Raw genomic sequence first — 72,089 nt, 5'->3', positions numbered from 1 at the left:
GCGAACATTCGCCCCTAAAATTATCCTTGAATACTTTGCATGCTAGGTTATGGTGGCCGACATTACAAAAGGATTCTAAGGCATACAGCAAGGTGTGCGATGCTTTCCAAGGACAGGAAAGCCTTTGTGAAGAGATGAATTGCCTTTAAATCCTCAAGTCTCGTTGCAGGTATTTGATAAGTGGGCCATTGACTTCATAGGTCCAATACAACCACCAAGTAAGAAGACGGGTGCGTGGTATATCATTACTGCAATAGAGTATTTAACCAGATGGGAGGAAGCGCAGCCAGTGAAGGATTGTACAGCTGCCATTGCTGCAAATTTTTTTTTTTAATATGTTTTAACATGGTTTGAATGCCCTAAGGTGTTGATGAGTGATAGGGTTACACATTTCTTAAATGAAACGATCAGTGCGATGCTTGAGGAATTCCAGGTGCATCATTAAAAGAGTACACCCTATCACCCACAGGTGAATGGAATGGTGGAAGCATTTAACAAAATCTTGGAGAATGCACTGACGAAGGTCTGCAATGCGCAGAGGAATGAATGGGATATGCATGTATCAGCAGTACTATGGGCATATAAGACGACTTGCCAGAATTTGACAAGCCAAACACCATTTAGGTTGGTCTATGGGATTGAAGCAGTTATGCATATGGAGTATATTGTGTCAAGTTTACGTATTGCAACTTTGACAAAGATGGAGGGTCGTGAGACCTTGGAAGAATGGCTCGTGCAGCTCATGGAGTTAGAAGAAGATTGCTTTCTTGCAGGATTTCACCAGTGAGTGCAAAAGGAACACGAAAAAGCATGGCATGATAGGAATATTAAGTTGCACACTTTTAAGATGGATGATTTAGTGTTCCTATACGACAACAAGTTCACAAAATTTCCAGGGAAATTTCAAATGCACTGGTTAGGGCCATATGTTGTTAAGGAGATCACGGATGGAGGCGCAGTTCAGCTTGCGAAGCTGAGTGGGGAGACATTCCCTAGAAAAGTGAATGCCAGTAGGCTGAAGTTGTATACAAGGGATCCTACTCTTGCACAATGACTACATGGTAGCAGGATAGTCTTATTAATCTAGGCAGTTGTAAGGGATTACGGGAATATAAACTACGCTACCCGAAAAGAAGAAAAGCATAGTAGGAGGTTGTGCGACAGACGAAAGGAGTGTGACAAGTGAAGCTGTGTTGGATGAGCTGTGCCATGGAGGATGGTACCATGCAGATGGGTCCAAAGTAGCCGTTGGAGTTACTGTTCACAATTTGATGGAAAAATGTCCGTTAACAGTAGTGGGTAGGCACCATTTATGGCGAAAATATTTGAATATCTACTGCCAAAGATGCATTTATGATCTGAAATTGGAGGGAATGGTCGGATTTGAATTCAAAACCTTCTATAAATTGGACATGTTGGTCCACTGAAGAACATTTTACATTTTGAGAATCGGCTATGAGCCTTGCTATTTTAAGTTTATGAAGCACAAATACTGGGAAGAACTCTTGTCATGACCCTCATTCGCAAACTTGTCTATAGAAGCTTGTGAACTTTTCTTTGAACGAATGACTACCATAAATCCTACAGAGGCTATTAGTTTTGATGCTATCGTCTCTGATGTGGCGGCCCCTGAAATAACAAGCATGGAAGCTACGCCCATTGTGCCTATGATGATGAGGTCACCTAGGCTGAAGAAATTGACTGCAAAATAGAAGCAGAAGAAACTAGTACCAGTGAGACATTCACCGAGGAAGAACTCGAAGGTTCAGCAGAAGGAGAAGAAGGATAAGCAGACGGAGAAAATTGTGGACCTGGAGGAAGAAGAATTCCATGGAGTGGAGGAATTAGATGCTAAGGAGGGTGAGCCTATCACATGGCTCCTAAAGTATATCCCTCCATGGAAAGGTAAGACAAAAGTAACGAAAGTCCTTGATTCTGAAAAGTTTATGGTTTCAATGCCCCTGTTACCCGAACAGGTTGAATTTGAAGGTACGGTCTTAGCGCGCATTCTGATACTAAAGATTGAGGATTGGGATCTCATGTACCATGAGATATTACCTCATTTGGCTACTCACAAATACATGAAGAAGATCTATTATGAAGAAACTAGGGTTACATGGCTAGAACCCATGAAATGGGTCAAAGGCGTTGAGCAGGCTCAGTTGCTGCATATGCTTTGCATACCACATTTTCACAGGTCAATTATCAACACGATGTGTGTGCGTCAGCTGCTCGCATTGGTGCATGATGGGTTCTTATGGCTCGAAGAACCTATCCCTATCACGAATCTACTTATCCATAGGATTACCAAGCTTCCCTATAAAGGGGTGAACCCTGCTAAGGAGTTTGGAGGGAAAAGTGGAGAAAAGGAGCTAGCAGATAAGATGAAGGTTGAATTTGGTTTAGTCCAGAAGTCACGCAGATATTCTATCCACTCCATTCAGGACTAGGCGGTGCAGTTCACCACCCAAATCCTTGTAGGAAAAATTATGAGGAAATCCCGCACAGACGAAGTTCTGGCACTAGTAGTGTCATTGGCTGCCTAGTGCGCGAAGGGAGTACAATATAATTGGGCACAATATTTATGCTAGGAATTCCTCGCGAACTTTTGTGAAGCACAGGAGGATAGTAAACCCTTCCATTATGTGTGGGTCATGTTGCTCATTGTCTTAGTAGCATGGAGATTTCCGGAGGATAGTCATTTTCCTCCACAGGAAGAAGATTTACCAAAGGTAGCGAAGTTCACTTCGTTGTGGTCAACAAAGGATCTGAAGAGGATCAAAGAATCAAAGATTTTCTGGATATTAACGTAAATGGATCTTCGGACAGTAATCAGTGAGCACTGAAGATTATCCCCAACCTTGTTTGAGCAGTTAAGGGCCTTCACAAAGTTCAAGGCCGATTTCCATAACGTATCAATGAGGGCGCGGAAGAACCCTAAACATATATGGCACAAGCTGCCATACTTAGTCTCAGAAACAGATGTGCAGGAGATTGTGGGTAGTTGGCCACCAGAGTGGTGTGAACCCACGGATGTTGGAGTAGGTATCAGCAAAGGTGGAGAGAGCTCTGTTGCGTAGACGATGGTTACACAAAATAAGAAAGAATAAGCACAGAAAGCAGCGCGAACATCAGCTGAACAGAAAAAGAAAGAAGCTGCTACTAAGGCAACTGTGGAAAAAGAGTGCATTGCGAAAGAGCGTGCTGAGACAGAGTGCACCAGCACAGAGGAAGTCGAAGCATTGACTTCCCAGTATACTAAGGAGCAGGAACTATCGAGACAGGGTGGATATGGAGGAGAGGCATAGAACACTCCCTTCACATTGAGAAAGTGCAGTAAGGAGACAACTTTTGGGCCAAGGAAGAAGAAAAAAATATGATAAACAAGCGCGCATAGACCTGATGATCCTCATAGAAGGGGATCTAGATGAAATCGGAGACAAGGTAAGAGACACCACAACATTGTTGTGCCAACAATTTGAACAACATTACATATAGATGCTAGGAACATAGTTACCAATCAAACAAGAAAGTGAACTGGCACCTGTTTTTTTGAGGTAGCAAAAAATCAACCGATTTTGAAAAGTGGTGATGTGAGAATAAACTTTTTTTTTAGCATATTTTTGGCACTTTAAATTTTCTTATATATCAGTATGAGCATTTTTTTTCGATGTTAGTGATTTTCATGCTGATTTTGAAAAGTGTTGATGCAACATCAACCCCTTTTTTTAGAGGGTTGATTTTTGACACTTTAAATTTTTTTATGTAGCAAGTATGAACACCTTTTTTAAATGTTAGTGATTTTCATCTTGATTTTGGAAAGGGTTGATACAACATCAACCCTTTTTGTTTAGAGGGCTTATTTTTTACACTTTAAATTTTGTAATGTATTAAGTGTGGATTTTTTTTAAATGTTTGCGATTTTCATGTTCGTAAAAAAAAAAAAAAACAAAAAACAAAAAACAAAAAAAAAAAAACCAAAAAACAAAAATCAAAAAACAAAAAACAAAAAAAAACAAAAAGCAAAAAAAACAAACAAACAAACAAAACATGACCAAAAAAACTCAAATAATAAAAAAATATATAGAAAAAAAACTAAAAAAACACCCATAAAAATGTAAAAATAAAACAAAATTCAATTGTAAAAAAATAAAAATAAAAAAAAATAAAGGAAAATATTTCAAAAAAGCATAAAATAAAAAAATAAAAAAAATTGAATATTAATTAAAAAAAATACATCCATAACGATTTATTTAAGTTAAAAAAAAATACAACTGCATAATAATAATTAAAAAAAAATTCTAAACAAAATTATAAAAAAAAAAGTAAATATTTAAAAAAAAAAATTATATTAAAAAAGTTAAATTAAAAAACTAAAAAAAAAAATCATAAAAACTATAAAATTAAAATTAAAAAGCTTAAAACAAAAAAATGAATTTTTTTTGAAAAATACAAAAATACAAAAAATTAAAAATAAAATTAAAAAAATAAAAATTATTTAAATTAGAAAAAAACCAAATCAAAAACAAAAAATAAAAGTTCAGAAAAAAATAAAAAAAATAAAAATAAAAAAACAAAAGTTCAAAAAAAAAAAACAATTAATAAAAAAATAATTTTTTTTAAAATATATAACTAAAAAAATTAAATTGAATTAAAAAAAAAACAATTAAAAAAATCAAAATCAAAATCAAAACAAAAAAATTAAAATTTAAAACAAAACAAAAAAACAATTAAAAGGATTAACAAAAATAAATAAAAATTAATTAAAAAACAATTAAAACTAAATTAAAAATTAAAATTGATTAAAAAAACAATTAAAGAAAACTATTATTAGAAAAATAAAATAAAAATTATGCCACCCGCTAGGCAGAGTTGGCCGGAGGTGGCGCAAATCAAAAAAAAAAAAACCACTAATAATAGTTATTTTTAATTGTTTTTTATTTTACTTTTGTTAATTTAGTTTTAATTATTTTTTAATCAATTTAATTATTAATTTAGTTTAATTGTTTTTAATTAAATTTTAATGTTTGTTTTTTTTGTTTTGTTTTTTTTTTTTTTAATTCAATTTAATTTTTTTGGTTATGTATTTTTTTTAAATGTTTTTTATTTTAAAAACATGTTTTTTATTTTTTATTTTAAAAAAATGTTTTTTATTTAAAAATAATTTTGCCCTTAGTTAATTTATGTTTATTTATGTTTTTTTTTTAACTTATTTTATGATATTTTTAAAATTTTTTCTAATTTTTAATATTTCTAAGTTAATTTTATGTTATTTTTTTAGGTTTTTTTGTCTTTTTTTATAGTTGATTTTTTTGTCATGTTCTAAAAATAAATTATGCTTTATTTCTTGTTATTATTTAAAAACAAAATATGTTTTTTTTCTTGTTTTTTTCTTTCCTGTATTTGAATTTTTGGTGTTTTTTTTACTGTTTTTAATTTTTTATAATATTTAATTTTTATTCTTTTCTTTTGTATTATTTTTTGTGCTTTTTATTTTTTTTTTTCAATATTTTAATTTTTGGTGTTTTTTTTATTGTTTTTCTTTTCAATATTTAAAATTTGCTTTCTTTTTATTATTTTTTTTGTTTTTTTTCATTGTTTTTTCTTTTTATCGACATTAAAAAAAATCTTTTATAGTATTTTTTTGTGTTTTGTGTGTGTGTGTGTGTGTGTTTTTCAATATCTGAATTTTTGTTTTCTTTTGTATTTTCATTTTTATTTCTTTATGCATTTATTTTTTTTATTTTCATTTTTTTTTCTACAGGGTCTGTGTCGATGCTTGTCTAACAACCCGATCCCATTATGGGCAATTTGATAGTTGATTTTAAAATTTTCGTTATAATGAATCAAGTCTGCCCCCACAATGTATCAATTCCATTGTTGGTCTTTAAGTTTTCATTACAACAGGTCGAGTTCACCTACACTGTGTGTCAGTTTGATGGTTGATTTATAAAAAAAAAAAGCAATGTATTGAGTTTTCTTAGGCTAAGATTTTAAAATCGCTATATATTTTGCATTTAAAAGATAAATTACTCTTGAGTGTCATTTTTAATGTTTTTTTCATAAAAAAATTTCATAATGTCATGCTTGAAATATTTTAAAAACTTGACCTTTTTTTGTAGTCATAATCTTTGGTTTTAATTGCATGGTTGAAAAATTGTCAAGATTTTAATGTTTTTCTAAGCCATGATATTTTATCTTTAATCCCATGGCCGAAAACAATTACAATTTCAAGGTTTTTTAGAGTTAAGATATTTTATCTTTAACAACATGGATGGAAATAGTTGGAATTATCAGGTTTCGAGACATGATTTTTTATCTTTAACATCTTGTCTGAGAATTGTTGGAATTTTACAATTTTTCAAAGTCCGAATATTTTCTCTTTAACTCCATTGCTAAAAAATGTCAAATTGTAACCCGATTTTTTTTTGTTATTCCAAAATAACAATTTCTTTTAAGGGTGTTTTTTTTATCCATTTTTCAAAAAAAAAATGGTTTTTACTTCCATTTTAAAAAAATGTTGAAAATTTACCCTAAAAAAAGACATCGTTCTAGAATAAACAAAAAAATTAGAAGGGTGCTTTTTTCATCCATTTTTCAGAAAAAAGAAACATGGTTTTTACTTCCATTAAAAAAAATGTTGAAAATTTACCCTAAAAAGAAAACATCATTCTGGAATAAACATTTTTCATTTTTGGGTTGTTTTTTCATGTTTTTTTGGGATTTTTGGGCTCGAGTACCCATTTTGAGGTAATAGTTCATGTCATCTATAATTATGTTTAGGGAGCGTCCACAAGGATTTGCGCAAGCAGCAAATCCAAACAGGTTGAATTTAAGTGAGCGAGGTGCAAGCGAGCCTGGCACAAGGGAGCAAGAAAGTAGCAGAGATGGAACGGACTTTGGACCTCAGAGTCATACCCTTACCAGAAGGATCAGTTTGCACGGAATCAGAGGAAGACCGCACCATGTTGATCACAGTCAAAGACATTGGGGTGAAAATGGTTGCGCTGTCACTTTAGACTCTCCATGTGATGCATCAGGGGGTGTTGGACGAGCTTAGGAATTAGAGAGTAGTGTGCGGTTGCAGTGATCAGCGAGTTCAAAATAAATAATGAGAAGATGTTCGTAGAAAACGTTGGGGCTCTAAAAGAAAAGGAGGAGTTGCAAGCATGCAGTCAGAGCCTGGAAACAACAATAACGTAGGAGTGCAAGTGATTTTCAGAATTAAACATTCCAGAGGATGCCACATGTACTGCAAAATTAGGAAATTGGTTGTTGTGGTCCGCGCATCCAAGGATGAGATAGGTAAAGTCACGTTTGACTTCCAGATGAATATCTCAGAGCTACAGCTGAAGTTATAGCCAACCACTCCACCAGAGGTCTGGGAGCAACGCAGAGCAGCTATCAAGGAAAGCATGGGCACTTTGGATATAGTAATCATAGACTGCGCTATGATATTTAATCAGGCTATGGAGTTATGGAAAACTCTTCAGGAGGACCTAAACTAGCAGAAGCTTAACACAGATATCTAGGAGACATAGTGCAAGTTTAATGAAGTCAGGGCGACTGCGTGCACCTTGGTGCCAGTCCAACACCTCACGTGATTGCAGGAAGGAAAACAGCTGCAATCCCAAATTGAGTAACTACAGAGGAAAGAGGCCCTTCTCAAAGGTAGAATACAACCATGGACAGAGAAAGCCTATCAGCTTACTCTGTCAGTTCACGAGAAGTTAAAGACACTTCAGCAGACGCAGTGAATGATGTGCCTAGCAATCGAAGGCCTGATGACAGAAAAACTGGTAGAGGAAGTGCAGTAGGCCGTGGTGCAGATTTCTACTGATGTAGCAACATTTCAGGTCGTTTTCAGTGGCCTTCGCAACAAGATCGAGGTGCCAGTCGAGTGACTCGAGGCCGAGTCATCATATTTGTGTTGGGAACCTGTTGGGATAGGGTCCCCAGTTTCAATTTTGGGTTAGTTAACCAATTTTTGAGAAGAATTTTGTAAAGAACATAAAGTCTCCTCGAAATATGGATGCGGAGCACATAGCTCAACAGGAGTCAAAGGGGCTTTAGCCCCTTGTTTGGGTAAGTGATAGGTCAATTTTGAGACTCACCCATAGGTCGTTGGCCATGGTATTGTAAGAAAAAATGCTATATATATTTGAGTCTTAGTGAGTCTAGAGAGACAAAAAAAATAGAATATTATTGTTTTAGGCAAGTGCTAAGGCAAGAAAGCTTTGTTTCCTGTACTTAGGCGAAAGGGGAAGGCTCCTGTCGTTGAGTGTGTGGAGACCTTGGCAAGTCTGCTGCTAAGTGCGCGGGTCCCTGTAGCTAGGTGCGCATGGTGGAAGAGTCTGTAAAGTTGAACATTGAATCTAATAAAACTGATTTTAGGACAAATATCTTGCATTTCTTTATTATGCTTATTTCTGTTCAAGTTATGCATTATGGCTTAACGGTTTATTTTCTATGAAATTAAGTATAATTGTTGTGTGAATCTATTGAATCTTTAATATCTATGCATGAACTGAGTAATAATCTGTTTTCGCAAAGATAAGGGTTAAATCTGTTGTGATTGTTGTTGAATCAGGTAGATCTACACAAAGGCAGATCTAGCGTTCCTATTTAGTGCATGAAAGTGGACAGACTGATTCTTTTAGAGTTGTAAAGTCTGATCGCAGACCTTCGTGAAGGTCTAAGAGTTGTTTTCTTAGAGTTGCAGTAGAGGACCATAGGAATACATTGATCTGTGTAAAGGTAGATCTGAGCTATGAGGGTTTAAGATCACTTATCACACAGCCTCTGGATGCAGAAACCTAGTTCTGGCATCCCCCAATGTTGCTTCGAGTGAGACTGCAGCATGTGCTATGCAGGTTGTTTCCGAAAGGGCCAGCAATTAGGGTTTTGTCGGTTGGTGTGAACAACTCTGAACCTGGGTCAGGCCCCCTTAAGCTAACAAAAAGGAATGATGAAAATCTTGGTAAGTTTGATGCAAGGGTTGATGAAGATATTTTTCTTGGATACTCTCATGAAAACAAGGACTATAGATGTTGCAATAAGAATACAAAGAGGATAGTTGACCACATTGATGTCAAATTAGATGAGCACATTGAATCTGAAGTTTATCGGCCAGTAAATAACAAATCCAATGATATAGTAAATAGTGATGAGAAGGTTGATGAACCACTTTCATATGAAGATAAGGAATAACACCTTAGTCCTCAAGCCAAAGATCCTGCAAGGTATGTGCAAAAACATCATCCAACTAACCAAATTTTTGGTGATTTAAATACAGGTGTAAAACAAGAAGAAAGCTACTAAATACCCCTACTCATGTGTAGATAACATTGCTATTGATTATGGAACCAAAGGATGTTGTGTAGGATAGCTAGGATGATAATTATTTGAAAGCCATGCATGAAGCACTTCATCATATCGAGAAGAATTAGACATGGGAGCTTGTTCCTAGACTAGTAAACAAGAATGTCATTGGCACGAAGTGGGTCTTTAGGAACAAATTGAATGAGCATGGTGAAGTGGTAAGAAACAAGAAAATATTAGTTTGCAAAGGCTATGCACAAATTGAACGTATATACTTTAATGAAACCTTTGCTCCTATTTCGTTATTAGAGTTGATTGGAATGTAAGTTTGGCATTTGCTTGTTTCACGAAATTAAAGATCTATCAGATGGATGTCAAATCATCTTTCTTGAATGGAGAATTATAGGAATAAGTATACATTGAGTATCCAAATGGTTTTCAGCTTTTAGATCACCCTGATTATGTTTTCAAGCTGAAGAAGGCTTTATATGGTCTCAAGCAAGCCCCATGGGCCTGGTATTCCAAGTTGGACAATTATTTGCTCAAGTGTGGTTTCAAAATAGGTGCAACTAATAGCAATACATATGTTAAATCTAACGATGGAAAATTGTTAGTGGTAGTTGTATATGTTCATGTTATTAGTTTTATGACTCACTCATATCATCTAACATTCCAGTTTGCAGCTAATATGAAGGTTGAATTTGAGAATTTTATGCGTAGAAAACTTTCTTATTTCCTTGGTTTGCATATTGCACACTCTACTAAAGGATTTTTTATCTCACAAGGAAAGTATCTCAAGGAAATATTGAAGAAATTTGGCATGGAGGAGTGTTATTTGGTTAGCACACCAATGTTTACAAGTTGCAAGCTCAACAAGACTGATGAACCACCAGAAGTGGTTCACACTTTATACAGATCTATTATTGGTAGCCTCTTATATTTGAAAAACTCAAAACCGAACATCGTGCAGGTAGTTGGTATTGTTTGAATATTTCAAGCAACCCCAAGAAAGAGTATTATACTTGCATCTAAGAGGATTCTCAGATATCTCAAATCCACAATGGACTATGGAATTTAGTAACCAAGAGGTAAATAATTTTCACTAACTATTTTTATTAATGTTGATTGGTAAGGTGATGTAGATGATCGAAAGAGAACTAGTTGTGGTGCTTTCTTTCTTAGTGAAATTTTAGTTTCGTTGTTCAGCAAGAAACAAGCTTAAGTTTATTTCTCTACTGCTGAAGTAGAATACACATCAACAACTTCTTGTTGCACTAAACTCTTATAGATGAAGAAAATTTTAGAGGATGGACAAGTGTTTTATGAATAACCTATTCCTATTCCTATCATTTGTGATAATACAAGTGCCATCAACATTTCCAAGGATCCTACTTTTAACTCAAAGACAAAGCATATTCCAATCAAGCACCATTTCCTAAGAGAGCCAATTTCAAATTAGATTTTCAAGTTGGAGTATGTACCTACAAAAGAGTTGGTAGCAATTATATTCACCAAAACTCTCCCAAGAGATCAGTTTGACTATTTAATGCTGATATTGGGAGTAGTTCCTCCTGAATCTCTCCACTAGATCATCCATAAGAGGACGAAATGGAAACATCAAGCATTTAGCATATCAAGATGAAATTTGTCAGTGTAGTGTCCCACCTTGGCAAGGTTAGTTTTGTGACACTTAGAGAGGGTGATTTTGATGTAATGATATAAGATTATGCATGACAAACTTATGTACATGCTTATATGCTATAGACCTAGTTTGGGTCACCTGGTTGCTATGTGCTTATGATAATATCTATGGTTGTGTGTATAAGAACTGATTTTGGTTAAGAGCATATTATCGATGTTTTCTCTTTTGGTATCCTAGTTTGGACATAGGTGTATGACATGGATGGTGATCCAGGATTGAGACATATAAATCCATGGATGATCATGGTTATGTGGAACATATGGTTAATTATTATTTATGGATGATATCTGATTTGTATGATTATATATGCATTGCAGATATGGTCCAAAACCATCCACCAAGCTCTTCAACAGAGCTTACTATAGAACACCAAGGTCAGCACCAGTAGTGTCAAGTCTGCAATCAGCTGATACAAAAGCTTAGTACTACTACTAAGCCAGAAAGGCCTCACATTCTCATGCTCACTTAGCTACCACGAGAAGAAACAACTAAAACTATCAAAGTTAGCATGAGAGAAGAATCCTACACTCCAGGAAGGAACCTGCCTTATATATCTTTCTGACAATTTGATGATGATGGTAAAAAGAAAATGGAATTCATCCCTTACGCCACAGTACCAGCAACCACTGCATCTGGTACTAACACTGCACAACTTAAATACGCAAATCTCCAGCTTGACCTCGAATCAAAGAACATTGATGATTTGCACAGTGACGTCCTTAAGGTTAAACATGCAGCCTCTAAAGAAAAGGAATTGTGCGAGAATATTTTAGCAAGATTAGAATTGTTAGATCACAAGATAGCTGACATATCAGTCCTTATAGCAGCCAATACAAAGCTATACCAAAGGTTGGCAACTATATCTCAGGTTTTGTCCATAACTACCCCAATCATCAAGAAGTTAGGATCTAACATTTAGACCCCTGACTATTCTATTTTGGACAGACCATCAAAGTCAGATATGTTTACAGATAATCCCAAGAAAAAGCTTAGACACACTTTCAGCTTTAGTCTAGCTAGTCATAAGCTACCTACATGGAATTTTGGGATTCAAATAGCCAAAGAAGAAGAGATAGAGGTAGCTACTTTGGCCACAACATCCTTCTTACAACAGGTGCAAGAAAAAGGTCCAACCCTTTCAAAGGACCAAATAAATCAGTTCCTTTCCTATGTTAAGAAGCAACTAGGTATCCCTTTGCGGATTACGCAAGTTGGAAAAACATCCCATCCTATATCAGTAAAAAAAATTGGAGTTTCAGCTATGAGTGCAGCCATCCAAGCTATGCCGCAAGAACAAATGTTTTTTCCAAATTGCTAGCCTAAGATTGAATTGGAGAATGTAATGGGTCTCCTCAATAGCTGGGCAATGAAAAAATAGATTGATGACCCTACCTGTTCTCTCCGCATCATTGCACAACTCATTATCAATGGATTTGATGGCTTAGCACATACATGGTGGCATTACGCCTCCACAGAAGCCCAAAAAGCCATCCTTGGCCATAACAATCTTGTTGTTTAGTTGCTAGTTTCTCTACGTGCATAGTTTGTCGGCCTTACAATTGATGAAGATCTAGACCATTATAGTGAATTGTTTATGTCTAACCAGTTAGGCAATCTTGGTCTTATGGAAGATTATTTTTGTCAAATGCAGGATTGGCTCATCTGATCCAATTCCTATGCTAATATAGCATACCTCAAGAGGTATATCCAGAGTATGCATGGCGTTCTTCCCACCACCATCAACAAATATTTTGAAGACAAACATCTTTCCCTGTTAGGCATGACCTTAGCAATGGTCCATGGCCACATCAAGAAAGTCATTGAAGAACATTGTTTAGCTAAACATGTTATGACTGACTTCAAGGAGTACAACAAGATCTTTTCAAATAATATTTGCACAACAGTTGGCCAGATTCCCAACTGGGGTAAGGGACCCTTCAATCGTGACCCCAAATGCTCTTGTAAATCCAAAGATCTGCACAAGAAGCATTGGTCCTCAGAGAGTAAGTTTCAGCTAGAAGCTTACAAGAAGCCATATTAGCCTAGAAAGAAGCCTTTCCAGAAAAAACAACCATTCCTTCGATACCGAAAGACTCTGGCTAAATTAGTCCAATGTTTTATTTGCAATAAGGAAGGTCATTAGGCAAATGAATGTCCACAAAAAGCACAGAAGCCAAAGCTAGCAGCTCTATTCACAAATACCTTAGAACCTACTATGTGGGATCTGTTCTACTGTGATTATGACGAAGACCCTACTAGAGAAATTTATTATCCAGAAGATGATTCTGAGGCAGAAGAAGAAGATGGAAACCACATTCTCGGTTTCCATGGCAGTTCTGATGATGAAGATAGTTTGCAGTCCTACCGCTTTTGTATGTTTTCTATGCCTAACAAGTGGCTTGCAGACTTAAGGAAAACTCTCGAGCAAACACCACCATGGCAGATAAATCTATGCATTAACATTCATGATGAGATCAAAAAAATCGATGTGGCCATGACTACTTTAAACCATCCAGAACTTCAGTCATCTAGCCAGGTGACGACCAAACAAAAGGAGAAGGAGATAGCCTATTATTTTCCCTCCTATTGGCATCTGGCTGAGCTATATGCTGATCATCCAGAGTGACAACTTGTCAAGTGTGCCTCTTGCACATCCATGCATATGCAGATCCATGACAAGCAAGAAAAGATCAGATACCTTGCCGTAAAAATACAGGTACTCAAAGCACAATTTCTCCAGCTCAAGAAAGAAGTTTTTGAATCCTATGATGATGATTTTGACCATGTAGCAATTAAGGCTCTAGACCGTCCAGAACAATATTACCCTGTCTCTCCTACACCAAATTATGCCCAACGACCTGATTCACCTGATTTTTCTACACTTTATCTTGGTACATCTCTCTCTCTCGCTAATCAACCTAAATTATATATTCCTCTTACCTTTTGTCCCCCTGATTGTAAACCATATTCCTTAGATTGTTTACTTGATTCAGGCGCTCAGCTTAATTTATCTCACCATCTTTCTATTCTCCCTTTTCTAATGGGAGAAATAAATGGAGGGCGGTGCCAACATTACTGGTTCAATGTTTTCTCTCCCACATCAGGTAATTGATTTCCCTATATCCATCCAAGACCATCCAGTTCAATGTACATTCCTCAAACTTGATGAAATCCCAACCAAAATTATTTTAGGTTTTGAATTATTTACCCGTTGGTCTCCCATTTCTATTGACTACCACCAACTCATATTTTCCCTGACTATTTCTGGTAAATTTGTATAGATTCCTCTCAAAAATTCTTGTACATTCTTCGTCCCTCACAAGCAAAAAATAGAACAACCAAAGCCTGTAGAAGTCCAAAAAAAGAAAGAATCATTTCTTTCGCCACAACTCATCGTCAAGATTATTTGAAAGAAATTTTTGAAAAGATTATCCAACAGTGTACTTCAGATATCCCCAATGCTTTTTAGGCACGAGAAAAGTATGTGATCGATCTACCATATGCAGATGATATACAGATCAAACCACAGAAAGCATCAACTGCTCTAATGAGTCCAACCGAGTTGGATTACTGCCAGAAAGAGATTATAGATCTCTTAGACAAGGGCCTAATCGAACTAGCCAAGAGCCCATGGGCATGCCGAGCATTCTATGTCAACAAGCATTCAGAGATCAAAAGAGGCCAACCTCGCATGGTGATCAAATAAAAGCCCCTAAATGCAGTGCTAAAAAATATGGCATATCCTCTACCAAATAAAGCAATGCTTCTCCAACTAAAAGGATGTAACATCTTCAGCAAGTTCGATCTTAAATCAGATTTCTACCAAATTGGAATAGCTGCTAAAGATCGTTATAAAACGGCCTTTGTTGCCCCACATGGACAATATCAATGGAAGGTAATGCCTTTCGGTTTAAAGAATTCTCCTAGTGAATTTCAAAAAAGAATGGAATATGTTTTCTATGGCATAGATTGGTTAATTATCTACATAGATGATTTACTTGTCTGTTCCAAGAATATCCAAGAACATCATAAACATCTCCAAATATTTTGTGAGCATTGTGTTAAACATGGATTAGCTTTGTCAAAATCCAAGATTGAAATTGGAGTAATAGATGTAAGTTTCTTAGGTTTAATGATTTCTAATTGCAGTATCACACTGCAAGATCATGTTCTTATAAACATGTTATCACCTAGATTTATCTCAGGTTGAAGGGAGGCAACTTCCACGGTAAGCACAAACCAAGCTTAGCCTTGTAGCTAGCCCTGCAAGGCCGGGAGAGGGCTCTCTCCTTTGGAATCTTAGTCTATATGACTGGATCAGGTAAGGATTTTAGGCTATGTATAGTAGCTTGAAAGGTTTTGATTGAATTCGTTGATTTTTTGCTGGATCAGATGGGGCTGGGCAGTTTAGGTCTGGGAAATTAGGTCAAAAATGTAGGGTGTTCTATGGGGCAAGGTAGGCATAGGATTTAGCACTTTAGGCTTAATGGTGTGAGGTGTTAAAGACTAATGAGGAGCTAAGGAGGGCATGTGAAAATCATGGATCCTTCTCAAACAATAGAAAACATGAAATATTGAATGATTTCCCAAGGCAGAGCACTATTACAATGGATTCTACCTATGAAAGTTGATAACATTCAATAAGAAGCAATGAAATGGATGATGACATACATAAAACATGTAAACAAATGATTACAAAAGAAGAAACTGTGCTAAAACTCCATACCACAGGGATCCCATAAAAATAGCTACAAATCTGATTAATCTCCTTGCCAAACTGCTTACAATGATGTACAATCAAGCTCTGAGCATCCAAGTGAGTCCAACCTCTACAAATGACTAAGAAAACACATGATATAGGCATCAAAACAACTCACTCTAGCCTCAGGGGTTGAATCCATGAGAAGAGGAGCTGATCTAACTGATACTAAACAAGGAACAGGAATATAGGCATTATCAACAACTTGCCTCCAAAAGTGAAAAACTGATTCATTTGACTTCAAACTAACTCCTAAAGCAATGAATCTACCCTCTACAACTTTTTAACCATCATATTTACAAGCCATGACATCATTTACAATAGTAAATCATCCACCATGAGAGAGAATCCATGATCATAGTCAAAAACTGGAAAAATAGGCATCCTGAGCAAAATTTGCTCTACGCGCAGTGCCACTGGCTCAACGCGTAGCGCCACTTTCAGGTCCCTTTGGAGACCTTCCTAGCATCCAAATTGAGCCCATGATATCTCATTGGAAAGGTCTTCAAGTATATTTTCTATAACGTCTATAATTTTGGCATTTGAAGCTCATTTGACCCTTCAAAACGTGATTTTCCCAAGGCTGCTTCTATGTGTCCAAAAAATGGCAGAAAGGTCATTTTTAGAGTGTTTTTGGACCTTTTGGTGGACCAGTTCTGCTCCAAAAATTTTGAAACTTGCTAGGGTGCATGTCCTCACTACCCTGAATCCAAAAATTTAAGCCATTCCTCCATTGGATGCCCCTAGGAAAAGCACATCACGGTGGCGCTGCGCTTTTGGGCAGTTTTCCTGTGTATTAAAATTCAAAGTTTGCAAATGAAAAAATTTGCCCAAAACTTTCCCAAAATTTGTATGAAGCACCACCATCATGTGCTTTGATGAGCCAAGGAGGCTTTAGCCAACATCCTAAGCCTACCCCCTCTTTTTTTCCTTCCAAGTCCTACTTTAGCTTAGTTTTCATTCTCTTGATCCTCATGTTACAAATCCTGTTCTGGGTCTTGTAGTGATAGGTCATGTTCCTTGTCATTTGATTGTCTCTGTTGGCCTTATGTAGCAGCTTCTCAAGGTGTATATTGACTCTCTCATGCTAAATCTCCCTATCCTTTTCAATCTCTTGCTTAATAAGAGTCAAAGTGACATGAGCCTCTTTATCACTTTGTCATTTTGCCTTGAGCACTTCCAGCTCCATGAGGACTTGTTTGTCACTCAACTATTTGTTTTCTTGCTCTAAGTATGTGATGACATACTTGGCCCTCTCTAGGTTGTCCATCAAAGCTTGTATTTGAGCTTCCTTTTCCTGTATGATGATGTCCTTTATTGTTTCCCTCTCCTAAGCCTCTAAATCAATGGTCTCAATGTCAGGCTGCTTAGGTTCATCATGTTCTGCCAAGTCAAAGTCCCTTTCCTCCTCATCATCATCTGGCATCTTTTCTTTTCCCTTGTGCAACTGTTGTACCTGTACCTACTGTGTCAATGAAGAAGGCAAAGCCCCTTCCACATCCTATGGAGTTAGCATTTGCCTATGGACTGATGAAGAAGGCAAGGTCCCTTCCACATCCCGTGGAGCAAACACTTGCCTAGCAACTGCAAATAATCTCCTTGTGCCCCTCTGATAGGTCAAGTAAATTGGCACCTCAGCAATTCTTGTCTCCTTGATCTCTTCTCCCATTTCCACTTGACTAGAAGGTCCCCCTGCTTCTTGAGACACTAGTGAAGGAACTTGAGGACCCCTAAATATGTCATGAGCAATAAATGTCTCCCAAGGGATGTTGAGGAGGTTAAGATGATGAAGAACAAGAATTTTGATCAAGGAGTAGTGGTAGAGGCTGCTCATCTACTGAGGTTATGGTTTCTTCTGCACTAGATAAGCCATCTTCTCAATGTTTCTGAACAAAAAGTATGGGAGGTTTAACATCTTCACCCTGGTAAAATGCATGAGGAGCCTGATGTGATAAGTGTACAGCCTGGAGAATCTGCCCTCACAAGTGAAATATTTGATGATGATTCTCATCAAGGGGACATACTTGTTCTCAAGAAATTTGAAAGGAAAGAGCCTCTTCACCTGATTTTTGTACTGAGGTTTAATGTAAGGCTCATAATAATGTTCATCAAGATCCTGGGCCTTATACCACTTCTCACCAACATTAGGAATCCTGGTGGCATCTGAAATGATGGATGGTGAAACTGTGAAAGTTACCCCAGCAAGAGTCACTTTGTTGTTTTGAAGATGAGCTACAAAGAGTCTAGTGAGCTCCAGGTGGTATTGGACTCTCTCCACTTGTTCACAAAACTCATAGCATCCAAGATATCTAAAACATGAAACAACCAACTGAGAAGCCTGCAATTCCCTAAGGTTTGATGGCTCTTCTCTTGTAATCCTGCCTCCCTTATGAGGTTTTTTGTGTTGCCTAGCTCTATCTGTTGAGCTGTCACTAGCTATGTTTTCCTCTTCATATTCATAGTCTTCTTTATCCATGTTTGCAAGGTTTTGTTTGGTGGCACACTCCTAGAAAGGGATAAAGGGAATGAGTGGGAGTCTTCTAGGAGTGAAGGGATATATTAGGGTAGATTATGAGAGTGAGGGAAGGGGGTTTTAGGATGAGGGATATAATGAAGGAATATAGATGAGGGGACAGGTAGTGATGTAAAGAGGGGTTTCTAGCTCTAATGATAGGTGATGGGAAGAAACAAAGGGGTTTAGGGTTTTGTAGAATAAATAGATCAAACTAGGGTTTAATTTTAATCATGAAGAATGGCGCTTATGACTTTCATGTGCAAGTAAAAAATAAAGGTGAGGAGGGTAACTTACTTGGAAAGAGGAAAAGAGCAGACAATTTGATGATTTTTTGAAGTTATGGAGGGTTTGGAGGCTTGTTGCTCAACACGCAGCACCTTTGCCCAGACGCGCAGTGCCTAGCTCTATGTGCATCACATGTGTTAATTTGAACTACACAACTTTTCCAGACGTGCAGCGCCTGGCTCTACACGCAGCGCCTTGTCCCCAACGTGCAGCGCCTGGCTCTACACGTAGCGCCTTGTCCCCAACGTGCAGCGCCAACCTATTCTACTCAGAAGCGCAGTGCCGCTCAGCCAACGCACAGTGCCAATCTTCTTTTGCCCAAACTCACTCAAATTTCACCTTTTCTTCTCACCTTTGGACTCCTTGCTTGCTAAATGAACATAATGATTTTAGAAAATGAAATGTAAGAGTTTAAATAGGAGTCCATTTTGATTTTTCACTTTTGAAAAACCCACTTTCAAATGTTTCTTGTCTTTTTCAAAACTCTGTTTTTTAATGCCTTTTCTCATTGTGTCTTTGTAGGTGGATAAATTCTCAAACTGACTTTATTTTTGTAGTGTTGGTGTATCTTGCAGCAAGGAGAATTCTTCTGATGCAGCTGAGATCCATTATTACATATAGAAACTTAAAATTACATAATAAATACAATAAATTCAAAATACTCTGTTTTCACCTCAAAAACATGTTTTTAAGGTGAAAATTACATTAGGTTCCAAAAATAAAAATTTCAGTCGCTGTGACTTTCAAGCCATCATGCTTGATTTATTGATCATCCTCATACCCTTGCTGACCTTTATTGGCATTTGAAAATCAGTTTCTTGACCTTGGTAATGAAACCCTAGACCTAATAAAACCAGACCCTAGGACCTAATGAAATGGACTGCAGATTGTTCATGAACCATGACTAAAGACAATATGAAGGAGGATCAACAAGTACAGTCTATGAGGGAGGAGCTGAAGAGAAGACAACCATCAGTGGATACATATATCATGACCTAATGGAGTGATGAAAAATTTAAAGTATGGGACTCCTACTATGAAAATGAAAAAGAGCAGATTTTGATCCCAGATGGAAGTGTGAAAAGACTGACACTAACAAAACCTACAGAAATTTCCAGAGAAAATCCTAGACAAGACCTAGCTGCAACGATTCCTAGGCAGTCTGAATTACATCAGACGTTTCTATAAAGGACAAGCCTAAGATCTAGTTGTGCTACAACAAAGACTGAGGAAGTCACCAATCCCATGGAACCAAGCCATGACCCAGGCAATGAAATCCATCAAGGATAAAGTCCAAAACCTTCCTCCTCTCAAGATCCTAACAAATGAAGGATTTTATGTCCTTGAAACAGATGCATCAAATTTTGAATGGGGAGGCGTTCTTCTTGAACGCATAAATGGCACTGAAGAGATTTGCGGCTACACCTCAGGAACCTTTCATGGAGTTGAACTCAATTATCCTTCAATCCATAAAGAAGTACTCACAGTCAAGAAAGTATATCTCATTTTAGGCTTTATTTAAAAGCTATTAAATTCTTAGTCTGAATAGATCTCAAAATCATGTTGAGCATGATAATAGAAAACCATGAACTTGCTGATAATAATGTCCTCATCATATGATGGGAAGTCTGGTTCAATGGTTATGACTTTTGTCTCGAACATAAGGCTGGATACCTCAACTACATGGCAGACCTTCTCACATGTGAAGTAGTGGACCCTCGGCTTAAAGAAGAAGCAGTAGTGGGCTCGTAATAATGTGTCTCATTCGGTCCCCATAAGTTGAAAGACTTTAAGGGATGAGATAATGCAAGTTGTCCACTTGTACCGGAATATTTACTTTTAACTGGCAGTCACTGGTCATGTAATAACCAGATACCGGATATGAATAGTATAAATGAGTGGCTACGTCTCTCATAAAATTTACTCTGACTTCTTGCATGTATCTGACGAGAGCTAAGTTTTCTTCTCTTCTCTTTATTGAGAGATGCTAGCATAACCAATTATCTGATGCCATAATAGGAGGCTTTGTCAGTTCTCTACATGATGGCCCTATCTTTGGTACTGTCTATCCCAAGTATTCTGTGTCATTAGATGACCCTTACATCTATGAACTTCTGCAAGATTATATTCATCCCCAAGGTTTTGACATGAAACACATATCTAAAATAATTTAGCTCAAAACTTTGATTGTTGTTTGATTTGGCAATGATAGTATGCCCCCACTACAGTCCCATATCCATCATACTTCACAACTCATAAGTGAGGTGGAATCTGGTTCTAGTAAATCTACAACTCCTATTACATTTGAATGGACTGGAATCCAATATCCTGAACCTTGGGAAGCTAAATATGCACAATACCACCAATTAGACTTACTTAAAGACAACCATAATATTTCCAAAGCATGCCCAATTCCATTTAATGCTGCAGCGCAATCCTTTTGGTTACCAACCCAAGTTCAAACAACCTTTCGAGAGAAGGTTGCGGAGATGGTCCAAAACCATCCAGCAAACTCTTCAACAGAGCTTACTACAGAACACCAAGGTCAGCACCAGCAGTGTCCAACCTGCAATCAACTGATACAAAATCTTATTACTGCTATTAAGCTAGAAAGCCCTCACATTCTCATGCTCACTCGGCTACCCCGAGAAGAAATAGCTAAAACTATCAAAGTTAGCATGGGAGAAGAATCCTACACTCTAGGAAGGAACTTGTCTTATATATCTTTTTGAAAATTTGATGATGATGGTCAAAAGAAAAGGGAATTCATCCCTTACGCCCCAGTACCAGCAACCACTACGTCTGGTACTAACACTACACAACTTAACTATGCAAATCTCCAGGCCGACCTCGAGTCAAAGAACATTTATGATTTGCACAATGACATCCTTAAGGTTAAACATGAAGTCTTTGAAGAAAAGGAATTGTGCGAGAAGATTTTAACAAGATTAGAATTGCTATATCACAAGATAGTTGACATATTAGTCCTTACAGTAGCCAATACAAAGCTAGAACAAAGGCTAGCAACTATATCTCAGATTTTGTCCATAACTACCCCAATCATCAAGAAGTTAGGATCTAAGGTTCAGACCCCTGACTATTCTATTTTGGACAAACCATCAAAGTCAACTATGTTTTCATATAATCCCAAGAACAAGATTAGACACACTTTCAGATTTAGCATAGCTAGTCATAAGCTACCTACTTGGAATTTTTGGATTCAAATAGCCGAAGAATAAGAGATCAAGGTAGCTACTTTGGTCACAACATCCTTCTTGCAACAGGTGCAAGAAAAAGGTTCTGACACTTTCAAAGGACCAAATAAATTAGTTCCTTGCTTATCTTAATAAAGAACTAGGTATCCCTTTGCAGATTACCCAAGTTGGCGAAACATCCCGTCCTATATTAGTAACAACGACTGGAGTTTCAGCTATGAGTGCGGCCATCCAAGCTATGCCACAAGAACCCATTTTTTTCCAAATTGATAGCCTAAGATCGAATTGGAGAATGCAATGAGTCTCCTCAATAGCTAGGCAACAAAAGAACAGATTGATGGCCCTACCCTTTCTCTCTACAGCATTGCACAACTATTTATCAATGGATTTGGTGGCTTAGCACATACATGGTGGCATTACGCCTCCACAGAAGCCCAAGAAGCCATCCTTGGCCATAACGATCATGTTGTTCAGTTGCTAGTTACTCTACGTGCACAGTTTGTCAGCCTTACAATTGATGAAGATCTAGACCATTACAGTGAATTGTTTATGTCTAACCAGTTAGGCAATCTTGGTCTTATGGAAGATTATTTTTGTCAAATGAAAGATTGTCTCATCTGATCCAATTCCTATGTTAATAAAGCATACCTCAAGAGGTATATCCAAAGTATGCCTAGCATTCTTCCCATATCCATCAACAAATATTTGAAGACAAACATCTTTCCTATCAGGCATGACCTTACCAATGGTCCATGGCCACATCAAGAAAGTCATTGAAGAACACTATTTAGCTAAACATGTTATGACTGACTTCAAGGAGTACAACAAGATATTTTCAAATAAGATTTGCACAACAGTTGGCCAGATGCCCAACTGGGGTAAGGGACCCTTCAATCATGACCCCAAATTCTCTTGTAAATCCAAAGATCCACACAAGAAGCATTGGTCCTTAGAGAGTAAGTTTCAACCAGAAGCTTACAAGAAGCCATATCAACCTGGAAAGAAGCCTTTCCAGAAAAAATGACCATTCCTTCGATACCAAAAGACTCTAGCTAAATCAATCTGATGTTTTATTTGCAATAAGGAAGGTCATTGGGCAAATGAATGTCCACAAAAAGAACGGAAGCCAAAGCTAGTAGCTCTATTCACAAATACCTTAGAACCTACTATGTGGGATCTGTTCTACTGTGATTATGACGAAGACCCTACTGGAGAAATTTATTATCCAGAAGATGATTTCGAGGTAGAAGAAGAAGATGGAAACCACGTTCCCGATTTCCATGGCAATTCTGATGATGAAGATAATTTGCAGTCCTACCGATTTTGTATTTTTTCTATGCCTAACAAGCGGCTTGCAGACTTAAGGCAAAATCTCGAGAAAACACCACCATGGCAGATAAATCTCTGCATGAACATTCATGATGAGATCAAAAAAATCGACGCCGCCATGACTACTTTAAACCATCTAGAACTTCAGTCATCCAGCCAGATGACGACCAAACAAAAGGAGAAGGAGATAGCCTATTATGTTCCCTCCTACTGGCATCTGGCTGAGTTATATGTTGACCATCCAGCCAAGCATCCAGAGCGACAACTTGTCAAGCGTGCCTCCTGCACATCCATGCGTATGCAGATCCATGACAAGCAAGCAAAGATCAGATCCCTTGTTGCAGAAATCTAGGTACTCAAAGCACAATTGCACCAGCTCGAGAAAGAAGTTGTTGAATCCTCTGATGATGATTTCGACCATCTAGCAACTAAGGCTCTAGACAGTCCAGAACAATCTTCCCCTATCTCACCTACACCAGATTATGCCCAATGGCCTGATTCACCTTATTTGTCTGCACTTTATCCTGGTAAGTCTCTCTCTCGCCAGTCAACCTAAATTGTATATTCCTCTTACCTTTTGTCCCCTTGATTGTAAACCATATTCCTTAGATTGTTTACTTGATTTAGGCGCTCAACTTAATTTAGCTCGCCATCTTTCTATTCCCCCTTTCTACTGGGAGAAATCAATGGAGGGCGGTGCCAGCATTACTGGTTCAATGTTTTCTCTCCCACATCAGGTAATTGATTTCCCTGTATCCATCCAAGACCATCCAGTTCAATGTACATTCCTTGAACTTGATGACATCTCAGCCAACATTATTTTAGGTTCTGAATTCTTTACCCATTGGTCTCCCATTTCTATTGACTACCACCAACTCATATTTTCCATGACTATTTCTAGTAAGTCTATACAGATTCCTCTCAAAACTTCTTGTACATTCTCCATCCCTCACAAGCAAAAACTAGAACAACCAAAGCCTGCAGAAGTCCAGAAAAAAGCAAGAATCATTTCTTTCACCACAACTCATCGTCAAGATTATTTGAAAGAAATTTCTGAAAAGATTATCCAACAATGTACTTCAGATATTCCCAATGCTTTTGGGCACGAGAAAAGTATGTGATCAATCTACCATATGTAGATGATATACAGATCAGACCACATAAAGCATCAACTGCTCTAATGAGTCCAACCGAGTTGGATTACTGCTATAAAGAGATTATAGATCTCTTAGACAAGGGCCTAATCGAACCAGCCAAGAGCCCATGGGCGTGCTGAGCATTCTACATCAACAAGCATTCAAAGATCAAAAGAGGCCAACCTCGCATGGTGATCAACTACAAGCCCCTAAATGCAGTGCTAAAAAATATGGCATATCCTCTGCCAAATCAAGCAGCACTTCTCCAAAAACTGAAAGGATGTAACATCTTCAACAAGTTCGATCTTAAATCAGGTTTCTACCAAATTGGAATAGTTACTAAAGATCATTATAAAACGGCCTTTGTTGTCCCACATGGACAGTATCAATGGAAGGTAATGCCTTTCGGTTTAAAGAATTCTCCTAGTGAATTTCAAAAAAGAATGGAAGATGTTTTCTGTGGCATAGATTGGTTAATTATCTACATAGATGATTTACTTATATGTTCCAAGAATATCCAAGAAAATCAGAAACATCTCCAAATATTTTGTGAGCATTGTGTTAAACATGGATTAGCTTTGTTAAAATCCAAGATTGAAATAGGAGTAACAGATGTAAGTTTCTTAGGTTTAAAGATTTCTAATGGAAGTATCACACTGCAAGATCATGTTCTTCTAAACCTACAGAATTTTCAAGAGAAAATCCTAGAAAAGGCCCAACTGCAACGATTCCTAGGTAGTCTGAATTACATCAAATGTTTCTATAGAGGACAAGCCAAAGATCTAGTTGTCCTGCAGCAAAGATTGAAGAAGTCACCAATACCATGGAACCAAGCCATGACCCAAGTGGTGAAATACATCAAGGAGAAAGTCCAGAACCTTCCTTCTCTCAAGCTCCCAGCAGATGAAGCATTCTATGTCCTTGAAACCAATGCATCAAATTTTGCATGAGGAGGTGTTCTTCTTGAATGCATAAATGGCACTGAAGAGATTTTCGGCTACACCTCAGGAACCTTTCATGGAGCTGAACTCAATTATCCTTCAAGCCATAAAGAAGTACTCGCAGTCAAGAAAAGTATATCTCATTTCAGGCTTTATTTAAAACCTATTAAATTCTTGGTCCAAACCGATCTCAAAATCATGCTGGGCATGATAAAAGCAAACCGTGAACTTGCCGATAATAACATCTGCATCATGCGATGGGCAGTCTGGTTAGATGGTTATGACTTTGGTATCAAACATAAGCCTGGATACCTCAACTACGTGGCAAACCTTCTCACACGTGAAGCAGTGGACCCTCAACTTAAAGAAGAAGCAGTAGTGGGCCTATAATAATGTGTCTGATTCGGTCCCCATATGTCGAAAGAATTTAAGGGATGAGATAATGCAAGTTGTCCACTTGTACCCAAATCTTTACTTTTAACCAGCACTCACGAGTCATGTAATAACTGGATACCATATATGAATACTATAAATGAGTGGCTGCATCCCTCATAAAATTTACCCTGAATTCTCGCAAGTATCTGATGAGAGCTAAGATTTCTTCTCTTCTCTTCATCGAGAGATGCTAACATAACTAATTAGCTGATGCCATAATAGGAGGCTATGCCAGTACTCTGTCTGATGGCCCTACCTTTGGTACTATCTATCTGAAGTATTTTGTGTCATTACATGACCCTTACATCTATGACCCTCTGCAAGCTTATATTCATCCCCAAGGTTTTTACATGAAACGCCTATCTAAAATAATTCAACTCAAAACTTTGACTGTTATTCGATTTGGTAATGATAACATGCCCCCACTACAATCCCATATCCATCATATTTCACAACTCATAAGTGAGGTGGAATCTGGTTCCAGTAAATCTACAACTCCTATTACATTTGAATGGACTGGAATCCAATATCTTGAACTTTGGGAAGCTAAATATGAACGGTACCACTAATCAACCTTATTCAAAGGAAACCAGAAGATTTCCAAAGCACTCCAAATTACATTTAATTCTACTACCCAATCCTTCCGGTTACCAACCCAAGTTCAAACAACCTTTCGAGAGAAGGTTGCAGAGATGGTCCAAAACCATCCTACAAGCTCTTCAACAGAGCTTACTACAGAACACCAAGGTCAGCACCAGCAATGTCCAACCTGCAATCAACTGATACAAAATCTTAGTACTGCTACTAAGCTAGAAAGACCTCACATTCTCATGCTCACTCGGCTACCCCGAGAAGAAATAGCTAAAACTATCAAAGTTAGCATGGGAGAAGAATCCTACACTCCAGGAAGGAACCTGCCTTATATATCTTTCTGACAGTTTGATGATGATGGTCAAAAGAAAAGGGAATTCATCCCTTACGCCATAGTACCAGTAGCCACTGTGTCTAGTACTAACACTGCACAACTTAACTATGCAAATCTCCAGCTCGACCTCGAGTCAAAGAACATTGATGATTTGCACAGTGACATCCTTAAGGTTAAACAAGTAGTCTCTAAAGAAAAGGAATTGTGCGAGAAGATTTTAGCAAGATTAGAATTGCTAGATCACAAGATAGCTGACATATCAGTCCTTACAACAACTAATACAAAGCTAGACCAAAGGTTGGCAGCTATATCTCAATTTTTGTCCATAACTACCCCAATCATCAAGAAGTTAGGATCTAAGGTTCAGACCCTTGACTATTCTATTTTGGACAGACCATCAAAGTTGGCTATGTTTACAGATAATCCCAAGAACAAGCTTAGATGCACTTTCAACTTTAGCATAGCTAGTCATAAGCTACCTACTTGGAATTTTGGGATTCAAACAGCTTAAGAAGAAGAGATCAAAGTAGCTACTTCTGTCACAACATCCTTCTTGCAACAGGTTCAAGAAAAAGGTCTGACCCTTTCAAAGGACCAAATAAATTAGTTCCTTGCTTATGTTAAGCAAGAACCAAGTATCCCTTTGCGGATTACCCAAGTTGGCGAAACATCCCATCCTATATCAGTAACAATGACTGGAGTTTCAGCTATGAGTGTGGCCATCCAAGCTATGCCACAAGAACCCATGTTTTTTCCAAATTGCCAGCCTAAGATTGAATTGGAGAATGCAATGAGTCTCCTCAATAGTTGGGCAATGAAAAAACAGATTGATGACCCTACCCTTTCTCTCTGCAGCATTGCACAACTCATTATCAATGGATTTGGTGGCTTAGCACATACATGGTGGCATTACGCCTCCACAGAAGCCCAAGAAGCCATCCTTGGCCATAACGATCCATTGTTTAGTTGCTATTTGCTATATGTGCATAGTTTGTCGACCTTACAATTGATGAAGATCCAGACCATTACAGTGAATTGTTTATGTCTAACCAGTTAGGCAATCTTGGTCTTATGGAAGATTATTTTTTTCAAATGCAGGATTGGCTCATCCGATCCAATTCCTATGCTAATACAACATACCTCAAGAGGTATATCCAGAGTATGCTTGGCATTCTTCCCATCGCCATCAACAAATATTTTGAAGACAAACATCTTTCCCTGTCAGGCATGACCTTAGCAATGTTCCATGGCCACATCAAGAAAGTCATTGACGAACACTGTTTAGCTAAACATGTTATGACTGAATTCAAGGAGTGCAACAAGATATTTTCAAATAATATTTGCACAACAGTTGGCCAAATACCCAACTGGGGTAAAGGACCCTTCAATTGTGACCTTAAATTCTCTTGTAAATCCAAAGATCCGCATAAGAAGCATTGGTCCTCAGAGAGTAAGTTTTAGCTAGAAGCTTATAAGAAGCCATATTAGCCTGGAAAGAAGCCTTTCCAAAAAAAACAACGATTCCTTTGATACTGAAAGACTCCAGCTAAATCAGTCTGATGTTTTTTTTGCAATAAGGAAGGTCATTGGGCAAATGAATGTCCACAAAAAGCACGGAAGCCAAAGCTAGCAACTCTATTCACAGATACCTTAGAACCTACTATGTGGGATCTGTTCTACTTTGATTATGATGAAGACCCTACTGGAGAAATTTATTATCCAAAAGATGATTCTGAGGCAGAAGAAGAAGATGGAAACCACATTCCTAGTTTCCATGGCAGTTTTGATGATGAAGATAGTTTGCAGTCCTATCGCTTTTGTATGGTTTCTATGCCTAACAAGCGGCTTGTAGACTTAAGGTAAAATCTCGTGCAAACACCGCCATGGCAGATAAATCTTTGCATGAACATTCATGATGATATCAAAAAAATTGATGCCGCCATGACTACTTTAAACCATCCAAAACTTCAGTCATCCAGCCAGATGACGACCAAACAAAAGGAGAAGGAGATAGCCTATTCAATCCCCTCCTACTGACATCTGACTGAGTTATATGATGACCATCTAGCCAAGCATCCAGAGAAAAAACTTGTCAAGTGTGCCTCCTACACATCCATGCGTATGCAAATCCATGACAAGCAAGCAAATATCAGATCCCTTGCCGCAAAAATCTAGGTACTCAAAGCACAATTGCACCAGCTCGAGAAAGAAGTTGTTGAATCCTCTGATGATGATTTCGACCATCTAGAAACTAAGGCTCTAGACAGTCTAGAACAATCTTCCCCTATCTCGCCTACACCAGATTATGCCCAACGGCTTGATTCACCTAATTTGTCTGCACTTTATCCTGGTAAGTCTCTCTCTCTCGCCAGTCAACCTAAATTGTATATTCCTCTTACCTTTTGTCCCCCTGATTGTAAACCATATTCCTTAGATTGTTTACTTGATTTAGGCGCTCAGCTTAATTTAGCTCACCATATTTCTATTCCCCCTTTCTACTGGGAGAAATCAATGGAGGGTGGTGCCAACATTACTGGTTCAATGTTTTCTCTCCCACATCAGGTAATTGATTTCCCTATATCCATCCAAGACCATCCAGTTCAATGTACATTCCTCGAACTTGATGACATCTCGGCCAACATTATTTTAGGTTATGAATTCTTTACCCATTAGTCTCCCATTTCTATTGACTACCACCAACTCATATTTGCCATGAATATTTCTAGTAAGTCTGTATAGATTCCTCTCAAAAATTCTTGTACATTCTTCATCCCCCACAAGGAAAAGCTAGAACAGCCAAAGCCTACAGAAGTCCAGAAAAAAGAAAGAATCATTTCTTTCGCCAGAGCTCATTGTCAAGATTATTTGAAAGAAATTTCTGAAAATCTTATCCAGCAGTGTACTTCAGATATCCCCAATTCTTTCTGGGCACGAGAAAATAAAGTGATCGATCTACCATATGCAGATGATATACAGATCATACCACAGAAAGCATCAAATTCTCTACTGAGTCCAACAGAGTTGGATTACTGCCAGAAAGAGATTATAGATCTCTTAGACAGGGGCCTAATCAAACCATCCAAGAGCCCATGGGTGTGCCAAGCATTGTACGTCAACAAGCATTCAGAGATCAAAAGAGGCCAACCTCACATGGTGATCAACTACAACCCCTAAATGCAGTGTTAAAAAATATGGCATATCCTCTGCCAAATCAAGAAATGCTTCTCAAAAAACTGAAAGGATGTAACATCTTCAACAAGTTCGATCTTAAATCAGGTTTCTACCAAATTGGAATCGGTGTTAAAGATCGTTATAAAATGGCCTTTGTTGCCCCACATGGACAATATCAATGGAAGGTAATGCCTTTCGGTTTAAAGAATGCTCCTAGTGAATTTCAAAAAAGAATGGAAGATGTTTTCCATGGAATAGATTGGTTAATTATCTACATAGATGATTTACTGGTCTATTCCAAGAATATCCAAGAACATCAGAAACATCTCCAAATATTTTGTGAGCATTGTGTTAAATATGGATTGACTTTGTCAAAATCCAAGATTGAAATTGGAGTAACAGATGTAAGTTTCTTAGGTATAAATATTTTTAATGGTAGTATCACACTGCAAGATCATGTTCTTTTAAACCTACAAAATTTTCCAGAGAAAATCCTAGACAAGACCTAGCTGCAACGATTCCTAGGCAGTTTGAATTACATCAGATTTTTCTATAAGGGACAAGCCCAAGATCTAGTTATCCTGTAGCAAAGATTGAAGAAGTCACCAATCCCATGGAACCAAGCCATGACCCAGGCGGTGAAATCCATCAAGGAGAATGTCCAGAACCTTCCTCCTCTCAAGCTCCTGGCAGATGAAGGATTTTATGTCCTTGAAACAGATGCATAAAATTTTGCATGGGGAGGCATTCTTCTTGAATGCATAAATGGCACTGAAGAGATTTGTGGCTACACCTCAGGAACCTTTCATGGAGCTGAACTCAATTATCCTTCAAGCCATAAATAAGTACTTGTAGTCAAGAAAAGTATATCTCATTTCAAGCTTTATTTAAAACCTGTTAAATTCTTGGTCTGAACCGATCTCAAAGTCATGTCGAACATGATAAAAGCAAACTGTGAGCTTGCTGATAATAACATCCGCATCATGCGATGGGCAGTATGGTCCATGAACTTGCTGCTAATTACGTCTGCATCATGTGATGGGAAGTTTGGTTAGATGGTTATTACTTTGGTATCGAACATAAGCCTAGATACCTCAGCTGCATGGCAGACCTTCTCACACATGAATTAGTGGACCCTTGGCTTAAAGAAGAAGCAGTGGTGGGTCCGTAATAATGTATCTGATTCGGTCCCCATATGTCGAAAGTCTTTAAGGGATGAGATAATGCAAGTTTTCCACTTGTACTCGAATATTTACTTTTAATCGACACTTGAAGGGTCCCTTACCCCAGTTGGGCATCTGGCCAACTGTTGTGCAAATCTTATTTGAAAAGATCTTGTTGTACTTCTTGAATTTAGTCATAACACATTTAGCTAAACAGTGTTCTTCAATGACTTTCTTGATGTGGCCATGGACCATTGCTAAGGTCATGCCTGAGAGGTAAAGATGTTTGTCTTAATATTGTACTAAGTAGGATATGGCAGGACACCTATTTTTTTGCCAACAAAGATGCTCAAATTATAAATGATTGTGGAAGTCATGATACATGATTTGAATGATTATATGCTTAATCTTGTATTGAGCAAGATGTGGTAGGAGATATTGTTATTTTCAAACAACGATGCTCAAATTATAAATGACTGTGGAAGTCATGATACATGATTTTTATGATTATATATGCTTAATCTTGTATTGAGTAGGATGTGGTAGGGGACATGGTTATTTGCAAACAAGGATGTTCAAATTATAAATGGTTGTTGATGTCATTTCTCAAGAACCAAAATGATTGTGGAAGTTTTTGTAACATGCATTTTTGTTGCTTGTGGTATTCATTTTTCATACAAGAACTTGAAAATATTTCAAAAATGGATAAAAGCAAAAGGAAGGAGTAATAATGGTATATCGGGTATGTTTTATTTGTAAAGGAACAAGTAAAAATAAAAGAATCGGCCCCGATATAGCCAAGGATTAAGCCAATGGTTATATGAATGCATACACACATATATATATATATATATATATATATATATATATATATATATATATATATATATATATATATATATATATATATATATATATATATATATATATATATATATATATATATATCGCAAAGCATATTGTGTATCGGAATCACAAAAGAAACAAGTTATAAAGTGTCAAAGATCTGGACCCGAAATATATATATTATATTTAAAAGCCTGGCGGGTCCGTAAAGCGCTGAATGCATATGTATTGGTTCATTCACCGATTGCCGATTGTGATTCACAATAGCCAGACCTGAAACATATATTCATTGTGTTTATAATTTCGGCGGGTCCGCTGTATCGAAAAGCCCTTCATATACATGTATATGGGTTCCACCGATTGCGATTTGCAATGATGGACCCGAAAAACTATATATTGCGTTTTATAATTCTGGCAGGTCCGCAAGGCGTATGAAAAGGTGGATTTTAAGCTAAAAGGCGGAATTTCGGGTGGATGCAAAGTGGTAAGCGGTTTTTAGTGGAGCTCACCCGATTCCACTTATTGTTCGACACGTAGTAGCCGGGTGGAGAGAGAAAACCGCTCATTTCGGGCGGGTATTCTCTGTGCTTATGTCCCACCTGAAATCTTTGTAGACTGTCAGATCCACTAAGCGCAGATCAATGATGGGGATTTAAATATCACATCGCAAACATTATATCGGTGGAAAAGGCATGTTTTGTGGCATATTTCTATTATAAAAGGTATACAGTAGAAACAACGCAAATATGAAGGATTTATGCATATGAGGCTTAAGGGTGCGTAAAGTTAAGTTTTGTGGTGATATATCATTTGAAAGGGCCGATTGCGATTTGTGGTGGAAGTCAACAAAGCGTTGAACAGGTGGATTTGACAGATTTATAAAGCAAGATTAACTCTTTTTGAGTTCCATATTAAGTAAAGGTTCACGTTAATTTTGCTGTTTAAAGTGGAAAATCAGGGTTAGAGCTGAATCTGAAGAGGAAGACAATCAGGTATGTTTTCTTTGTATTTTGGCCAATCAAAACGCCTGATACGTATGTAAGCCCAGGATTACACAAGCTAAACACATTTCATTATGGCTAAAACAAATTAAACATCATTAGGGCATTTACAGAGGAATTCAGCAGTGGATTAACAGAGCAAGCCAACAGTTATCGTCCTCTTCTGAATTCAGTTATGTTCCTATTATTTCATGTTCTTTGAGGTGTCTTTTACCCTCTATAAAATTCTGTAATAGTTTTTACTTCATATAGTTAGAGAAGCAGTTGAATAATTTGGGCAGTTTCAGAAATCAACAACTGTTCCACAATGTATAAAAAGATGAAAATTTACAAAGAAAGGGTTCGAATTTTGGAGAACCCGGAGACTAGGCCACTGTATTCCTGATATCATCATTGATTAATGAAAGAATCCGAAATTTCCAGGAGTTGTTGGGTATAATTTTGTAACCTTCTCTATCATGTGTCATGTTCTATTTTCTTCTTTCAAGTATAGTAATTAAGCTGCAGGTATTTATTTTCTTATGTAGATAAAGTTAAAATTCCTTAAAAGAGCGCTCCTATACTTGAAGTTTCCACCTTCCTTTCTAAGTTATAGATAATAGTTTCTGTGAAAGACCAACATATTATCTTTAACTTCTCCAAGAGTCACATATAGTAGTTTCTGTGTTAAGAATCATATTGTCTATGATTCAGTTCTCATTTTCATAATTTCTCTAAGTTACAGATAGTAGTTTCTGTGAAAAAACAGCATATTATCTTTAACTTCTCCTTCAAGCTTTCTTCACTCATCATTTATATCTAGCAACAAATAGCATTCTGAGATGTTCTGGTCATACATGTATTAAGGGTTAAAAGACCAAGTTTGTCAGGTCCATCATTTGAGAACACAACAAACAATAAGTGACAATAAATAATATTTATTAATGTCTTAAGCAAAATTTCTCTACAACTAGGAAATTGGTTTCTTAAGGTACAACATTAATTGGTGTCATTGCTGAGGAGAGAAGACAAGAACACTTTTCCCTGGGTTTTCACTATTTTCCTCTGGTTGTTCAGTGAGGAGGAAATATTCGGTTGTTTTGAATCAAAGCAATAACTCTAGCTTCAAGGACACCCCATACAAGATCAAACACTTCACAACAGAAGGTTCAAGCTCTTTCAGATACTGAAAGGCTAGTTTCTAGGAGGGTTGGAAGTTCTAAGATTCCAATTACACCAATTACTATATTGTCTGCATCAGGAAACAATTTACCTAAATATTCATTTGATAAAGAGTCATATTTTTCATCATCTTCATTTCAGGAACCTAACTGTCAAGAGCAATCTTTAGAATCTGTTACTTTTCATTTATCTGCTATAATCATTCAATCTCAACCAATAGCCACATTACCACCTCTGCACACTCCATTTACTTCTAACTCAAGTTCCACATCTGTTGGTAATCAAGGTTCAATAAACATGGTAGTATGTGCATTCGGGATGAATAGGTATGCACCCCTTCAATTGCCACAACTGTTTAATCAAATGCCACAGGATTACCTCAAAATTCTTCCTTGTTTTACAGGGGAAGATGAAATAACTGCAGAGAATCATGGGTCAATATTTTGCAATTTTACAGACAACCTAAATGTTGAACATTTAGATGTTATTCTAAGACTTTTTTTTCAGTCCTTGGATGGAGACGCAAGGAAATGGTTTAAAGGACTTCCTAATAATTCTATTCCTTCTTCGGAAGAGATGGAACATTTATTCATCCAAAAATGGGGAGAAAAAAGAGACCATGGGTATTCATTAACAGAGTTTAATGCCATAAAGAAGAAGTCTGATGAAACTGTGGCCAAATTTGTCAGAAGATTTTAAAAATTGTACAATAGACTCCCAGTGGAGATTAAGCCTCCTCCTGCTGGTGCAAAAATAACTTTTGTAGGGGCTTTTGAATCAAATTTTGGATTCACATTAAGGGAAAGAAGATCTCCAACCCTTGATCAGATCCAAATAGATGCATTAGAGATAGAAGCAAATCTGGTGGCTGCAGGAAAAGCACCAAAGACACAGCCTACCCAAGACAAGGGAAAGTCAAATAGAATCCTCTCAAAGTCAAGCATTGGAGGATATGTTTAAAACTTTGTCAGATAATTTAAATAAATTAGAGTTAGAAAATAAGAATTTGCAAAAGCAAACACAATATAATAAGAACTTTAATCCCCAATACAGAAGACAACCTTTGCAAATCCTGTAAAGGGAAAGAAAAGATCAAAATTAGATTCAATAACCATTATATATAGAAGCAGATCCTGGTGAAGAACAACCTGAAGATCAAATTTCTACATTATATGCAGTAGATGAAGATGAACTTGGTATCGAAGGAGAAGAATATGTATATGATGAAACAGATGTCATTCATGATGAAAATGAAATTGATGAATATTGGAAACAATTTTCTGACTTAATGCAAGCTGAGCTACATAATGTTGGGTAGCGCAAGCCCCGCAGAACGAGTATGGGGTGCGAAGCCTGGAATTTTGGTAAAAGACTCTGAGGAAAGTGCAGAGCACGAGCTATAGTAGGTTGAGTCAAAGGGTAGTCTGCCCAAAAGTAATGTAAAGAAATAGTAATAGAGTTGGCCCGCGGAGGGATCACGGGCCAAGGGAGAGTATAAATAGAGCATGGCTCTATGAGGGAAAAGTAGTTCTTGGAAAAGATGGAATGTAATGGATTTTGAAAGGCAATAGCTTGAAAACATCTGTAAGTCTGAGTCAAGGGAGTAGGGTAGAAGGTAGAGGCTTTGCAGCTATGTGTGTAGAGGCCTGGAAAGTCCGCAGCTATGTGCGCGGACCCCTGCAGCTGAGTGTGCAGGGTGGATCTGGATGTATTGTTGAAGATTGATAATAAAGATAAGTTTCTTTTGAATTCTGTGTTGGTTGCGACTTTACTCTTTTATGATAAATGAACTATTATGATTTCTACATTTGCTACAGTTGAATACATGTGAACTGGATTAATCTTGATGCACGAAGTAACCAAAAGTAATAAATGTTTGCTTAAAGACCATTTTAACTAGATCAAACCAGTAATAAGTGATTCAATCTGTAATAAGCGCGATAAGGGTATTCCGATCTGCACGGATCTAGCATAGCACAAGGCTGCAGAACAACGTGCAAGCCCCAAACCACATCCAAGACATCCCCAGGGTGCAAAAACCTGGTTCCAGCACCCTCCCCTGCTACCTCGGGTGAGACCTCAGTCCATGCTTCGCGGGCTATTGCCAAAAGGGCTGGTAGCTGCAGGATTTTTTTGGCTAAATAATTCTTCCGAACCTGGGTCAAGGCCATATAAGCCAACACATAAGAAGTATGACTTGAGATCGAGGAAAATATCAAGAAATCAAGAAAATGAAAGTGAGTAGCAAGTTTCAACTTCCTCACCAAAGGCGACTGCACAAGAATCTCAGCCTAGAAAACAAGTAAATAAAGGAAATCAGCAACAAAACGCAAATGGAAAGACACAGATACTTCAAGGTGAGCCTTCTCAAGATCAAACTGAAAAAAGTCCTTTGGAGAAACTTGTTTTAATTACTCAAGTAATTCCAGTCATGAAGAAAGGTGAAGATGAGAACAAAAGGACTGCTAAACAGGGTCACTTGTTTAGTCTTACTGAGGAGTTGGAAAAGATAAGAATACAAGTTCCCCTTATAGAGTTGGAAAAAACACCTATTTATCAAAAGGAGATTGCTGAGTTTATTAATTTAAAAGAAAATGAAAGTATAAATGACACTATAAATCTGCAAGAGGATAAACCAATAGTGGTTTTTGGTCCACATGTAGAGGAAGTAGATTCTTCAATACCTTCTTTTTATATTTCCTTATTGGTTCATGATTTCCTCCTACATAATTGTATGTGATTCGGGAGCTTCACACAATCTTATGCCTTTGTCAATAATGAAGAAACTAAATCTACAAGTTACCAAACCTTATAGGGACTTGTATTCTTTTGATTCGAACAAATTCAAGTGTCTGTGGGTTATTAAGGATCTGGCAATGTCACTAGCCCAAATTCTAGCTAGAAGCTTGGTCATGGATGTTGTAGTAGCAGATATCCCTGCTAGATTTGGAATGCTTCTATCTAGGTCTTGGGGGGCTAAATTGGGAGGTGTTTTGAAGCTAGATTTTACATATGCTGTTATACCGATTTTTGGTGGGAAGGAGAGGAGATTGTACAGAGAAACTAGGTTTGTAAAAACAATTACTAAAAATGGAGCAAGCAATTCACCTGTATATAGTCAGGAGAAGGATGAATTTGCTTGTTTCGCATTGCATGATAATGCAGAGCTGGTTGAAGATAATCAGAAGCAGCTTACTTCAACCAATGTAATTACAAAGCTGCAAACTGAAGAAGTGTGGAAATGTTTCTTTGATGGAGCTTACTCCAAGGACGGAACAGGTGTTGGTTTTCTTCTAATTGCGCTTGGAGGTAATATGTTCCCTTTTTCTTTCAAATTAGAGTTCGAGGAAGCAAACAATGTGGCGGAGTATGAGTCCTTGATTATTGCTCTACAAACAGCTAAATAGATTGGAGTTAAGTCAATTTCTGCTTTTGGAGATTCAAAGCTAATTATTAAGCAAAAAAAAGATCATTGCCAAACAAAGCATCCTAGGCTCAGGGCATATAGAAATGAGGTATGGGATTTGATTGAGAACTTTTTTAAAGCTTTTAACATTCAATTCATTCCAAGAGATGAGAATAGATTAACAGATTCATTGGCTATGGCTTCTAGTACTTTCAAGCCTCCTATTAATCCAAGACTGAGATATGAGGTAGAAATGAGACACAAACCTTCTGTTCCTGATAATGTTAAAAATTGGCAAGTTTTTGAAGATGATCAATCGATTAAAGAGTTTTTGACTATGGTTGAAGAGTTTGAGGGCACAAAAATTGCAGAAGTCAGTGATTTAAAAGATTTAATATCAAATCAGAAGATCTTTCAATTGAAAGATAATATTCTACCAAATGAACTTGTTCCTCTTGAAAGGCTTTTTAATTCCAAAGATGTGGTTGTGGACTCCGGGAAAATTTCACAGGATGAACATATTCAGGATCACAACATTGGAGCTCAGGAGAATCCCAGGTTAGTCAAATTATATGGTGGAGTTTCACCTAATTTTCAAGAAAGATATATTAAACTTTTCAAGAATTATGTTGATGTCTTTGCATGGTCCTATGAAGATCTCAAAACCTATGATGTAAATATTATTTAGCATAAGATTCCTTTGAAGGAGGGAATTAAACCCTACAAATAGAAGCTTAAACAGATAAATCCTCTGCTTCTACCATCAATTGAAAAGGAGGTCAAGAAGTTTCTTGATGCCAAAATAATAGTCCCACTCAGGTATTCTGATTGGGTGGCTAATTTAGTACCTGTGAGAAAGAAAAATGGAGAAATAAGGTTATGTGTGGACTTCAGAAATCTCAACAGGGCTTCTTTGAAAGATAATTATCCATTACTTAAGATGGATCATGTGCTGCAAAAGGTAACATGATCTCTTAGAATGTCAATGCTAGATGGATTTTCTAGTTTTAACCAGGTGGCTACAGATAAGGAGGATCAGAAGAAAATAACATTCACAACTCCCTGGTGAACATTTATGTATGCCAGAATGCCTTTCGGATTGATGAATGCATGTGCTACATTTCAAAGGGCTATGGACATTGCTTTTGTTGGAGATAAGTTTGTAGTAATATATTTGGATGATATTACTGTTTTCTCAAAGTCTGATGAAGAACATTTGGACCATTTGAAAAGAACTTTTGATAAATGTAGAAGATTTGGACTTTCCTTAAATCCTAAGAAATCCATTTTTGCTCTGGAGGAAGGAAAACTATTGGGACACATTGTTTCCAGAGATGGAGTGAAGATAGATCCAGCTAGATTACAAGCTGTGCAAAAAATACCATTTCCTAGGAGTAAAAAGGATATTCAAAAGTTTCTGGGAAAGATAAACTTCCTTAGAAGATTTGTATCCAAATATGCAGAAATTGTAAAAGAAATTACTAATATGCTAAAGAAGGAGAATGAATTGAATTGGACCAAAGAAGCTAGAGAATTTTCTAGGATTAAAGAGGCATTACATGCAGCTCCAGTCTTAACCAGCCCTGATTACCAAAAGCCTTTCCAAGTTTTTCCATTCGCATCATCAAGTTCAATAGTTGTTGTCTTACTACAAAAGAATGATGAAGAGAATGAGTAGCTAGTTGCATTCTTCAATAAGATTCTTAGGGATTCTGAGCTGAAATATAATATTCTTGAGAAACAAGTGTATGCTTTGGTAAAAGCCCTGAAAGCTTTTAGAACTTATGTGCTGCAGTCACAAATCATTGCTTATGTTCAAAATTCTACAATGAAAGATGTATTACTACAATGATATGTAGAAGGCAGAAGAGGAAAGTGGATAGCCAAGATCCAAGAATATGATTTGGACATAAAACCCATGAAGTTGGTGAAAGGACAAGGATTGGCAAAAATGTTCACAGAATCAAACTTTCAGGCATTGAGAATTAACTTGTTGGCACCTGTGGATGAAAAAGCAGCTGAAGAAAGTGAAGGAGAGCAAGATCCAGGTATGAAGATCAAGTATAAATTTTTGTGTTCAGAATGGTATAAGCATATATTTCATTATTTGTGCTTTCTTTCTTGTACCCATTCCTTAGATAGAACAACGTATAGGGCACTAAAGATCAAGGCACAACCATATCTGATTGTGGAAGGTAGATTGTACTAGAAGGATCCTGCAGGAATTTTATTGCTATGTTTAATAGAGGATGAATTTACAGAAACAATCAAATATTATCATGAGGGGTTTTGTAGAGGACATTAAAGTTGGAAAGTAACTGCACATAAGATCCTTCAAGAAGGATTTTATTGGCCTACTTTATTTGGTGATACATATAAGTTTGTTAGAAGTTGTTAGAAGTGTTAGCATTTTGCTGAGAAAAAAATATTAGCCCCTTTACCTTTGATTCCAGTTTTCATAGAGGAGCCATTTAGACAATGGGGATTGGACTTTGTTGGAGAAATCAATCCACCTTCAAGTAGACAACATAGGTGGGTTCTCACAGTAACTGATTACTTCACCAAATGGGTAGAGGCAATTCCTACTAAGAGAGAAAATGATCAGATAGTAACGAAGTTCCTAGAGGAAAATATTTTCAGTAGATTCGGATGCCCCATTAAAATTATAACAGACAATGCTCAAGTCTTCAATTCAAGTAAGTTCATTACTTTTTGTCACAAGTATAACATTATTTTGTCTCATTCAACACGTTACCATCCTTAGGGAAATGGATTAGCTGAATTTACTAACAAAACTTTGATGAAGATCCTTAAGAAAACCATTGCAGAAAATCAAAGAGATTGGGATTCTAAGTTAAAGTTTTCTCTATGGGCTGCTAGAGTAACTACAAGAAGATCTACAAGGAAATCACCTTTTGAATTAGTATATGGAACTCGGGCTCTATTGTTGGCATTATGGCATAGGTTTGGAGCTATGGCACAGGTGTTGTCCTTGATGGCAACTCTATCTGGTGACAGATCTCAGTTCAAGCTTTCATAATGAAGGAAATGTCATATACGCAGGTTCATCTAGACTAAGGCGCGTATACATGCGGGTTATACGTTACAAAGGCACGTATGCGTATACACGCTCTTTCACGCAAGGAAAAGCGTGTATATGATGGAGAACTTACTTTTGGTCCGTGGTAGTTAGTCCTTGGTATTTGAACCTATGGTTTTGGACCATGGTATCTCGTCAGAAGTGTTGATCCCAAGTATTGGGTCCATGGTATTGGTTTATTATGGTTTTGGACCATGGTATTGTGGAAGGCCTAAGACTATAAAAGAGGAAGGAGATCATGTGGCACGGGATCATCTGAATTATTATTGAATATCTGATAAAGTGCTAGGTCTGGAATACTGGTAATTGGGTTATGGTGCAGATCTGGATCTGAATGAAGGAGGAACCTTAGCACAAGGAGAAGGATAAGTTCTATTGATGGGTCATAATCTTTAAGCTTGAATAATAGTTTCTTTGTATGATTTTGATCTGTTATATGTGGCACTTGCTTGATCTATAAAACTGATAATCTGGGTTAATTAGTGTTTGAATATCTGAAAGAGCGAATTATCCTTTATAGATCTGTACGTAGGTTCAGTAAAGCGAGGGCGCATATACATGCCAGTTCAGTAAATGAAAACAGCGTATACGTAGGTTGTTCCATATGCATAAGCGTATGCACACAGGTTTCAGGCTATTAAAGTAGCGTATATTTTGAGTTGTGATCTTGTTGCTTCTGTTTATTGTTGCAGTGTTCTGGATTCAGAGTTTGGTGTGTAGTTGCTGTTACTGTGATTTGGGTACAGCTGTCAGAGAAGTGTCTACTTGATTCAATGCTAATTGGTGAAAAGGAGATTGTTTGATGCAGAGATTCTTGATGTTTGATTGATGTTCATGGATCCAGTCTGAAAATTTATGAAACGTGGTCCCTGGAAGAAAGAGAAGGTTGTAGCCTTCTGTAGGCCAGCAGCTACGTACTAGTATCTTGGCTAGTGCAAGAGCTAAGGGGGTTGTAGCTCCCTTCCAGGAGAAGCTAGAGAACGAGAGAGGGTTGTAGCTCTCTGCAGGTTACAGCCTGCGTACTGGTAAAGGACTGCACCAGTACTTTGTAAAAAGAAGTTTCTAATTAAAAGAAGATAGAGACGAATTGCAGCAGGTGGTTTTCACCCACATTGGGTTTCCACCTTATATCTTGTGTGTGATTGTCTTCTGCTCTATTTTACTGTTTCTAGTTACTGGTTATTTGATTCTGATACACAGATTAACAATCAACATCTGAAAGATAAAGTAACTTATAAGTTTGCATAGTATACGTGGGTTTCCTTCTACATAGTTGTGTATATACGTGGGTTTAATTAACTGAAGTAGCGTATATCATTTGGATTTGAAAAAGGAATATTTTACTTGATAATACTGATTCACCCCCCCTCTCAGTATTATTTCCAACATCTATTTCCAAGTCAACTTGTGAAGCCGGTGATTGCAATGATTCAGGAGGCAAAAGAAGAACCAAATGCTTTGATAAGAAGAATGAACAAAGTGGTGGAGCTAAACGAGAACAGGGACAAGGTAAGAGACAACTTGATTATGTATCAATCCAAGATGAAAAATATTTTTGACAGAAAAGCCAAGGAAAGTGATTTTAAAGTTGCAGATTTAGTATTGAGATGGGATACTAGAAGAGAAGATAAGGGTAAACCTAGGAAGTTTGATCCTCTCTAGTATGGCCCTTTTAGAATTTCTGAAGTAAGATCCAACAATACCTTCATTCTTGAGAATCTTAATGGTGAAACTCTACAGCTGCCTGTCAATGGGAAATACTTAAAGCATTACTTCTAGTTCTGAAGAATAAGAATCATTTCATTGTAAATATCGGAGTGAAATCAGTGTACAAATGCCATAGAATTTCAATTTATGCAAAGTAATATATGACTCCATGCCCAAGGTGAAGGCACTAATTTGCGGTTCATAGTGCTTCTGTGGCAAAAGCACTATCCCTAGGTGGAGCCAAATGTTGTAACATGCATTTTTGTTGCTTGTAGTATTCATTTTTCATACAAGAACTTGAAAATATTTCAAAAATAGATAAAAGAAAAAGGGAGTAATAATGGTATATCGGGTATGTTTTCTTTGTAAAGGAACAAGTAAAAATAAAATAATCGGCCCCGGTATAGCCAAAGATTAAGCCAATGGTTATATGAATGTATACGTATATATATATCACAAAGCACATTGTGTATCGGAATCGCAAAAGAAACAAGTTATAAAGTGTCAAAGATCCGGACCTAAAATATATACATTATATTTAAAAGCCCGGCGGGTTCGTAAAGCGCCGAATGCATCTGTATTGGTTCATTCATCGATTGCCAATTGCGATTCACAATAGCCGGACCTAAAACATATATTCATTGTGTTTATAATTTCGATGGGTCCGCTATATCGAAAAGCCCTTCATATACATGTATATGGGTTCCGCCGATTGCAATTTGCAATGACGGACCTGAAAAACTATATATTGCATTTTATAATTCTGGCGGGTCCACAAGGTGTATGAAAAAGCGGATTTTAAGCTAAAATGCGGAATTTCAAGTGGATGAAAAGTGGTAAGCGATTTTTAGTGGAGCTCACCCAATTCCACTTATTGTTCGACACGTAACAGCTAGGTGGAGAGAGAAAACCACTCATTTCAGGTGGGTATTCTCCGTGCTTATGTCCCACTCGAAATCTTTGTAGATCGTCAGATCCACTAAGTGCAGATCAACAACAGGGATCTAAATATTGCATCGAAAACATTATATCGGTGGGAAAGGCATGTTCTATGGCATATTTCTATTATAAAAGCTATATAGTAGAAATAGTGCAAATATGAAGGATTTAAGCATATGAGGCTTAAGGGTGCATAAAGTTAAGTTTTGTGGTGATATATCATTTAAAAGGGCCGATTTCGATTTATGGTGGAAGTCAACAAAGCGCTGAATGGGTAGATTTGACAGATTTATAAAGCAAGATTAACTCTTTTTGAGTTTCGTATTAAGCAAAGGTTCGCATTAATTTCGCTGTGTAAAGTAGAAAATCAGGGTTAGAGTCAAACCTGAAGAGGAAGACAATTGGGTATGTTTTCTTTGTATTTTGGCCAATCAAAATGCCTGATACGTATGTAAGCCCAGGATTACACAAGATAAACTCATTTCATTATGGCTATAATGAATTAAACATCATTAGGTAATTTACAAAGGAATTCGGCAGCAGATTAACAGAGAAAGCCAGCAGTTATCATCCTCTTATGAATTCAGTTATGTTCCTATTATTTCATGTTCTTTGAGGTATCTTTTACCCTCTGTAAATTTTTGTAATAGTTTTTACTTCATATAGTTAGAGAAGCAGTTGAATAATTTCGGCAGTTTCAGAAATCAATAACTATTCCACAATGTATAAGAAGATGAAAATTTTCAAAGAAAGGGTTCGAATTTTGGAGAACCCAGAGACTAGGCCACTATATTCTCGATATCATCGTTGATTAATGAAACAATCAGAAGTTTCCAGGAGTTGTTGGGTATAATTTTGTAACCTTCTCTGTCATGTGTCATGTTATGTTTTCTACTTTCAAGTCTAGTGATGAAGCTACAAGTCTTTGTTTGCTTATGTAGATAAAGTTAAAATTCCTTAAAAGAGCACTGCTATACTTGAAGTTTCCACCTTCCTTTCTAAGTTATAGGTTATAGTTTTTGTGAAAGACCAAAATATTTACGCCGTAAGGCGTTCCCTCTGAGACGAACTCCCCTCCATGCCACCGTGTCTCAACGTGGGCCGTTAAATGGATTGTTAGACGATTAAATCATCTCCAGCCATTAGATCATCGGTGAAAAACGTTCTGAGGTCTGAAGCGACACAGGGAAATTTTATAGGTATGTCGAAGTGGGTGGCGGTATTCAGACCATTTTTGGTTTGGATTTTCAGATTTTTGGAGCGGCAGCCCATAGTGTCGGCGATGATGCAGAGACTGTTTGCAGAGTATGTCATTTGACCTCTGATGGCAGATCAAGTTCTGGAGACCTGATTATTATTGGCTGTGGCTGTAAAGAGGATTTGAGCATCGCTCATCGGCAATGCGCAGAGACATGGTTCAAGATCAGAGGCAATAGGTAGGTCTCACATCTCATACATGAATTTTAATGTTTTACAGAAACCTCACAATTTTTGGCAGGAGGGGAGGGCTATGGAAACTATTATAATTCATGACCTATCACTTTGAGAATTTTGTACTAATATAAACTGAGAGTACTGACAGTAATGGTTAGGAGTACCTACCTATCGTTACTCTCTGAACCCTTTCTATCAGTACCTTGTTGCTAGAACCGCTTGTTGTGTGTTTCAGACATCCAAAATTCTCTGTGGCAATTTTCCCGAAGTTTTACTGTATAACTCAGGCATGGATGACCTTACACTCTTTGTTATGGTGGATAACGCTCAGGCGAAAGGGGCTTCAATGAATGTAGGCTTTCATAGCTTGAAGAACTGCGCATAACGTTATTAGATTTGAGCTGTGTTAAAATTTTAGTCAAGAACCGACATTTTGGGTAATACCACTATCCATCATCAATGCTAGAAAGAATGTGCCAATGCCTTACTAAAATTTTAACTCAGTTCGAATCAGAAAACGATGGAAAGGAACTTACCTTCATTGAAAGGATTACTCATTAAAGATCTTTAGCTAAGCTCTGCCAGGGTTCCTGACAGGACAACTAAATGAGGTCTTCGTCAACCCTTGGTCCTGAATGTCAACCCTGGAGCAGTTAGGTAAGTTGTTGTGCCGACCTTAGTGGGTTGGGATAGCCAACCTTTTGCAGAGCTCAATCAAGTCTAATGCCTTTACGGAACTTACCTTCTAATGCGCGTTTTCTACAAATTATTAGTCTGCAATTTTCAGTTTTTCTGAGCAATGCTTACATGATAGGATAGAACCAATGTATATGTCAAGTGAAGCTTATAACAAGTTTCAATTGCATTTCCCATGCATGTCAGGATCGGGTCCAACGTGGACAACAATATTTCCTCCAACATCTATTGCTAAGAAATAATGCTGGCTTTAAACTAATTGCAATGGAAAATTATCATAATACACAGGAATTTGTGGAATAATTTTTGTGGATAAATCTAAGGCTATTTCTTCTTTGTAATGGCAAAAAATATGAATGCTCTTCTTCAAATTATTGAATGCTAAGTTCTCTTGAGAACTTAGGGAAATCCTGGACCGATAGAAAAATAGATTAACCAGTGACTCAAACAAAAACCTATGCCATTTTTCTAACTGTGAATATCCAATTAAGTCGTAAGTTGAAAGAATTAGTTCTTTTTAGATTATATGAATTTGGGGTATCTCAAAAGGTATCTAGAACTGTTAAAAAAATTGGTTAACTAGTGACTCAAACAAATACCTATGCCATTATTCTAACGGTCAAAGTCTAACTTGGAACTGTAAAATGAAAGGATTGGCTTTTTTTCAGATTATATGAATTTGGGGTATCTCAAAAGGTGTCTAAAAACAGGGACAATTCTATAGAGAATGAAGATCAAAAAGCGATTTTCATGAATGGCACAGAGAAGTAAGAGAGGACTTGCAGAAGTACCCTATAGTAATCTTGTACAACTGTGTAGACAATTTTCTTCAGCAACATTTCCAGTCCAAAACAACACAGTTTTGTTCTTCAAAATTCTTACATTTATCCAAACTCGCTGAGTTCATGCAAGGGTAAAATTTTTCATCCTCTTTTATATCTTATTATATAGATTTAGGTGCAAACTTCAATGCTTATTACAGAAAGGGAAATGAGGGAAGGCCGAAGATTGACGAGAACAAGACTATCCAAGTAAGAACAGGTGGTATCTAAAGGCACTGGTTAAACAATGTATTTACCATTAAGCCTATGTATGTAACATTCAGAAACATCATACTTATTGTCCATTTACAATTTATTGCATGTTATAGCTCACCCAAGAGTTAGTCTATTGAAAGAGGATCTGCCAAATGGCCCTGAACCATATAATCGAAACTTTCAACAATAGCTTTTGTTGCCTTTGCTTCTTTTAATTGTTTCCTAAATTATGCTTTTACTGTTCTGGATTATATTGACCCTTAATTTTTCCATTCGAGAAGGATACCAAATTTAGTCGGTCTTGAAGCATTTGCTGTAAATTCTACGCTGAATTTACCCTCAAACTTATCTAGTGCTTTGAAGGCGTTGACTTTTACAATGTGGATATTTCTGAAATGAAGTGGCAGTTGGAGTTATGTACTCTGTTTTTAAATTAGAGAAAGTATATATATATAGTCACTTGTGGACAATTTACGGGACAAATTGCCAAATTCATGACTTTCTATCTGATCCCAGAGTCCAGATGACAGAAGTTATCCATTGTAAGATCCTATGAAAATTTCTATCCATGCGAAAAGGTCATCTGCATTTGTCATCATAACTAAAACTACCCCTCACTGATCATTGCTGATTCATGTAGCAGAGTTGGCCTTTTCTAAAGAAATGTTGTAATCTAAAGAAATATTTACTTGGTGGTTATCCTTACAGCTATTATTAGAATATTGGGTTGACCAATAATGACTGTAATGAGATTGGGCTTATCCGATTTATTTTACAACAAACTACCCCTCACTGATCATAGCTGATTCATGTAGCAGAGTTAGCCTTTTCTAAAGAAATGCTGTAATCTAAAGAAATATTTACTTGGTGGTTATCCTCACAGCCATTATTAGAATATTAGGTTGACCAATAATGACTGTAATGACATTGGGCTTATCCGATTTATTTTACAACTTTGATGCAGGAAAATAAGACTATCACTTACTTGAAACAGAACAGTGATTTAAATCGGATCCCAATCTTTCAGCCCGACTTTCTGTTTTAATGGATTGCTCTAAATTCTTGAGATCTGGTCTTGAGTCTTGGAAATAATTTTCAACTTGCTTTTCTAATAGGGTACATGATATAGGAGTTTGGCTTGTAAATATATCTCTTTGCCGAAAACTTTTAAGATACCAGTCTGATAGTTTGTATTCCTTTGCAAATGTGCTAAAGCAATTTCCCAAGATTTTCCCAGATTCCTACTTCGTTGAAATAAATTTAAGTTCTTTTCCCATAACGTTTCTCTAATTATTTGTTTTGGGAGAGGGAAGGGGGAAGATTAGTTATTTATAATCATATGGGCTATTGACACCTGTTACCTCGAAAATTCTGCTCATATGATCTATCATAGGCTGCACTTCCAATTTCCCAATAACAGAATGGTGCCCTGAGTATTTATTTGAACATATTTTGTTCCCATATAAAATATTAAGCATTCCTTGAAATTTTTGGTTTCTTGACTTTTGACCAATAACTATTTGTTTTGCTAGGATGCTGATGATTCAGTGCCTTTCTTTTGGGGCACTGCAGCTGATGATTACCTTGTACTATCTGATGAGCCAAATGTCCTGAAAGAAGGATGTGGAAAATCTTTTGCTCCATTTCCCCGAGGTAATATAGGACTGCTAAATTAGAGCTTATCTGTTTTTTAGCTATCTGGCACATGAAAGTGTAGCTGAATGTTGGCTATAGAGCCTCTAATGTAATATCAGTTGTTGCATTTTCCTTCGCAGGTTGTTACTTCTCTACATCAGGTGGATTGCAGAGCTTTGAACATCCAATACAACACATACCAAAAAGACTAGTATTGCTGTCAAAGTATTAGGAGACAATGTCTATGGATCCAATTTGAAGCTTGAAGTAAGGGCATGACCATGCAGGATCACACAACATTCACATTTCATAGCTGAAACAATTTCCGCCTCATGTTATAATTCAGTTATTGAGTGGGAAGCCAAGAACTTGTTAGATGTCTTTTTATAGGCAAACGCCATAAATGAATTGCTGGGTATCTCAAAAGGTATCTAGAACTGTTAAAAAAATTGGTTAACTAGTGACTCAAACAAATACCTATGCCATTTCTCTACCGGTCAAAGTCTGACTTGGAACTGTAAAATGAAAGGATTGGCTTTTTTTCAGATTATATGAATTTGGGGTATCTCAAAAGGTGTCTAAAAACAGGGACAATTCTATAGAGAATGAAGATCAAAAAGCGATTTTCATGAATGGCACAGAGAAGTAAGAGAGGACTTGCAGAAGTACCCTATAGTAATCTTGTACAACTGTGTAGACAATTTTCTTCAGCAACATTTCCAGTCCAAAACAACACAATTCTGTTCTTCAAAATTCTTACATTTATCCAAACTCGCTGAGTTCATGCAAGGGTAAAATTTTTCATCCTCTTTTATATCTTATTATATAGATTTAGGTGCAAACTTCAATGCTTATTACAGAAAGGGAAATGAGGGAATGCCGAAGATTGACGAGAACAAGACTGTCCAAGTAAGAACAGGTGGTATCTAAAGGCACTGGTTAAACAATGTATTTACCATTAAGCCTATATATGTAACATTCAGAAACATCATACTTATTGTCCATTTACAATTTATTGCATGTTATAGCTCACCCAAGAGTTAGTCTATTGAAAGAGGATCTACCAAATGGCCCTGAACCATATAATCGAAACTTTCAACAATAGCTTTTGTTGCCTTTGCTTCTTTTAATTGTTTCCTAAATTATGCTTTTACTGTTCTGGATTATATTGACCCTTAATTTTTCCATTCGAGAAGGATACCAAATTTAGTCGGTCTTGAAGCATTTGCTGTAAATTCTACGCTGAATTTACCCTCAAACTTATCTAGTGCTTTGAAGGCATTGACTTTTACAATGTGGATATTTCTGAAATGAAGTGGCAGTTGAAGTTATGTACTCTGTTTTTAAATTAGAGAAAGTATATATATATATAGTCACTTGTAGACAATTTATGGGACAAATTGCCAAATTCATGACTTTCTATCTGATCCCAGAGTCCAGATGATAGAAGTTATCCATTATAAGATCCTATGAAAAATTCTATCCATGCGAAAAGGTCATCTGCATTTGTCATCATAACTAAAACTACCCCTCACTGATCATTGCTGATTCATGTAGCAGAGTTGGCCTTTTCTAAAGAAATGCTGTAATCTAAAGAAATTTTTACTTGGTGGTTATCCTTACAGCCATTATTAGAATATTGGGTTGACCAATAATGACTGTAATGAGATTGGGCTTATCCGATTTATTTTACAACAAACTACCCCTCACTGATCATAGCTGATTCATGTAGCAGAGTTAGCCTTTTCTAAAGAAATGCTGTAATCTAAAGAAATATTTACTTGGTGGTTATCCTCACAGCCATTATTAGAATATTAGGTTGACCAATAATGACTGTAATGACATTGGGCTTACCTGATTTATTTTACAACTTTGATGCAGGAAAATAAGACTATCACTTACTTGAAACAGAACAGTGATTTAAATCGGATCCCAATCTTTCAGCCCGACTTTCTGTTTTAATGGATTGCTCTAAATTCTTGAGATCTGGTCTTGAGTCTTGGAAATAATTTTCAACTTGCTTTTCTAATAGGGTACATGATATAGGAGTTTGGCTTGTAAATATATCTCTTTGCCGAAAACTTTTAAGATACCAGTCTGATAGTTTGTATTCCTTTGCAAATGTGCTAAAGCAATTTCCCAAGATTTTCCCAGATTCCTACTTCGTTGAAATAAATTTAAGTTCTTTTCCCATAACGTTTCTCTAATTATTTGTTTTGGGAGAGGGAAGGGGGAAGATTAGTTATTTATAATCATATGGGCTATTGGCACCTGTTACCCCGAAAATTCTGCTCATATGATCTATCATAGGCTGCACTTCCAATTTCCCAATAACAGAATGGTGCCCTGAGTATTTATTTGAACATATTTTGTTCCCATATAAAATATTAAGCATTCCTTGAAATTGTCGGTTTCTTGACTTTTGACCAATAACTATTTGTTTTGCTAGGATGCTGATGATTCAGTGCCTTGCTTTTGGGGCACTGCAGCTGATGATTACCTTGTACTATCTGATGAGCCAAATGTACTGAAAGAAGGATGTGGAAAATCTTTTGCTCCATTTCCCCGAAATAATATAGGACTGCTAAATTAGAGCTTATCTGTTTTTTAGCTATCTGGCACATGAAAGTGTAGCTGAATGTTGGCTATAGAGCCTCTAATGTAATATCGGTTGTTTCATTTTCCTTCGCAGGTTGTTACTTCTCTACATCAGGTGGATTGCAGAGCTTTGAACATCCAATACAACACATACCAAAAAGACTAGTATTGCTGTCAAAGTATTAGGAGACAATGTCTATGGATCCAATTTGAAGCTTGAAGTAAGGGCATGACCATGCAGGATCACACAACATTCACATTTCATAGCTGAAACAATTTCTGCCTCATGTTATAATTCAGTTATTGAGTGGGAAGCCAAGAACTTGTTAAATGTCTTTTTATAGGCAAATGCCATAAATGAATTGTTGTTAATTTTTGAGTTAACATGTTCTTTGCTTAGGTCAGTTACTTCATTAATCCATTAGCTCATTATTAATTCCATTAATTCATTAGCAATCACATTAACCATTATCATATGACAGTAACTAATGAAAGAACATCAAAGTTCAAAGGCTTAAAGCCAGGGCAAAACCCCACAAGGTGGAAAACCCACAAATCTTTTCTTCTTGATAATATCAAATGTTCAGAGAGAGATAAATCCATAAGTACAATGATACATTAGTCAAAGTGAATAGATTGACTTGCCATAGATGATCCCAATCCACTGTCCAAACGTCAAAGTCACATCATCTGCACATTATAACTGGAGAAAAGGTAGCAATTTGTGGCTCAGTGGGATCAGGGAAATCTGCTCTGATATATACAATTCTTGGAGAAATCCCAAAAATTTCAGGAGATGTAAGTTGAACATTAACTACTCTTCTTGAGCAAAAGTAACCATTTCATAGTTCAACAAGATTGTAGATGCAACTTTTTTGCTTTCTATGTACATAAATTCTTCCATAAACTTTTTGATTGGACTACGTGTAGGTTGAAGTACATGGCAATGTTGCCTACGTGGCACAAATAGCTTGGATTTAGAGTGGTACTGTCAGAGATAACATACTCTATGAGAAACCAATGGACAAAATTCAATACAAGGAGGCAATAAAAGCTTGTGCGTTAGACAAGGATATAGGGAGTTTTGCTCATGGAGATATGACAGAGATTGGGGAGAGAGGATTGAATATGAGTGGAGGACAAAAACAGAGGATTCAGTTGGCTAGAGCAGTATATAATGATGCTGACATTTATCTATTGGATGATCCCTTCAGTGCAGTTGATGCTCATACAACGTCAACTCTATCAAATAAGGAGGAGACATTACATAAGAGAGACTCCAAGACTTGCTAATATCGCTTGTCATAGTATGAAAAATCTGGTTTACCTCTGTATCATATCTGTAAAGATCTTAAAATGAGATCCAGACATATTAATGTGAAAATTTCTGTGCATATTGAATATAAAAGATTTGAGTTTTGGGTTATCAAAGCTATAGATTGAGAACTACATGGATTGCTTGATAGGATGGCTGGTTCGATTTGTATATCAGGATTGCTAGCTTCTTTGTGGTGGTAGTGTGAGATCAATTGGGAATTGCTACTCGTTTCATGCTTCAAGAGGGAAATGAATTTCCCAATGATGGTGGTGATGAAGGAACCCAGCAAAAGCACAGAGAATAGCATAGTTGATTGAATGAAAAAATCAATTGTGTAAATACAAATAACACACCCTACAAAGTGATGTTTTCTTGAATATTGATCAATATGAATGATTTTCCTTTCACAGTTCTTGTGTTTTGATTCTTTATGAATAGGAATTGATTCATTCAACTAAAATTGGTATTGTTGATTTTGATGGCACTTCTGTTCTCCAGCTTGATGATTGGGTGCTGTGCCGAATTTACAAGAAAAATGGTCATTCTCAGAGAGTACAAGCGGTAGAACGAGATGAAACTCTGTCTTTTGCCTATATGAACCATACCATCACAAAAAATTGTGTATATATCATTTCACCATAGAAACTGTAAACAGTTTTTAGAGTGATAACTGCATCCTCAAGGTATTCTCTTGCTCCTTTTATTTCTTCCCTCTTGCATTGGAATTTTGTGGAACTCAGTTGAACCCAAAAATCATCCTAAAGTTATATAGGTCAAAAAATTTCCTAAAGTCACAGTGCGGCTTCAAATTTAAACATAAATACATATAAACAGAAGGTAGAGTCTCAATATTCGATTATATGAGCAAATTACATAGCTTATTCAGCTAGCACGAGACTAGACTTGACTACATTAGTCAAATATCTTTCCAACTCCACTAACTACACCACAGTTCACATCGATTGACTGATGACTTGATCTCCACAGTTATTTACTCACTGTCCAACAAGGAGACCAACATGTTAATCATCTGGATTCTACAGCTGGGATTGTGACTTGATAAATAATGAGAAACATACATATTGCAGCAATACAAAATGTGCACACAAAGATACTTCACTAATTCTTTATTCACTGGTACCTCTATTTATACACAAACACAGTAGTGGAGTCCTGCTGAAAGATTCCAGCTTCAACAGCAACTAACCTCCCTATTTTAACTCATTAACCTACAGCTAATCATCCTTAACAACACTTATACATGAGCTGTTTGTACTCTAAAACAGAATCCCTAAATAGCCTATTACATTTATGTATTGGAGAGTTATTCTCTAACATGATCAGCAACCAGAGCATAACAGAATTTATTTATTGCTCTAGTACAAACGAAGTTGAAATGAACTCTTTGAATTGTTCAAAACAACATTTTTGGAAATAATGTTTCCTGACTTGTTCTGAAATTGTACCCATGTTTTCTGGATAAGCTGCATTCTCTTCACTTTGGACAATGCTTCAGACCATAAACTTGCAGTCCTGTCTCCAAGACTATATGATAGAATGATTTTGAGACTTGCTTCAAGGTTTAACGGGTAAATATATAAACATTTTCATTATAATTTTATCAGGATAATTCATTTAAACAGGTTGGCTAATAGTATCAAAGATGAGGTCAGCTAATTGTTAACACTATTCAATACTGGAGTACAATTAAGAAAGCATGGTAAGCTCAAGTAGAACTGCAAGATTATTGTGAAAGCCACCATAACTCCTTCCTTTCAGAATAGAATTTGAATTAGTATTTGTGGGATTGCTTGAAAAATGGTTGGAAAGACATTGGACTTCACTCTTCTTTTTCTGCGAAAGTCAGGAACTTATGGAAGGTAAATTTCATCTACATGTCCAGAGTTGCACATAAACATTTTAGGATGGTTATAAGTGGCGTACGTCCGTTATACTTAATCCTCAGTTGCAGATGACATTTTTTGTTATTTCACTGATAGTCTTCTCTGTGTGGATATTACAGCACAGAACTCCGGCAGCTAATCATAAAGGCAGCCTTACAGCATCAGTGAAGCCTCATGCATGCAAAATGTATGTTTTGACATTTAGCCCCTACAGTCATACCTCTCCATTGGACTGGATTTATGATACTTTTGGGATACCATTATGTGATAAGAAGCATTAAGAAAATAAGAAGCATTGAGAAAATCGATTCCCCTCAAGGAAGATCCAGGGCATTCTTAAGGGTGACGTTTAAGAGAAAATCATGAATGAGTGGCACTTAACAAGTTGTTAAGACATCCACATGCATTTTTGTCCTCCAACGTCGAAGGCAATAGGAACTATAGATGATTATTAACATTGAGAAATTGTTCATTTGTCAGCAGCAAACTAGTGATCATATTAAAGTGGTCTAAATATTAAGCAATATTTATTTAAGAAGTCAATTAAGTGAACTCTTTGGAAAGTTAACTACTCTGATGAAGATGTCAAATTATTATTTTTTGTCTCTTAGCATGTTTTTAAAATGAAATGTGCAACTGTTCTGAATAGAACATGTTTTTTTTTTTTTTTTTTTCTTTTAATGACATATCATGTCCAGAGGGGTTGCACTGCGAATAGCAAACTACCTTTGGCTGTGCTTAGCCTGAGGTGTAGTTATTTCAAGAATGGAACCTTGGTGGACAGATTATTAGTCAACCTCCCCAATAAACAACACCAAAAAATTAATCGTTCAATAAGTGTTCATGATCACCTTGTTATAGTACTGATTGGATGTGAAGTTCAATTGGAAAAATAGAGGGTAGTTGTGCAGATCCATGGATTACAAATTCCTGACATGAGACAACCTCTTTATCTTAAATTCTCTAAACTTGAGGTCTATTTTTTTCAATAACTATAAACCTTAGATTTCATATTCCTTTGTAAAAAATGGGTATATACAGGAGATATACATTCACTAATAGAAGAGGGGAGTGTATAGATTTGACCAATATAATCTGAGAAAATGAGTCTATTTTTTTTATTCCTTGTGCTGAAGTTATAATGAGCATTTTCACCAACTTGAGATAATACATTCACTAATGGAAGAGGGGAGTGTATAAATTTGAACAATATAATTTGAGAAAATGAGTCTGTTTTTTTTTTTATTCCTTGTGCTGAAGTTATAATGAGTATTTTCACCAACTTGAGATACATGTGCAATTTGCCTTCGACTACTCAGACTTGTGATTTGATCTTCATTGTTGTAATCAATCCTTTGCCTAAGCAAAGATTACAAATGCATGCTTGTCTTCTCTAAGGTCAGCCACTGACCTGGCCATGTTTACAACCATAGATATACGCTGAGCCTCTGAAGTAATTGGCTATGCATCTAAAGATAAAATGGGCTTCCTTTTTTACAACTTTTTTTATATCATTTTAGTCAATTGAAATCAAAATCTACACAATTGAGCATGACAGATATTCAAGGGAAACTGCTCTGCTAGGGTCTGGTGCTTATGGAGATAGATCTAGATTATAGAAAAAATATTTATTTCTTCTTTGGAATGTGTTTTTATTTAAATTCGTGGGGAGTGAGTGAAAGCAGGTTTGGCAATGTTATTAGGAGGCCCACTAATTTTGAATGAGACATCGTTCTTTACCTTTTATTCTTGTATGTTTCTTTCCAGATGAACACAGGTGAAAACCAATTATAGTCTCTTTTGAATTAAGATAATTTACCAGGGAAAATCAATCAAGCATTTTGAATAATAAATCAGTGGGTTTCTTCTCAGAGAAAAAGTGAAGGATAGACCAGTGGCTCGAACTTTAATGAGAAGGATGGATCATGTAGGGAATAGTGGAAAGTGTGCAACCTTTGTTAGTTTCCACCTTGTTGGTGTTGCCAAAATACCATAATAAGTGGTTTTGTTGGCACCTAAAGACATGCATGGAGAAGCTTCTTGTTGTGTAGAGTTATATTACATCTTTGTAATGAATAGCCCTGTTTCAAAAGAACAAATATATTCAGTGTCTGGCTTTTGACTTAAGTTATTTTTAGACATATGGTTGTCTTGTTCTTCAACTTCATAGTTGTAATCATAAGTGATAGGGCTGAAGCATCCTCTTTGGCCATTTAAAATTGCAGCACTTATCAGGGTGGGTGCCATTACATGGTTTGATAGTTGTAATCATAAGTGATAGGGCTGAAGCATCTTCTTTGGCCATTTAAATTGCAGCACCTATCAGGGTGAACTGACCTATGAAAGGAAAATCAATCCAATTGTTAATTTTAATGACTTAGCTACCTACGAGCTCTGTTTTTTGTGGAGACTGCTAGTCATATATGTAGATAGATCGATAGATGTTAGTGTGAGAAACTAAACTACATTTTATTGAGTGAAGGAACGAATGCAAAGGATGTGATTACATGGTAGGCAGTGATTGTGCCTAGTATCTACAAACTTTCTAGATATAAACTTGATTTTCATATCAAACTTGTCAGACATATGCACCTTTTTGGAATGAAATCCAGAACTTGTCATCACGGAAGGAATAAGATTAGTTGGACTTCATGGAGAGAGAGGTGTGCTCAGGACTATAGTTGTACTATGTTTGCTAATGAAAATGGAATGAGAATATAGTATATCGGAGTAGGAGCATGACAGAAAGAAAAGCTATAGCGGTAGAAGTTCTAAAAGGAAAAGATATAGCAGTCAAAGTGTGCTCAATGTTCTCTAAACAGTGAACTTACACTGTGATATCTTCTCCTCCTTGCAATTTTACCAATGATCGCCAATTCATAGAGAACTTGCCTGGTCTTCTGACTAAACATGTATTGGTCACTTCGTTTTTGATATCCTCCAACGACTTGTTTTATTGTGATCAAGAATGACATTCTTACATTGCTTTCTCTAGCTCTAATTGAAATCAAAATCTACACAATTGAGCATGACAGATATTCAAGGGAAACTGCTCTCTGGGACTTTCTAGAGAGCAGGAGCATGGCAGAAGGAAAAGATATAGCAATAAAAGTGCCAGAAGGAAAAGATATTGCAGTCAAACTGCACTCATTGTTCTCCCGACAATGAGCTTTTACTGATATATATATTCCTCCTTGCAATTTTACTAATGATCACCAATCCAAAGAACGCTTGCCCAACCTTCTGATTAAACACGCACTGGTCACTTGGTTTTTGATCATCCACCCTTGCTTTCAATAATTTCCATTTACATGTCCGCTATTCTTCTCCACTCTATGCCTTACGGCGTTTCCTTTGCAACATTAGGTGCAAATGCTAGTATATTTAACTTCTCTAAGAGTCCCAGATAGTAGTTTCTATGTTAAGCAGCATATTGTCTATGATTGAGTTCTCATTTTCATAATTCTTCTAAGTTACAGATAGTAGTTTCTGTGAAAAACCAACATATTGTCTTAAACTTCTCCTTCAAGCTTTCTTCACTCATCATTTATATCTAGCAAAAAATGGCATTCTGAGATGTTCCAGTCATACATGTATTAAGGGTTAAAAGACCAAGTTTTTCAGGTCCTTCATTTGAGAACACAACAAACAATAAGTGACAGTAAATAATATTTATTAATGTCTTAAGCACAATTTCTCTACAACCAGGAAATTGGTTTCTTAAGGTACAATAGAAGTCATGCACAATATTTGGTAAAATGTGAATAAGTTAATTATGAAATTCATTTGATTCCTTCGATCTATGAGATTGTGATGTGTGCAGGTCTTGAAAAAAGGCCTTACCAACAAACCATCAGATGGGTATGAGCTCATAATTAGTACCTTAAGGTGAAGCACAAAGTTTCAAAGTAGAGTACATGATAAACCATGGAAATTAGGGTGCGGAGTCCTAAATCCATGAAAGATAAAGACGTGGTGTATTGGATCTATATTAAAAGGATTGGAACGTGGAGTCCTAAATATTTAAAATATCAAGGTGTGGAATCTTTGATCCTTGGAGTAGATCAGGGTGCAGAGTCCTCAACATACTAAGGAACAGAGATGTATGAAATGGGGTTGTGGAATCCCTATTCTCTGGAAGAAAAATATCACTCATGGACAACTCGGGGATGAATTTCATTAATAAAATCTCATTTCTGGAAATTCTGGAGTGACTTTCTAAAAATAGAAAGTCATATCTAGCATCTCAAGTATGACTTCCCAAAAATAGTAAATCACCTTCAATCAATGGGTAATCAAGTATAGTTGAAGGAAAATAACTTAAATTATCATTAATCGATCCTAATAGTTCTATCGCGACTTAATCCTCAATATTATTAATATTATATTATCTTTTATGAGACTATGATATTATTGTTAAAAGGGAATTACAAGTCACATTCATCTCCTCAAACACTTCACACCTCTCTCGTTGATGATTCTCATGGCTCTATGTAACTCTCTTTCTCTTTTAATAATACATTACACTCTTTTTTATGCACTCATTAAATAATGGCATATTCCTCTTACACTCATTAAAGACATGTCATAAAATATTCCTCTTATGTTCTCTTAAATGCATATGTTACACTCTCCTTAACTAAGGCATGCATACCTCTCTATAATGGCATGAGTTATACTACTCTAAATGGAATACAAGGCATGCATATTACTCCTTTATGAAAAGAATTTGGTGCTCCTCCTATATATGTGTCTCATGTATTCTCACTTGAGGATAGAGGTGCATTGTAATACCAAGAGGATTGTGAGAGCGAGAGTCTTGGAGAGTATCCAAATGTTGTCGAAATGAATCTAAATTCCTAAAACAAATTACCTGGTTGAGTTTTCCATGAGTGGTATTGAGAGGAAGTGAAAATTATCTTCCTCAGTTTGCATTGTATATCTCTCTACTACTATATTTTGGAACTGCTTGAGATCTTGTTGGGCGTGGGATCCCCCAAGGGAAGTTTTGGGGCTTAAAGCCCAGATTTTGGTCTAATTTTGTAATCCAAATGTAAAGACAATGCATTTTGTGGTCGTGGAGTGCGTAGATGTTAAAGACTCATAGGGTTGTCCGCCCTTATTTTGGAAATGTAATGTCGGCTATAGAAGATCTACCCATGGTCCGTGGACCATGGGATTGTATAAATAGAGCTAAGCTCTAAGTAGTTAGAGTAGATTATTGAATAATGGAATAAGATATGATGTATGAGAGATAGATCTAAGTAGAAGTCTAAGTTTTGGGTTGTAGCATAGGTAGAGGCTCTGCAGCTGAGTGCACAGAGGCCTAGAAGTCTGCAGATGAGTGTGCGGACCCCTGCAGCTAAGTGCACAGGGTGGGTCGAGTCTGTAATTATTCAGAATTATCAATAAAGAGAAGTATTCTACAATTTCTATGTCTTTATTTCATGTTTATGCATATGTTATATTGGGTATAAATTTCACTTATAATGCTTATATGATGCGCGAATGTATGTAATTGTGTTGGATAAGTGACCACAAGTAGTAACATTTGTTTATGCAAAGCTAACTAAGATCTATTAATAAGATAAGTAAGACACTTAGTGTAGTTTGGGAAATATCATAGTTCACATCCCTAGCAGCATGAAAGTATATGAGCCCCAGGTTAGGACTGTGTGAAAGCTGATTATATCCTCTCGTGAAGGTACTGAAGGGTGGAACAGAGGGTTAAGCAACCTATGTAAAGGCAGGTATAGCTGGACTAAAACTACATCACATCCATCTCAAGGGTGTGGAAACTTGGTTCCAGCATCCCCCCATACTACTTCGAGTTAGACTTCAGTCCGCGCTCCGCAGGCTGATGCCGAAAGGGCCAGTAGTGTAGGGATTTGTTTGGCTAACTAACGTTGAACCTGGGTTAGGCCCCCACAAGCCAACAAATGGTTCCGTTGCCAGAATGGAATCTGCATAGATATGTGTGATGTCGTATCACTGGAATCCAACTAAGAAAGAAATCAAAGGTTGGTTGGACAGAAGGATTCATGAGTTCGTGGCACAGGAAAATAAAAACCCGCAACTGTCAAAAGAATAGTGGTCGGATCGATACCTGTATACAGAGATCCACAAAATCTCTTTCGCATCCTTTCCTACTGAGCTATATGAGTGGATCGCGAAGCTAGCAAATAGCCAAGGAAGGTGGAAACTTGACGATCCTATTGTGTGGACCCCAGAGCTAGTCCGATGGTTGGAAGCATCGAAGGATAAGATCGTGCACGCTATCAATCATTGGCTCAATTGCATCATAGGAAGATTTGTTATTGAGTTCGCGGTCGACAACTCAGTCAGCTATAGCGAGGCGGAGTGACGCTTTTTCAAAGGAAAGCGATGTAAGTACATTAAATCTCTGAATACTTGGATTAAAATGATGTTGTGTGAAAAACGGGTTATGGAGCTACCTTGATGTTTGGGACTACGCAAAGCGGAAAAAGTTACAGAAACGAAGGAAATAAGGGTCTGGAGTATAGCCCCTTGATTTCACCACTGCGAAGGGATAAAGAAGGGATAGCGAAGATCTCTCCACGATGTGTTATTCAGTTGATAAGCCAAGGGTTTCTGTGAATACCACCTCCACCCACACCACCTCTATCTTCATTGCCATCACGTCTAACTTCACCCGTACCACCTCCACCACCATCGCGATTCAGCATGGCAAACATAGTGAAGTTGCCTTTGTTCAAAGGTTTGGGAAATGAGGATCCGGACCAATTCTCGTTCGTTGTGAGGGTTGTATGGGAAGCTCAAGGTGTTACAAATGATCATATAAAGAAGGTGATGCTAGTTAGTGCTATGCAAGATCGTGCTCTAACCTGGTACATTAAGTACTCTAACGACAACCCGAATGCTAGAGTAGCGAACATCCAAGCAGCACTAAATAGGGAATTTAGCAGGCCTAAGTTCGAGTCGCAGTCGATTGTGGGATTCAAAGAGATCGTGATGTGACCAGGCGAGACATCGTGGGAATTGGATCAAAGATTGAAGTGTCAAATCCGTGAAGCCAATATGAATTTGATAGATGGACAACATCACGAGTGGTTTGTGGCTTCGCTACTACCCCACTTAAGGAGCGTGCTATCGTAACAAAAGCTAACAACTCAAGCAGAGGCCTTGGAGATTTCCATGAGACTACATGAGACTTCGATGCAAGATCCTAATCTAGGAGTTCAGTAGATCCACGTGTAGCTGCAGAATCTGTGCCTTGAGATGCAAAGCTTGAAGCAGGAAAGGATAGTTCGGCCAGAGGTACGTGAAGAGGTATGGTGCATGAAATGCAAGAGTTAATGTCATGACAAATATCACTGCCTGGTCTTTACAAATTACCTTGCAGGAGGAGGACTGATACCTTTAAGGCCAGAAGCTCAAGCAGGACCCAGCATGGTGCCTGCTTTATGGTGCGTTATCTATCAGGTAGCTGGAAAACATGCAACGGATAACTGTCACTTGCTACAGAAGTATGTGAAAACGTTGTAACAGTTGTTTTGCAACTTTTGCAAATCTGTGGGACATGATGAGCATACCTGCAAGAGCTATGAATTAATGATGGATAGAACTCCCACCTATAGGGTTCAGGCCGAAACACGACACCTTGACCAGAATGCAGGGATGGCGCAGATAGGATTTCAAGGGCGCGGATGAGGCCAAGGTGGAGGAGGATCTAGTAGAGGGTGTGGATATTTGATTTGCTACAATTGCGGAGGGCTAGGACACTATGCCCGTGATTGCACTAATCCAACGCACTCGTCGTGCAAGTATTGCATGTTGTTTGATCATGAAACAGAAGATTATCCTACATTGATAGCTAGCATACGTGACAAAGGGGTGCTACTGCCTCCCCCGACTTAGAACATGTAGATGACGAGGTTTGAGCCACGCAAGGAAGATATGAACATAAATATAGTGCTCTGAAGTGGAATTACAACAGGAGATGACAAGGGGAAACAGTTGAAAGACAGTACATGGGTTCGCAAAGCCCCGACAAAAGAGGTTGAGTTTGATTTGGAGCGCGCTCGTGAAGCATTCATGCAAGCTAAGAAGAGTTTCGCTGAGGCCTCCACCTAATAAAGAAAGGATAAACTAGAGCTGGAGATGGATCCCTCTATGCTCACAACTTTCCTAGAAACCTGTATGAAATTACTGCGCGACATTAAGGCTATGAAGGAGTTGCAGGAACTTATCAATAGATGTGTTAGGACCATGCCAGGTGAACCGCGCGTAGTCCACAAGCTTAGAAAGAATAAGACAAGGACAGGGTGTGAAATGAGACTCACCACACAGATCAGAGAATACGAAATGGATCAAGTCATTCTGGATTTGGGATCAGATGCGAACGTTCTATCGAAGAAAACATGGGAGCGAATGGGGAGACTACGTTGCAATGGTCTCCAATTCAGCTAAGGATAATGAATCAGCAGAAAATCATACCCATGGGGTGGCTACAGAGATTAACCGTGGATATTGAGGGAGCAAGTGTTGTTGGGTGTGGAAGCCCCCCAAGGCAAGTTTTGGGGCTTAAAGCCAAAGTTATGACTAAGTCCGATGTAAAGACTATGCGATTTATGGGCGCGGAGCGCAAAGATGGTAAATGAGTCAGAGGGTTGTCTGCCCTCATTTTTGTAATGTAATGTCGGTTTGAAATATCTACCCATGGTCTGCGGACCATGGGATCATATAAATAGAGCGAGGCTCTAAGTGTAAAAGAGACATCTAAGGAATATCCATCGAATCAAAGTGTAGAATCATGTCTTTGGCTCGTAGAGTAGGAGAAGGCTCTATAGCTGAGTGCGCAGAGGCCTAGTAGTCTACAGCTGAGTGTGCAGGGCAGGTCAAGTATGTAACCATTGGAAGAATTAATAAAGAGAAGTTTTACCATATTTCTGTGTATCTTTTTCCAATTTTATGCATTGAAGTATATTGGGTATGAATTGTAATTTTACTATTTATTTACTACGCAAGCCTATATGAATGTGTTGAATAAGTAAATCTAATAGAAGGTATCTATTTACACGAAGATAACTAATTGTTATAAGAAGATAAGTAAGATCCACAATGTGACTTGGGGAAATAGGGCAGATCATTGCCCTAGCAGTGCGGAAGCCCCATAGCCCCTGGTTAGGACTGCGCATATAACACGGTGCGAAGGCCCCACAGGTCAGGGAAGTGTGTGACGTAACCTACGTGAAGCTAGTAACAGTTGGACTAAATCAACTCCTTAGACATCGCAAGGGTGCGGAAACCTGGTTCCAGCATCCCCCCATACTGCTTCGGGTGAGACCTCAGTCCGCACTCCATGGACTGTTGCCGAAAGGGCCAATAGTACAAGGATTTGTTTGGATAATTAACTCCGAACCTGGGTCAGGCCCCAACAAGCTAACAAATGGTTCTATTGTCAAGACCAGAATCTACATAGAGATGTCTCATGTCGTATCATTGGAATCCAACTAAGAAAGAAATTGAAGATTGGTTGGATAGGAAAATTCATGAATTCACGACGTAGGAGAATAGGAATATGTGACTATCAAAGGAAAAGTGGTTAGATTGCTACCTGTACACGGAAATCCATGAAATTTTCTTCGCATCCTTCCCTACTAAGTTGTATGAGTGGATCGCGAAGCTAGCAGATAGCCAAGGAAGGTGGAAACTCGATAATTCTATTGTGTGGACTTCAGAGTTGGTGCGCAGATTGAAAGCATCAGAGGATAAGATCATGCACATTGTTGATCACTGGCTCTATTGGATTATAGGAGGATTCATTACTAAGTTCACGGTAGACACTTCAATCAGCTATAGCAAGATAGAACGACGCTTTCTCAAAGGATGGCAAGGTAAGTACATTAAGTCTCTGAACACTTGGATTAAAATGCTACTGTGTGTAAAGCAAATTATGCGAATACATTGATGTTTCGGGCTATGCGAAGTGGGAGAATTTACATAAATGAAGGTAATACAGAACTAGAAACTAGCCCCTTAATTTCACCTCCGTGAAGGGATGAGGAAGAGCTCATGAAGGTCTCACCAAGAAGTGCGCGCATACCACCCCCACCCACACTACCACCAGCTTCACCGCCTTCACCCCCATCTTCACCCATACCACCTCCGCCACCCCTGTGAAGTAATATGGCAAGCGCGATAAAGTTGTTGGTGTTCAAGGGAGTAGGAAATGAAGATCCAGACCAATTTTGGTTCGTGATAAAAGCCGTATGGGAAGCACAGGGAGTTACAGATGATAACATAAAGAAATAAACATTGGTCAGCGCACTGTAGGATCACGTGTTGACCAGGTATATTAATCATTCTAATGACAATCAGAATGCGGGGATCGCAGATATCCAAATCGCGTTGAACAAAGAATTTAGTAGGCCGAAGTTAGAGGCGTAGTCGATCATTGGGTTCAAGGAGATCACAATGCTGCTAGGAGAGACTCCTTGGGAGTTGGATCAGAGACTGAAGTGCACAATTTGTGAAGCCAATATTACTTTGATGGATGGACAACACTACGAATGGTTTGTAACATCACTAACGCCGCATTTGAGGAACGCACCATCGCAACAGAGGTTAATGACTCAAGTAGAGGCCTTGGAGATCGCGATGAGACTGCATGAGACCCCGATATAGGATCCTAACCTGGGAGTTCAGCAGATCCACGCGCAGTTGAAAAACTTATACCTTGAGATGCAAAGTTTGAAACAGGACAAGACAGCTTGCCTAGCAGTGCACAAAGAAGTATGGTACGTAAAGTGCAAGGGTCAAGGACATGACAAGGACCACTTCCTGGTGTTCATGAATTACCTTGTCACAAATATGCCGATGCCATTAAGACCAAAGGCACAAACAAGACCTAGCTTGGTGCCTGTTGTGTGGTGCACGATTTGTCAAATATGAGGAAAGCATATTACAGACAATTGTCATCTGTTGCAGAAGTACATGCAAAATTCGCAACAGCTGTTTTGTAATTTTTGTAGATCAGTGGGACATGATGAGTGTACATGTAGAAGCTATGAGCTAATGATGGATAGGACTCCCACCTATAGAGTTTAGATCAAAACACAACCCCTTGACCAAAATGCAGGAATGGTGTGAACCAGATTTCAGGGGCACAGACGAGGCTGGGGTGGAGGAGGCCCTGGAAGAGGTCGCGGACAGCTAATTTGTTACAATTGCGGAGGGCCAGGACATTATGCTGGTGATTGTATGAATCCAACACATCCATCATTTATGTATTTTACGTTGTTTAATCATGAGACAAAGGATTGTCCCACACTGATAGCTAGGTTGTGCAACAAGGGAGCACTCCAACCTCCCCCAACTCAGAACCTACAGATGATGAGCTCTGAGCCATGCGAGGAATACCCCAACATGAACATTGTGCTCTGAAGTGGAATTATGATAGGAGATGATAAAGGAAAGTAGCTTGAAGATAGTACTTGGGTTTGCAAGGCTCCAACGAAAGAACCAGAGTTTGATTTGGAGTGCACTAAGGAAATCTTCATGGAAGCTAGGAAGAGCTTCGCTGATGCCTCCACTTCAGGAAGAAAAGACAGACCCAAGCCAGAAATGGACAGATCAATGCTCATGACATTCCTAGAAACATGCATGAAGCTACTGTGCGACAGTAAGGCTGTAAAGGGATTGTAGGAACTCGATAATAGATGCGCTGGGACAGTGCCAGGAGAACCGTGCGTAGTTCGGAAGATTGGAAAGCATGCGATGAGGATGGGAAGAGAAATGAGGTTGACCATGTAGATTAGAGAATACAAGATGGACCAAGTGATTTTGGACCTAGGATCAGATTCGAACGTTCTACCGAAGCAAACATGGGAGTGCATGGGAAGACCTACGCTGCAATGATCTCCTATCCAGCTGCGAATGGCAAACCAGCAAAAGATCATACCCATGGGAAGATTGCAGGGAATCACTATGGATATTGAAGGGGAAAGCACGCTAGCAGACTTTGAAGTGATAGAGATTGTTGATGATAGCAATCCCTACCCCACGCTCTTAGGAATCGATTGGGCCACTGACATGAATGGGGTGATAAACCTGAAGAAGCGCAAAATGATTTTTGAGAAAAAGTCTCTGCGCGTAGTCGTACCTTTGGACCCTACTGAGGGATCGCGCTACACGGAGCCAGTGCGTGACTATGAAAGTGACGATGACTTGGACTGCATCTACAAGATAACCATGCGAGAGAAATACTAGGTAAATCCCACCACGGATGGACGAATCTCATGGGAGCACAAAAGCTCCTGTACATTGGATTCGGACAAGGAAATAGAGCGATGGCAGAACCAGTTACTCGAGCTAACCACGCTGAACTGTAACATGATGACAAGATCATTGCATTGCATATCGATAGAGGTAAGGGATCTGCCTACTTATGATGGGTTAAGTGAGGTAGATTCTTTCTTGAACATATTTGAAAGAGAGGTGTTGGAACAACAACGTTTCGAGGCTTTGAAATGGGTATTGTGCGCTACGCTTGCAAGGTGGTGGGGAACGCACCAAGGAAGCTTTGAGGACTAGTGCGAATGTAGGAGAATGATGTGCATGTGTCTTGGGAAGCTGCAGATGCGATTAACAAACAATAATGCCGGATGGAATGGTCCGTGCGCGCACCTGTCTAGGTGGGTACAGGCATATGTTAAAAAAACTGCGCAGATGCACAAAGACTTCGCGTTAGGAACCACGGTCAATAAGCAGGTGCGAGTGAGGTAATTGCGTGAACAAACCCTCCAGTTGGGACAACAGACTATGGAAAGAATGAGTGTGCAAAAGGTTATCCATGTAGAAGCCTTTAACGCAATGTGTGAAGCATTGAACAAGGCATATGATGCGCAACAGAATTATTGGGACCTACGCATACCAACAGTTCTGTGGACTTATAGGAAAATGTGCAAGAGACTAACGGGATAGATGCCTCCAAATCTGGCCTATGGAGTGAACGATGTAGTCCCAATAAAGTATAATATGCCTAGTCTGCGTATAGCAGCACCGGTGGATATGATGACTCGCAGAGCTTTGGAAGAAGGGATAGCGCAGTTGAACGAAGAAGAACGCTTGGGACCTGAAGAAGAAATCCGACAGGGTGCTCTTAGGCTCCAAGAACTCATGAAAGGAGTATGGTTACAGGATAAAAGCGCTCTGGTAGAAACAGAAGTCAAGAATCTTGAGGAAGAAATAAATAATGATTTTCTTGATAAAAAAATCAGGGTGATAAAACAGGGTGTGTATGACTATAGTGACAAATTTGGGGACTACCGTCGAGTGTTGATCAGCTTGATGCCTTGGATTGGACCATATATTACTAAAGGGATCACCCATGATGGTGTGATGCATATGGTGAAGTGTGCGACGCAAACGGTAAAAACAAAAGGCAAATTTTTTCCAGGAAAAGTGATGGATGACTAGTTGGAACCCTATACAGGTGGCGCGGCCACCTGACTAGCAGTGGGAGGTACAGTCTTAGTGCTCCAGGCAGTTGAAAGGAGGTGTGACACTATAAACTACTCTGCCCGGGAGCTGCGCGATGTCAGGGCTGCCCGCAGGAGAAAAGTGTCACAAGGTCTGCAATCACATAAGGGAGGCTATGCTGCCACACGGGTTGGCTAGAAAGTGACCGTTGTAGTCACTATTCACGATGTGATGCTTGACTTGAGACCAAATGGAGCAGGCAGCAAGCATTTAAGATGAGCTTTATGGGCAAGATTTGGGAAAATATACTACCAAGGGAGCATTAATGGACCAGATTTGGGGGGAACGGTCGAATTCAAATTCAAAAGGTGCTATAAATTACAAAGGGCTTCCCAATAAACAACACTTGGTCATTTGCGAATTGAGTTGTCGTGCACCCTGAGTATTCTGAACCGAGACTTGTTTGTCCTGTGGAGAGCGTTGGTTGAGCACCTAAGTGAACAATTGAGAGATTTCTGAATGAACAAGATGGTAGCGTCTGAAGAAGCCAAGCTAATCGCTGAGATGACCGTTGAAGAAGTTGCGCAGGCCATGACCATAGAATATGCCCCTGAGGGGTCTGATATTGTTGTAGAAATCCCGAAATCACCACGCACGCCAAGACTGAAGAAAGATAAACAGCCAATGATTCCGGTGCATGTGTCCCATCGAAACCCGCTATGCACTAGATTGACAATGGAGGAAAAATGGAAAATGGTTAGTGTTGGATAGGTAAATCCCCTCTGCGGACAGAGGCGATCCCACTAGCCTAAAACAGAACTAGCCACAATCAAACCACGCTGCCACGCAAGTTCCTAGTTATGCATCAAAGGTGAATTAAGAAGACCAACCTGGAATCCAACGCTATGGTTGAAGCAGAGTTGATATTCCCGCTCCCTCGCTACAGCAGATCATAAACGGACACCTGCACATGCAAAGGAAGAGACAGATACCAACATAAAATCTACCAAGGCACAACTATATTTCATTCAGAAAGGAAATAAATCAACACATCACCATAATAGACAATGAGATTGGAACTATAATAGCAGTCGCTCATTAATTAATAATAAACAGGAAAAGTTACAACCAAGGTTCTGACGTTGAACCTCTCCTGGCTGGGCGAGCAACTATATGTGTCTTGCAATGTATCTCCTCTCCGGCAGCATAACCTCTCTAGCATTCATTATCACTCATGATAATCACAACTAGCATTCCTCCAAGAACTCAAGAACTCAACATCTAGCACTCCATGACTCATGACTAGCTTGTCAAATGCATAAGGACAAGCTTATATAGATGAAGAAGGGAGGAGGATACGATGAACCGGGACACCTATTGTGGATTAACATTATCCCCAAAATCCATTAAAGATGGAGATAGGATAGAACTCGACATAAGACTGATTTTTTATCCTCAAAAAGCTCCATGTAATGAAGGAAACAACAGTCGGGCGTGCGTTAAGGCAAAAAGCATGACCAAACTTGGTTGGCGCGACTGTTGCTCTAAGACAGAGCGCCAATGGTCGCGCCCTCTTTTGAGGATCTCCATGATTGGCATGGGTAAGATACTGTGGACCTGCACCAATGGAAAAAGAGCACTTTTCAGGGATAATCTGTAGAAGGTGTCTTCAGGGAACATGAAGTACATACTCAGGGGAACATAATGCAAGTGTTTTTAGACTTTGTCACTTCTTATAACTCCCGAGATGAGTCCTCCAAAGTACGACAAGAGGAGTAACAGGGATGGTGACAAATTACTGTGTAACAGATGCCCCCTAAAGCATGAGGTCCGAGAGGTGGAGAGGGGTGAAATGCTTTACAAGAACACATATATAGAGCTGCCGCCGAGGATCTGTGTTAAGAGACATGACTGATAGTTCAATTACATGATGCACTTGGTATGGTCGCAACCATCCATAAGAGAGTACATAAATAATCTAGATCCATAGTATGGACGCAGCCATCTGGTTAGGATCAATGAATTGACTCAGGTATGGTCGTAGCCATCCAGTGAATGAGTCAAGTATCAAGAATCACGCCTGGATTACAACAGACACAATCCAGGGTCTTGCGCTCCATCTCGACCCAAACAAGAGTACAAGTTCAAGCATGTGAATATGAGCTGAAGTCAAACATGCATGAACATCGTCTGATTACCAGTCAATAGTGGAAACTGTTAACAGACGCGAGAGGTACCACCAATAATGAAAATGGTCCTCAAGGTACTATAGGTACAATCTACGGCGTGTGAATTAATGATCTGAAGTCGAACACCCGTAGAATCATTCGATCGGAAGCCAATGATGAAAACCTCACGTCGAACACGAAGAACCTGCCATTGAGGCATGCAGGCTCCAAGGCACCGGAAAGGAGTCTCTAGATCAACTTCCTGGATAATGAGTTGAAGTCGACAGGAAGTGACCTTGATCGAAGGTGGGCCATAATGTTTCCCACATCATCGACACGAGACAGAGAGATAATGTTGTGAATCAAGATTGTGCGAACTATCAGAGGGAGGTTGTTTCTTTGCAGAGGTCAACTTCTCTTGAACATATCAGCGGCACATTAATGGAGTCGGCAGTATTTGACATCAATGTATCAAAGGTCATGATGACGAGGCAATGAGTGGATGAGAGGTCAAATAAGGTACCCAAGTCCATGGAAGCAAGTGAAAAATATGAGATGAGATATCCCCACCCTCGACACGAAAGCAGAAAAGTGCCATGTTCAAGAGCGACATACTTCCATCACGGTAATAATTATGGTTCAAAAATTTTCTTTTCCCCCCGCCATTTCTGGCGAGTACCCCAGTTATTTTTAACAAGCTTGATGGGGATAGCATATGCTTGTGTTGTGACAAAATCCGATGTCATTAAGTTTTAACGAGTCTGACAAAGGAAGAACTCGGCGTCTTTTCATGTTTAGAGAGTTTGAAAAGATAGCAGAAAAGGAAACTCCAGGGATGTCCTTTTTCGTAAAGTTGTGTCTCTCGGGTCCGAAAAAGTATAAAATAATACCCGAAAGAACCGCCCGATCATTATGATCGAGGAGTACTTTTCATAATTAGTGATTTCAACCTAAAAAAGTAAAAAAGTGGTCAAAACCACGTCGTTTCGTAACCATTAACGAGTTTGAAACGATAAAAACCCGGTAATCTTTTTATGTTTTAACGGTCGACAAAGAGAACTTAAAACGACCGCCCCTTCTTAACATTTAACGAGTCAAGAGGAGCGACTCGGAAATCTTTTCCTCTTTAAATGGTCAGAAAAGAGCTGAAAGCAGACCTCCATTTTTATTTTCTTTAACGAGTCAAAAAGGAAAAATACTCGGCAATCTTTTCATATTTTACGAGTTAGAAAAGAGTGTAAAGGCGACTCGTCCTGAAGGAACGAGTGGTATAAAGGGTAGCGACTGGTTCCGGTAATGGTGGAACTTGCTCGAAACATGTAAAGGTTAAGAGGCTGGCTAATAAAACCACTCATCGCTGCAGTTCCTTAGGAAAGGATAAACAACCAGGTGAAAGCATATGATCGGCCAAAGAGATGGTGGCGATGGAATGAAACAACCAAGGCTCATCTAGTAGAATTTAGCAGATAAAAGGCAATCACGGGATGTAAATCAGGTATGGGTTCATTTTTTCACAAGCTTGAACCATGGAGAACTCTGCTTGGATTCGGTTTCATGTTTACACAAGCTTGAAACGAAAAACTATGCTTGCTATAAATTTGCATGCCCCCAGCATGATAATGCAAATCGAGGTACATGCCCCCCAAGCTTCATGGCATTCACGGAGTGGATGGAATGAAGGTTTAGTCTCAAGATCTATGAAAGACTCGACTTGTATTTTACGAGATCTTAATCAAAAGACTCGATTTGGAAAGGGAGGTGTTTCATTTTTTAATGAGGTTGACACAGTAAAAGAACTATCCTCATAACCCTTGTTTCATTTTTTAATGAGCTTGACACGAGATCAGAACTATGCTCCGACAGACCTAGTTTCATTTTTTAAGGAGCTTGACATAGGAAAACGAACTATGCTCCACCCGACCTTCATCATAATGAACAGGAAGTCGGGGCTTCCAAGAGTGCCTCTCCCGGTGGGAGGTCAACATCTCGGAAGTCAGGACCCAATGCCCCCAGGACACTATGCACGACAGCGGCATCGCTGGATGCAGGCATGGGATAGGTGGCCACGTAGTTGACCTGCGGTGGGGCAGATGCAACTGGTGGATGACAACCAGGAGGGGATGACGACTGCGCAGGAGGGACCCGTGGACGAACGAACGATAATTGATCAATAGTCACAATTCTTCCATCGTGTGGAAAGCAAACCACACGGAAAAGTGAAGAGACAAGGGCCCCCATGGCATAAACATAGTCACGACCAAGGAGAAGATTGAAGTCTAAAGCACCTTGGGTAACCCATACATCTAGATAGACGGTATTGCCTCCCAAAGTAATAGGGAACTTTGGAAGGAGCCCTAATGGTTGGCTAGTTCTTCTGTTAAAAGCAGTCAGATTTGATGCTACGGGCACAAGTTGTGGGGAACCAAAAGCTTGCCAAATAGTGGCAGACAGAAGACTAACAGATGCACCCTCATCCAAGACAGTGCCAGGTATTGCCTTGTCATAGGCGTGTACCGTGACCCAAAAAGGCACATGAGATGGGAGGCGGAAGGTAGTCAAATGTCTCCAGTCGAAGGATGCGACTGAACTACTTGGTGGGGGAATCATATGATTGCCCCCCTGCTCGGGAGAGAGTGCAGTAGGACTCTCAGATGTAGGGGTATTTCCAGATGTAGGAGAATCTGAGGAGACGAGAAGAACACGAGAATGATGCTCTTCTGAAATAGAGTGGTCGACGGGTGGTGAACTCGAGTCGACACTCTTTCCGACCAATGGTTG

The 72,089-nt window shown here is 38.1% G+C and overlaps 1 long non-coding RNA gene across 1 annotated transcript; it reads left to right on the top strand.

The window, feature by feature from the left end:
• The first annotated feature begins 47,744 nt into the window (after positions 1–47,744).
• On the top strand, positions 47,745–48,087 carry LOC149220936 (uncharacterized). The gene is made up of 2 exons (XR_016248798.1): positions 47,745–47,877; positions 48,000–48,087. It is a non-coding gene; the product is annotated as an uncharacterized LOC149220936 (long non-coding RNA).
• The last annotated feature ends 24,002 nt before the right edge of the window (positions 48,088–72,089 follow it).

This window comes from Pinus tabuliformis, chromosome Q (genome assembly GCF_031772625.1).
Source record: "Pinus tabuliformis cultivar Carrire ecotype Pingquan chromosome Q, CPIR1, whole genome shotgun sequence".
Classification (NCBI taxonomy): Eukaryota; Viridiplantae; Streptophyta; class Pinopsida; order Pinales; family Pinaceae; genus Pinus; species Pinus tabuliformis.
The sequence above is the reverse complement of the archived record's forward strand: the minus strand, read 5'-3'. Positions and strand labels throughout refer to the sequence as shown.